The sequence below is a fragment of the Cannabis sativa genome, chromosome 1 (genome assembly GCF_029168945.1).
Source record: "Cannabis sativa cultivar Pink pepper isolate KNU-18-1 chromosome 1, ASM2916894v1, whole genome shotgun sequence".
Classification (NCBI taxonomy): Eukaryota; Viridiplantae; Streptophyta; class Magnoliopsida; order Rosales; family Cannabaceae; genus Cannabis; species Cannabis sativa.
In genome coordinates, this window is record NC_083601.1 from 32,391,967 (window position 1) to 32,464,055 (window position 72,089).

At 33.2% G+C, this 72,089-nt stretch overlaps 3 protein-coding genes and 1 long non-coding RNA gene across 15 annotated transcripts; 1 reads left to right on the forward strand and 3 right to left on the reverse strand.

Annotated features, from left to right (window-relative positions):
* Positions 1 to 9,787: 9,787 nt before the first annotated feature.
* LOC115705951 (L10-interacting MYB domain-containing protein) lies at positions 9,788 to 18,327 on the reverse strand. Of its 10 annotated transcripts, none has more exons than XM_061108210.1 (4): positions 17,482 to 18,327; positions 13,943 to 17,157; positions 13,679 to 13,727; positions 9,788 to 11,163 (listed from the first exon to the last, which is right to left on the reverse strand). In XM_061108210.1, the coding sequence occupies exons 1-2, from the start codon at positions 18,047 to 18,049 to the stop codon at positions 15,344 to 15,346; spliced, it is 2,382 nt and encodes a 793-aa protein (XP_060964193.1). In that variant the 5' UTR covers positions 18,050 to 18,327; the 3' UTR covers positions 9,788 to 11,163; positions 13,679 to 13,727; positions 13,943 to 15,343. The 10 variants fall into 10 exon arrangements, with proteins under 10 accessions (XP_060964193.1, XP_060964196.1, XP_030489305.2 ...); XM_061108213.1 differs by lacking the exon at positions 13,679 to 13,727 and having other exon boundaries at positions 13,943 to 16,819; positions 16,922 to 17,157; positions 17,482 to 18,273; XM_030633445.2 differs by lacking the exons at positions 13,679 to 13,727; positions 17,482 to 18,327 and adding an exon at positions 13,193 to 13,286 and having other exon boundaries at positions 9,788 to 10,594; positions 10,677 to 11,163; positions 13,943 to 14,132.
* Positions 18,328 to 26,316: 7,989 nt separating this feature from the next.
* LOC115705933 (CO(2)-response secreted protease) lies at positions 26,317 to 37,349 on the reverse strand. 2 transcript variants are annotated; one of them, XM_030633418.2, is made up of 11 exons: positions 37,056 to 37,349; positions 36,722 to 36,834; positions 36,526 to 36,635; positions 29,950 to 30,105; positions 28,968 to 29,079; positions 28,299 to 28,845; positions 28,084 to 28,184; positions 27,744 to 27,986; positions 27,484 to 27,598; positions 27,161 to 27,377; positions 26,317 to 27,070 (listed from the first exon to the last, which is right to left on the reverse strand). In XM_030633418.2, the coding sequence occupies exons 1-11, from the start codon at positions 37,149 to 37,151 to the stop codon at positions 26,520 to 26,522; spliced, it is 2,361 nt and encodes a 786-aa protein (XP_030489278.2). In that variant the 5' UTR covers positions 37,152 to 37,349; the 3' UTR covers positions 26,317 to 26,519. The 2 variants fall into 2 exon arrangements, with proteins under 2 accessions (XP_030489278.2, XP_060964199.1); XM_061108216.1 differs by lacking the exon at positions 37,056 to 37,349 and having other exon boundaries at positions 36,526 to 36,630.
* A 9,028-nt stretch (positions 37,350 to 46,377) lies between these two features.
* On the reverse strand, positions 46,378 to 56,675 carry LOC115705934 (CO(2)-response secreted protease). Of its 2 annotated transcripts, none has more exons than XM_030633420.2 (11): positions 56,503 to 56,675; positions 54,708 to 54,823; positions 54,474 to 54,571; positions 54,140 to 54,289; positions 53,787 to 53,898; positions 48,437 to 48,947; positions 48,237 to 48,337; positions 47,843 to 48,070; positions 47,630 to 47,747; positions 47,362 to 47,539; positions 46,378 to 47,237 (listed from the first exon to the last, which is right to left on the reverse strand). In XM_030633420.2, the coding sequence occupies exons 1-11, from the start codon at positions 56,584 to 56,586 to the stop codon at positions 46,678 to 46,680; spliced, it is 2,256 nt and encodes a 751-aa protein (XP_030489280.2). In that variant the 5' UTR covers positions 56,587 to 56,675; the 3' UTR covers positions 46,378 to 46,677. The 2 variants fall into 2 exon arrangements, with proteins under 2 accessions (XP_030489280.2, XP_030489279.2); XM_030633419.2 differs by lacking the exon at positions 56,503 to 56,675 and adding an exon at positions 55,348 to 55,807.
* Positions 48,799 to 54,292, forward strand: LOC115705975 (uncharacterized). Its single transcript, XR_004009548.2, has 2 exons — positions 48,799 to 48,922; positions 53,796 to 54,292. It is a non-coding gene; the product is annotated as an uncharacterized LOC115705975 (long non-coding RNA).
* Positions 56,676 to 72,089: the final 15,414 nt, after the last annotated feature.

Genomic DNA, 72,089 nt, shown 5'->3' on the forward strand with positions numbered 1-72,089 from the left:
GGCATCACCCCCCAGGGAAGATCTCTAGAGGTGATAGGCAAAGTTGCAATAAAGAAAAAAAATGCTCTATTGTTTTCTCTCCTTCAACACACATGGGGCAAGACACATCTCCTCAATATTCATCCTCTTTTAGCAAGAGCAACCCTATTAGGTAAAGCATTAGAGAGAATACTCCACCATAGGACTTTGTGACGTTCCAAAATTTTCGCATTCCAAAATTTATTCCAAAGGTCGGAGCAACATTGGTATGGGGAGCACACGACAACGCCTGAGTAAGATAGGCAGATTTAGTATAGAACTAACTGTTTGGTTCTTTCATCCAAATCTATTTGTCCCTACCTTGACCCCCAGGCCTGCCCCCTTTTATGATGTCGGTGGTTGTCTCCTGATCGAATAAAGAATTGAGCTTGTTTGCATTCCAGTTGCCATTGTCTGTCAGTAAGTCAGCAACTTTCTTCAACCCTTCATGTTGCCCATTTAAAGGCTGGGGGTAGAAATTCCGACCATGAGTTATAAACGGGTCATCCCAAATGTTCGTATCCTTCCTATCTGTTAAGAGTTTACAGGCTCCTTTCGAAAGGATTTCTTTTTATTTCACAACATTCTTCTAGAATCAATAGTTTGAATTCCTAGCTGAACTCTGTAAGAAGGGTCTGCCTTTAAGGTATTTAGCGTTTAAGACTTTACAGCACAAAGATTGTTCCTTGGTAATATGTGCCCAACCCCATTTAGCTATGAAGGCCTAATTTATTTCCAATGTCCTTCAGAAACCTAGTCCCCCTCTAAATTAGGGAGACACAACTGATCCCAAGCCTTTAAGTAGATTCTATAGTTTTCTTAATCACAATCCCACCAAAAATCTCTAACCATCCCATCAATTTTAGCTGTAAGTTTCTTAGACAATTTCGTAGTTTGTATAGCATACACTGGCAAGGAGAGCGCTACTGACTTTATTAGGGTAGCACGACTAGCTTTAGATAAAGATTTCAACTTCCATCCATGTGGGCTTGAAAGAAGGTTATCTAGAATGAAGTTAAAATCTCCATCTTTATTCTGATTTCGGAATAACGGCAGCCCTAGGTAGTTAATGTTGCCCTTTACCGTACTGAGCCCAAGAGCCTTCTTAATACATCGCTTCATCCCATCACTGGTATTCTTATATTTGAAGAAAATAAAGGTTTTCATTTTATTAACACGTTGTCCCGACCAATTACAGAATTTCTCCAGACAATTTTAAAAGCCTGTGGCTTCATCCACTGATGCTCTGCCCCAAAATAAGGTCATCCGCGAAGAACTGGTGAAAGAGTCTAGGCCATACTGGCTCAACTTTATTCCTCTAATGGTGCCCGTGTCTAGGGCATTCTCAAGAATTCGAGAGAGGAAGTCTGCAGTTAAGTCTACCAACCTTTACTGTCATTGAGGCAGATATTGAAAACTGACCTGGATATGCACTGCCTAACCCAACTACAAAACTTTTCTGGAGCCTTAAAACTTCGAAGCATATGATCATTAAATTGTCAGCTTAGCTTATCATAAGCTTTAACCATATCAATTTTTATAGCGAAGAATCCCTCTTTTCCTTTTTTAAGTTTAAAAAGAGTGGATTATTTATTGTACTAACACATTGTTGTCTTGAATATATTGTCCTGGAACAAAGGTTACCTGAGTACGTAGGACAGATAATTTGTGGGAGAACCCTCTTAATTCAATTTGCAATGATTTTTTAGATAACTTTATAGATTACATTACAAAGGAAAATAGATTTGAACTGCGATACTTTTTTCGGGTTAGGAACCTTAAAAATGAGAACTATATTAGTTTTATTGATTCCTTGATGTATAGACCCAAAAAGGAAAAATTCCACCACACCCTCACAGAAATCTTTTCCCACGGACTGCCAGTAGTGTTTGAAGAACAAAGTGGACATGCCATCTTGGCCTAGGACTTTAGAGCTATCAATTGAGCAAAAGGTTTGTCTAACTTCCTGAATCTGATCCGAGATCAAAATCAAATCCACCTACTCCAAAGGCGATAAGTGGTCCACTATCAAGTATTCAAACAAATTAGATCATATACCTTAAGTAAATACAATATACATATTATATATAATATAAGGTAAACCTAGATCTTTCCAAAAAAATAAATAAATAAATAAATACAAGCTACGATTATTATTTTTTAACAAGTGTATGGTAATAAATTTACCATGAAGGACAAGTAAGAAATTTATTGGAAGGACACACATGTGATTCACATGATGTTTAACTAAGACCTAAAAAGAAAAAGTTAGTTATCCATAATAAATTTAATTTTCTCAAAAAATAGAAATAAAACTTTCATCATCTTAATCATATTGGCAGCAATTAATGTTATTAACACTGGATACCTTTAAAAAAAAATAACATTAAAAAGGAAATCATATAATTCAACAACCTTTAACTTGATTTTAATTTTCAAATGCTTAAATAAGAATTTAAATATTACTTCTAGATTATTATCAGTATTTGGTAATGGTAAATGCATAAGTTTTTTTTTTCTTCATATTTACAAGATTCAACTATATAAGTTTTGGCCATGGAAATTCATCAATTCAATATATACTCCCCCATTAAAGTTACACGAATGATCAATAGTCTTATATCATCCAAACAAAATCATTCAATCTAACATATATATAAATAACAAATTCTTTTGGTGGAGAATCACACAAAAAAAAAATTAAAAAGAAAGGGAAGCCGACAGCAAGAATCGTTGGAACAGTGGGAAAATGAACTAGTATTTTAAGTTGGTTAGATTAATTAATTGTAATAATAATAATTAAGTAAATGTATGTATGTACCTTAATATGTACTACTTTCCCTCGTGCGGCCTTTCTTGTTTATCCACTCTTGCCCCCACTCCAACAAAATTTTCTTTATTTCATAATCAAACAATTTCCCATTAATTATTAAGTATATTAATTTATTGGGCTATCCAGTTGTTATTTGTGACCATATACTAAATATATAGTTTCCTTTAATGAACAAAATGAATGACTAATTGATGAGACGTTATTACATGTGAGAGGGCTCCATATATCTACTTCATTATCGAATGACAAAATTAGCATCTATATATAGCTTCAAACAAAATTATATATATAAATTTGGTAAATCAGATATATGCATATTACCACTGAACAATATTAACAACCATACAAGTGTACAATCTAAGTAACACCTATCTAAAATACCTGCAATAAGTTATTACTACTCTTCATACCATTTTCTATCTATTTGTGATTTTTTTTTTTTTTTGGATAAAATGTCTAGTTGTATTCTTTACGTAAATTTAATTCTCTTTATAATAGAATTGAATAGATTCTCAATTTTCAAAAAATTTCATTCTAACAACACCAAATATAATAAACGGCAGCTGCATGGGTAGTTAAATTTTCGAAATTTATTCAGATTTAAATATTATGTATCTACTTGGGTAAATTATTAATAGAAGTTGTGGATGTATGTCATTTTAACCAATCACAAATACTTTCTAAAATTTAAATTCAATTTTCATATATTTTTTTTTTTAAATATAACTAACTTTAAGATAATTTCTAACACAAACAATGTAAAAAACGTAATTAATTTTATCATAACACCTCTATATCGGGTTATTATTAAGTTTTATTTTACAAAAAAATCAGTTTATGATTCTATTTGTACTATTTTAAAAAATACAAGGTTTATTTTATTATTTAATAAAATAAAAAATCAAATCGATAACTTTTACAAAATATAAAATCTCAAATAATACTACTTTATTAGACATTCTTCTTACCATATAATAACCTAATCTTAAATTAATTTTGTATGCTTTTCAAGTAAATAAAAAACTTGTTATTAAGGAATTTTCCTTTCTTCCTTTTACACTGTCACAAATATGTAATACATTTTTTTTTTCACAATAATGTAATTAAAAAATTTTCAAATTTAATACAAAATATAACATGACTAAATTTATATTACAATAAATTTCACTATTTATTTACTTTTTTTTAGCACTTATATATGATATAATAAGTAATGTTTTATATTTTATGTATATTTAATACAGTTTATTGGGTTTGTAGTTTTGCTTCTTTAGTTATTATTTTCATTTATTAGGATTGACCATTTATTTTATCTACTTGTAATTTATTTTTTGAACTTATCCTCTATTTGTTGATTATTGTAAGAAATTTTCCAGTCATATTAGCAGAAGATGTTGCATTAGTGGTTGCGTTGGATTGGTCTCTCACTCTTGGTCTTTCTCTTCATGTGGTGGAGTCAGATTGCTTAGCCTTGGTTTTGGCTCTCCCAAAACGTTTTTCCCTTTGTAATGAACTAGGTTCCTTATTGAATGATATTGCTAGTTTGCTTTCCAGTTTTCCTGAGGTATCCCTAATTCATGTTCGACGTACAGCCAACAAGGCTGCTCATGAATTAGTTGTGCATGCACTTAGGGTGGATGGTGAATTGGCTTGGATTGAAGATTTTCCTTCTTTTCTATTAAACTCTGATTGTTGTTAATTAGAGTTTAATTTTAAAAAAAATAGAATTTTTATATATTTTTTAATAAATCTAAAATTTTTGGTGCCTTTTATTTAAGTTAATTTTACACCTAATACAATACTATTATTACATTTGAGCCAAATATAACACATTTTTTAAGCTAAATTGGCTCAAATTTTACATCTTCATTAGATATGGTGGTATACTTCTATCTATTTCAACATTTAAGAGAATTTTTTAATTTATTTTTATTTTTTTTTCATGTATGTTGTACTTGTACCACCTACAGATTTTCAAAAAGATTCTAAATAGTTTATAGTTAATGAAAATAAGTTTCAAATAGTTGCTCATCCCACGTAAAAAAAAAATAGTCATTCGTACAACTAGATATTTGAAGTTTGTTTTCGACATTGTCGTAAGCTATTTATTTATTTATTTATTATTTTTTTTTTTTGAAAATTTACAAATGGTCCTAAACTCTACTACAAAAAATACTATTATCAACAGTCTCCAAATCGAGTGTTTTTAAGGATCGTCGCTAATAAAAGTAAGTGACTGTTTAAAATTTTCGGTTATAGTGGAGTATTCTTGACAGTTTTAAACAATCATTTACTATTCTCGACAATTAAAATCAATTACGAGATCAAAATTGAAAAACATGTTTAAGGACATTCCTGACGATTCAAAGCATCGGAGATCCCCATTTAAATATGACCCATTAAACTTTTTTTTAAAATCATTGTGTTCCCGTCCTGTTTCCCATTTAAATAGGAAATTTCTGCCCTATTAGGGACGGGTATCATGTCCCCATCACCATGAAAAAAATATGCTTTGCTACCAAAATACCTCCCTACATAACAAAAAATAAAAAGATATAAATATTATATTCTTATCTTATATAAATAAAAAACTATGAACTCTAATAGCCTCTCCAAATTTAAAAAAAAATGATCACTAACTATATACATAATTATATATATGATTATTTATTAAATATATAATATTGTATTTATATATGTAAAAGAATTTTTTTAAAAAAAAAAAACCAAAAATGACAATGGCGAGGATTGAACCTAAGAACCCAACATCAATATGTACATTTTAAGTTTTAACTAATGACTTGTACTACAATATTGCAATATATTAAACTAAAATTTATATATTATATTTTGTTTCTATACATATATAATATAAATTTTAATTTTTAAGGTCTCCAAAATTGTAGAGCCTGAGGCCTAGTCCCACCCTATGGTCGGCCCTGAGCGTTAGTTATAGAGACCGATGACAATAACATTACCCAACTTTTTTAAATAGTCGAGAAATCCTTTTTTAGTATTAGTGTAAATAATTATAAAGTACATAATCATAAAAATATTTATACTAAAAAATCTCTAAAATACCGAAATAGATTGAAAATATACTAGAACAACCTTTTCAGCAAGTGTTTTATAAAATTCCACTGAAATTATAATTAATAATAATTAGTTTACTTTCATTCAATTTATTAATTTTGATAAAAATTATATTATTGAATTTCATATTATTTTTATTTTAAATTACACATTTAATATTAGCTTGTTAAGTTTTGCCTGACAAAATTTAACAAAATGATCACTTTAATTATTATAATATTGTTAATAGTTAATTTGACAACTATTTTTTACACTTAAAAAATTCAGAAACATAATGATACATAAAACATAATTTGAGAAACAAATGTCGAAAATAATTTTTTTTTTTTTTTGATTTAAGCGTTTATATATTACATCAGTGGGACTCGAACCCAGGACCTCCAATACACACGCACCCCCTATGACCACTTGAGCTACCCTAAAAAAAAAAAAAAAAAAAAAAAAAAAAAAAAAAAAAAAATGTCGAAAATAACTTAAATAATAAAAAATTGTCTAAGTAACAATTTTACAGTAATTTTTGTTGATGAAACATAATTTTAGAGTAAGTAATTTGACAAATTTAGAGATAGGTTTGGGTGATACTTGGAAGTGATGACTTATGATAAGACTAACCAACTTCTAAGGGGACAATCCCACCTGAAGTCTTGAAAATTATCACTCTTTTTCTCAAATGGGATCAAATATGTAAAAGGGAAAATACAAATGGCTTTCTGCATCTAACCTTTTTCTATATTCAGATCTAATCCTATAGTCTTGTCATAATAACCCAAACCCAATCTCTACAATATATATTGTTCAAAAAAACCAACCGACTAATTTGAAAAAGCAAATTAAAATTAAAATTATTTTCTCTCCACGTTTTCTTTTTTATTTCCAGCAGTACATATTAATTATTTCTCATTTCTCTTTCTTTAATGAGGAAAAAAAAAAGGAAAAGAAATGTATTTTTAGTAAGAGTCAAATTGTTTATTATCATAATTTGTGAACACTATATAATAATTTGGTTCGTATATTATGATCATTTAATTGACAAAATGTTGTCACTACAAAAAAAATATAATTTTAGTGATAACCTTTTAGTCACAATATGATTTTTTTTTGTGATTAATGTGATTTTTAGTCATAACAAAAAATTACTTGTAACTAAAACATAATGTTTAAATACAAGTTGTCACTAATTTAATTTTAGTTACAATACTTATTGTGACTAAAAATATATATAGTCACAACAAATGTGATTTTTGTGATTAATACTTTTAGTCACAAATTTTTATAATGGTGGCTATGAACAATGAAAAAAAAAACTTATGTGGCTTCTTTAATCGGTATACATATTAATTACCACCTTATTTATAAACAAATTAAGATAACATATACCATATCATGTTCTAATGGAGAATAATGTTTTATTTTATTTTTTCTTCATCGCTTTATTAACAGAGCAATTTTATACCTTTTCTCATACCAAACGTGCATTTTATATACAAACTAATTTAATTAAAATTCATTTTCGCAAAATAAAAATATAATCATATTCATATAAACCTTATAAAGTCAATTTCAATGAACCAAATTAGCATTTTCTGTTATTAAAATCCCAAAATATATTTTCTGTTTCCTCTATTTTCTTTCTTTAAGGTTATTCGGCCACTTAAAGTTTATCTTACTGCATGCTAATTAGTCATTTAACAAATTATATGGCGATTAATAAGATTTTCACATCTAACTTTTTAAGATGAACAACATGAAACATTATAGGATTCGAATCAGAAATATTGGGAGACAAAGTAAATAATAATATATAATTTTTATATTAAAAGAAAACCAATAAAAAATATAAAAAAAAAATGAGGAAGGAGCCAAGGCCCCCTCACTATGATCTTTCTCTCTGTTTTTGTTTTCCCATATTTTTGCTGTGAAATTCGTAAGCGTACCTAAGAATAAGTTCTCTACTTTTGTAATATCTCATTTACCTAAATTACAAGATAACGATTTTTATAGGGGACATTCCATGCATACAGCTAAGCTATATATTAAGATACATAATTATAGTGTGTATAAATATATATGCCTTTCTTGTCGCAAATATGACAAACACCTCGTGTCTCAAGCATGCAAACCCCCATTAACTTAAGTGTGTGTGTGTGTGCACATAATTTTGACCAATTCATTTCCTCCATCTTTAGTGCCATGGAAAATTTTAATAAGTAGGACCCTATTTTTTAAATTATTTGGTAGCTAAAAAGGATAATGTTTTTATGTTTTCAGATTAATGGGATATAGACACATTGATCTTATCATATGTATTTAATTTGATTGATATATACAGTATACTCAAATTTGATTTAAAGGTGCTAAAAATAATGAGATTAATAAACTGTAGCCACAGATGTGATCAATCATGAATACAGCCATATATTTGTTGTATTTTCATTTTATATATATAGTAGACTCGATTTATTACAAAAAATACAATCAACCTAATTAAGAGAGAAAATAAAAAGTATACAAGAAAAGAAATTAAGGAGAGAATAATTTACATACTAAGAAAAAATTTAGAAAAAAAAAATACATTGAGTTTAAAAAGCACAAACAGATAAAGGTAAGTAAATAATATGCATATACTACTTGATGTATTGAAAAGTCTATATAAACATGAAACAAAAGATGAGGGAACTCTTCTTCTTCTTCTTCTTTTTTACATAAAGATTTTCTGTTTAAATATAGAACTTGAAATGTTATTTTGAGATACAGAGTTCTTTTTGAGAGGTTGAATCTTATCTTCAAATGCAAAGATTTTTTGGAGAGAGTGGAATATGTCCTTCAAGTACACACCTTTTTTTTTTTATTGTTTAGAGAGGCGGAGAGGTGAAAGTGCTACTGCTATATGGTTGTTGTTGAAAAATAAGAGTACATAATTCATTGCTTTCTTATACGTTAAGTTAAGATACTTTCCAAAGACTTTAAAAGAAAAGAATTTACAATTGAGTAAAGACACTTGGATGCAATGTTTATATATACTTACTGAAGAAAACAAAAAAATTAAGGAAAAAAAGGTACTTGACATCTCACGAATACGTACCAACTTTGTATCACATATTGTTGTTTATCAATTTCAACAATCTAATTCTTGTTAGTTAAAAAAAATAATCTAATTTTTCTCAATATGAATTAATATTAGTAAGATATAACGTACAATACATACTTTAATTAAAAGAAAAAGTACAATAAATAAAATAAAAATACAAGATACTCAAAAGGACTACACTTGAAATGATGGATATTGATTCTTCTTTATATCTAAATAACCATTATATTTTACTTTTGTGGCTGGTCATCGACCAATAATTTATCCACAAATATATACATAGAGTAACTACAGGAAATTTAGTACATTTGTTATACTCTACTTATTTTTATTTGAGAATATGTTAATTTGACCCTTGTGTTTAGCGCAAATAAGATAGTTCACACTTCATGTCTTGTAAAATATACCAAATTGATACCCTAAACCCAATTTTGGGCACAATTTTTCAGCAAACTAATACATTAAGCACAATTTTTCAACGGTCAACGAGGATCAGGACTTTGGATTAAGTGATATTGATAGTGTAAGATATATAATTGATATTATAATTAATAGGCTTAGTAATTGTGAATATACGAATGAGAAAATGATCTAGAGATAGAGAAAAGAGAAGGGCAAGAAAACAAATTAAACTTTACAATTTACGGCAGGGGTGAAAGGAGAAAATCGCACTAGGTAACTACCAAGTTCAGCCAAAAAAATAATAGGACAAAAAGTCATATTAATGGTAAAGCTTATCAAGCACATAATACAAGTTAAACTCAGAAGATGATGCTGCTATTGAGTTGGTAAATAATGTGTCTACAGTTGTTGATGACAGCATTTATATTCATCCACCATGATACCTGTACATACACCTCTAGAATATGATACCAAAGATGATTTGAATAATGCGTAAGAAAGAACACCCCCACAAAATTACGTGTTCTATAACATCAAAATCTATATACCAAAAGAATCCCAAAATTGGGTCTGAGACAGTTCACTTCACTTCACTTCCACCACCAGAACTGTCGAAACAAATATATCTTCCTCATTCGGACATTGTTGTAAGTCAAGAAAGCTCTCGCTTTAATAGGATCGGCATTCAAATACTCGAATGCATACATCTGTTTGGCCTCTTCCAAGCCATCGATCTCCATCACAGCCTGCAATAACTCAGATGAGTCAATAGAATAATTGCTTCGTTCCATTGCATCAGCCAAGCGTCGAATGCTTGATGCCACTGCCAACATTGCGTCTTGAAGGGCCTCCGAACTTCGAGGCCGTTTTGGAAGCTGCCTTAGAGGGTGGATCAAAGGAGGTTCTTGACTACCATCTGGCATCTGGGCATACTCAGGTGGTCCAGTATGTGACTCTGTTCCATCTGTCTCGCTTACATCTTCAGAACTTGCAGAAACAAACGAAGCAGAGTCATCCTCGAAATTCTTTATCTCGGGCTGAAAGCTCCCATCTTTTAACTTAGCCCAGCGACTAGGAGCTTGATAATTTCCACAGACAATTTTTAGTTCATCATACATCTCTATCTGCTTTCCTCGAAATTGTCTGGCATCAGGATGTGCCTAATGAACAAATAATTTAGAATAAACAAAATAAATGCACCAAAGGTCAAAGCAAAAGCTAAGAAGAAAAATATTTACTCACAGCTATGTATCTCTTCCAAAGCTCTTCATGCTCACACTCGATCATCTTTGTATTTGGGTTCCACCTAAACCCATCATGACTTAGCATATCCTTCATAATCTTATACCTCTTCTTTATTGTCTTGAGACGATTAACAACTTTTTGGTTATTTAAGTTTAAGTTGAAACGAGAATTCACAGCAATACACGCAGCAGTATAAGCATTTTCATTAAAGCATTTATCGATTTTGTTTCCATTTTTTGCTTGAACGGCAAGAGATTCAATTAGACACTTGTCCATTGCAATTGACCACACAACATTCCTTCCTTTGTGCTTCGTATCCCTTCTCTGTGCATGCAGATCATACTGATCCGTCCCTACGTGAAACGGCTTAGCCATACAAGAGATTCAATGAGAAGAATATGTCCCAGTTGGGCAGCAAACAAAACTCTCGCCCAATCTAAGGTGTCATGGAATTTCAAACACAAGATTTCTTCTCCCTCCAAGGCTGCACATAACCCACAAATTAATTATCAAGCAGCAATTGTAGATGTAGTGATTTCTCAAATTGCTGTTACCCCACCAAATAGAACTTCATGCAACATAAAGTAATTCATTAACTCCACAGAATGAACTAATTCAAATAAGAAATACGATATCTTACCCTTGTTTCTAAATTTTTTGAGACAGAAAATCAAAATTATGATTATGGGAATTTGATGATTTTCCATTACTCAATCCCTAGCACTGTTTTAAAGATGAGCAAAACATTTGAAATAAACAACATTTACCCTTGTTAATTAATTAAAAGTAATTTTTTGCCAAAATGGTGACAACTCTAAATGATGCATTGTCACATCAATGTTTTCTAGTAGTAACAGCAATATCATTTTTATCACTTTGCTTCCCAATTTCAAGTTGATCACCGACCAGAAATGTTTATATTAAAAATAAATAAATACAATTTTAAAAATTAAAGCTTACCAAGGTCAAAATCATGATTTTAATCATATTCAGGAAAGAAAAATATACACTTAATAAGAAAGCACAACATGTTGATGTGAACACTAGTATGCACTGCTATAAGAACCACAGCGTTCAAGGGACAAGATAAAACAGATAAATATTTATTCAAATATAGTTCATTAAAGGATGACATGAAGTGGCAAACAATAACTACTATTAACTAAATGTAATTGATCATACTGAACTTACTTCACCAACCCTATTACACAGAGACGAGTCACCATGAGCAATGTTCCTTAACAGAATTGAAGATCGCACAATCATTCTCATATTTAACAGAATTTAGATTTGATACTTTTAGCCAAATTCCTAAATTTTCAATTTCTTTTTTTTTTTTTTTTTTTTTTGTCGTTTACAGTAGAAGATATTATAGAACATCAAATAATAATAAGTATCATCCACAATATTCCACATTGTAAATATCAGACCAGTCTCTAAGGGATTGCTTCAATATATTAGCATGTCTAAATTTTAAAGTGTAAATAACTACAGCTAATATAACATAATAGATAACTTCTATGCTTCTTGTGACAACCAAGAAATTCCATTAAATATGTATACATAACAACTCAACTTACTGATTGACAAAGAAATTAGTGTTTGAGATTCATCCTGAATACAGACACTTACTAAACAAAGAAGAAGGAAAAAAAACTTTAACCAATGTTTTACTTTTAAGACTAGCCGATCAAGTATAAAGCATCTTGAATGGGAGACTCAAGTAAGCAGTCATTGATAAACATAATATGTGAAATCAAGCATAATCTACATTCTTTTCTCCAAGTGCAAATATCATTAGCTAGCAACTGATCACTTTTTACCATAAAAACCTGGGATTCTCTATTCAGAGATCCTCCAAACAGACACCAAATTCCAAAGGACCAGAGCATGTAATTTTTCGATGAGAATGTACTAGTTGATTTAAAAATTAAAGCCAGAAATTGAGTTCTTAATTCATACAGACAAAAAGTTCTTGAAAACCTAACTTACGATTCTGGCTGATTATCTTCCTCACTCAATACCAATTTATTAAATTTGTACATCTAATGGACATTGTCTGATGGGATGCTTTATTCCCTTTGTGCGTGGCCCATTCAACCCAGTACTATAAAAATCGAAATAAAAGTTTCTTCCCATGTCCATTGTCACTCTCTCTGTTTCATTTTTATTTCTCTCTTTTCAAAAAAATTGCGAATGGGAACTTATAAGGCTGGTCTTATCATGATTTTATCAACAAATCTACAAACAACCCTTAGTAATTTGCCTCAAATTTATGACATTGTAAACTGTACTATCTCAAGAATAAAAACTCAAAAACAGCATGTAAAGTAGTAGTATACCAAGAGTTCAACCAGCTGATTTCTTGACTTTTCCTTTTCATAGCGAACTTTACACGGTAATAATGTTAGAAAAAACAAGTAAAAAGCCTAGGATTTCTCCGATTTTTAGTTTAATGAAATATCTCTTAAATAACATAAAAGAGACTTCAAGTCAAGTGTGAAGTCAGATACCTCATGTGTACATATTGCATCCGAATTTATAACTGCTCATTAACAGACTTCATTCACACACAGCCCAAAAAGGCTTTCAGCCTCGAGACAGTTTCTGTGGTATAACAGTTTAACTTCAACTTTAATAGAGCAAAACATGTGACAATGGCACTTATCACAACGTGTCTAGTCAAATAAATCACCAAGCCAAATTTGGTGACTATCAAATGAAAATAAAAAAAGATTATATATAAGAAAAGGATGAAAATCATCCTATAAAATGTCATTTTCCTATCCCAAAAGTCATACTCATAATTAATTTTTAAGTGGAGTTCAAGCTCTACCGGTATTGAGGAAAGTATTCATACTCATCTGAAAGTTAATGTATAACCCTAAAGAATTTACAATTGCATTCTGAGTCAATAAAAATGACATTTTAAAAAAAATGCCCAACTTATGATTAATAATAAGCTACTCTAAATTCAATTATGAATCACTTCAACTTACAGCAAAGCTTCAGCTAAATTTTTCCCAATCATCAGTACTACTTCTAGTTCTGTATAAAATAACCAAAAATTTCAGGTCAAAGCAACTGTAATCCAAATCTCAAGCTATAGATTCCACATTCAGAGAAACAAAACACTAAGATCAGTAACACAGTGACCCCAAACCTCACTCGTTTCCCATTCCGAAAAGAAAAAGAAAAACGAAACTCAAACCCTAAATGAAAGTCTTGTAAATAAAATTAGGGTTTAAGGAGAAACTTGTTACCGTGAGAAACCAGTTGGTTTAGGTGGTCGGCTGAGAAATGAGAAATTGGGGTTCTGAGCCACAGTACTGAGGCGTCTTCAACCTTCTTCCTCTTTGCCCTTATTTGCATTCTGTTTTCTCCATTGTTAGTGTTGGAAAGGTCACAGAATGTACCCTTCCTTGCCAATTGGTCAGTTGGGTTTTGGGTAGTTTTAGAAAATAATACAATTTCGGAACTTCTCTAAAAAGCCCACCACAACCTTTTGAATTGACTTTCCAACCTTATTTGATAATATTTTTATATTTAGACCCTTTCGTTTAGTTAATGCTTTTTTATATTTATAAAATAACATTAAAATCGAAACTTATACATCCCTTTGCAAAATATATAAGTATTTTTTAATTTTTTTTTTTAAATTTACTGAGTTGCTTTAATAGTTTTAATGTGGATTGCTATGTAAATTTTAATTGCAATTTAAATTATTTTGTTGGTTGTTATGTAAATTTTTCATAAAAATGAAAATTGCTTTGAAGTATAAAAATAAAAAAAATTAAAACAAAAACGCTAATATATAATTATGTTCATTATATATTGCCTAATATTTAATAATTTATTTATTACAAAATATATATTTTTTTGGTGTTTCCCCCTACAAAAATGAATTATGAATACGATTTAAGGAAGTAATAAAGTGCAACCATCATAATCTTGCAAGAATAGTTGGCAAGGCGAATAACAAGAAGTAGTGATAGAATTATCATTTATTTATTTTAATGTGAGAATTAGGATATAATTTGGTAAGGTACTATTAATTAGTTTTTTTTAGAGGTTTTATTGTAAGTTATTTTTGGAATTTTAATCTAATTAAGACAGGGATTAAATGTGTATAAAAGTATAGGTAACAATGACAGTGTTCTACTGTTCTTGTTTTAACTCATGAATAATAATGATGAAAAAAATACAATATATTGTAACTTTATTCTTTGCATAAAAAATTAAAATATGTAAATATTGCTATTCTCTTTGTTTGCTAAATTTAATTTTTATGTCAGTGCCCTCTGCTCATGCCTAATAATGTTGTGTCAATTCTAATATGATTTACAAAGAGTGACCATGAACTAGTTGAATATGTACAATAAACACTTGCTTGTCTCATACAAGTGCAACTATAGTTAATGAACTATGAACAAGCCAGTTGGCACTTTTGATCAGTAACAAACATTACCAGAAGATAGTTTTTTTGAGATAAATTGAACTATACCTAATGCATGTCATATCCACAAAATTGGCCAAATTTGGTCAAGAGACATCTAAACTTAACCCAAAGCTAGATATAGAATCACATTCTAAACATCACTATCCTGGTCAAAAAAGGAAAAAGTTTTGCCAATTTCATGTCAGCAGAATTCGATTACCAAGGCCTATGTTTCCATTAGAAACCTCACCTTCCTACGTTTTTTGTCTTCATTCCCATGAGATTTGGAGTTTCGAAGACATGATTTTAGTTTAGGTTCTAGTTGTTTCCTAGTCAACAATTTCGTTTTTCCTCTTGTGTTTATAAATGAATCAACCCAATACCGAACGTATAGTTGACCAGGGAAAAGCTTCTTCATCTTAGAATGTTGGTAAGCCACAACAGCATCAGATTGGTTAAGGAAAGCCACTTTGGCAGACCCTGCTGAACAGAAGATTTTGGTGTTTACATAATCAACTGAGCCAAACGGAGAATATTTCTTTACCAGTTCCTGCTTTGATGGCAGATTAGAATCTACGTAGAACTTCAAGAACAGAGATTTTGAGCTAGCGAATCTGGCGAGTGCATTTGACTGCAGAGGCTCGTGAAGCATTTCAGAATCATGAAGTCCAACTTTTGAAGCTTCAGTTGAGCTCACATTTTTGGTGTTTTTATAATATGTAACAACACCCTTGTTGTCGCAAGGTTTCATTTGAATTTTATCATGATTTAGGTGGAGCTCTGATGGCTTTAACTGTGTTCCTAAATCGTTTTCACCGTTCTCAACATCAGTAGCACGAGTAGAAACTATCTCGCTAAAATTTAAGTCAGCAGCAGAAGATGAGAGTGTAGTAAAGCCAGTATCAACCTTCATATCTTCACTCTGAAATACAGTTCCAATCCTACCCCTTGCACTATCATGGCAAGTGATGAGAGTTCTATTAGGCTCTTTCAGAACGCCAACATTTACATCAGGCTCTTCCAACTTGACAGAAGACGTGTATGTATCCTTCACTTTAAGTTCCTCATCCTTGAGAATATCAACAATATTTCTACCATGATAAGCTGAATCTTTGCAGAGAGAAAAATCAGAAACGTTGTGGAAATTTTCCAACAAACTGCTATTACATGTATAGGTTGCAATATGGGTCCTTGAGCTTTGAATTTCTAACTTATCTGGAGAACCTGATAAGATATTATGACTTGAATTTTCCTTCCAACCATTATGACTTCTTTCAGCATAAGGATCAATGTGATTGTATGAAAAGAAAGGTACAGTAGGACACAACTTAGAAGAAGGATCAAAGAAAGAAAGGCCTCTAAAAAAGCTATTAAATAAAGCTACCTCAGTATCAATTCTGTTTATTCTCTCACTAAACTTGAAAGAATCACATACGACACTTTGGTCAAGCTGTCCTTTAAACCTTAATTTGCGCAGAGGAGAATCGGAAACAAAGTTTAAGTCAAGAGATCTCTTACAGCCAAGTTGTGTTCGGGGCCTTTCCATGTAAGGCACAATGGAGCAACTGACTGTAGTATCACATTTATTTCCACCACCATCAACACTTTGCTGAGTCTTAAAATAACCAAGGTGTGAAAAGCAGGCTTCTCTGTTTTTCATAAAAGGGCACGTTTTGTCTTTCATATATAAACCAGAAAGTTTCTGCGAAAGAAAATTTCTAAACCTCAAAACATTTTGCTTGGTGATATTGAAGCAATTTACCTCTAAACAAAATGAATCCAACGCAAGACATTGCAAATTTACCAGCATCTCAGGAACTGATTGTTGATCCTCTCCTTGCTTAAATTGAGTCAGATTATTCTCCAGTACACCTCCATTAATGGGTTTATGAGTTGGGCTCATTCTTTTTTCCATATCGGATTCCACGTTCATGTTCACAGGAATAGGAGACAAATGACCTTCAAAATTCGGTTCTAAATTACACACTTCATCTGCAACCAAACCTGAACATGCATAATACTGTTTGTCTAAGTGAGCACCTGAGAAAATACAAAAAAGTTGTGTTCATCTCTAATTGTTCATGTTAGAAATGCCTCCAAACAAAACTAAGCTAAATGCTTATAACAGTTTATGCTATAAAGTTGTACTCAAGACTGCAAATAAATAAGATCATTACTAAATTAAAAATTTTACAAAAGCATTTTCAACCATAAATGAAAATCACACAAAGATTGAAAACTGAAAAATGTACTCCAAAACCCAATTAATCACATTCCATTCACTGTGAATTTCCTCACTTGTTCTCTATAGCTTTCTTAAGTCACATTCTAAATCTTGAAAACCAATTGGGACTACAATTATACCTCTCTCAAGGCAGCGGCTGCCCCGCCTTGCTTCCCGGTAAGCCTCCCTCTGTTGAATCGCAATGAAATCTCGAAGAACCTGCATTTGTGCAATTCCTCTAACTGCGCCGATGAAACCCTCAACTTCAACATAAGGCAAAACAGCCTTGTTCTGCACGAAATCCAGCAGCACCTTGGGCCGAAACGAGCTCTTCGCCTCAAAGGCATCTGTGCCAACAACTGTTTCTGAGTCTCCGAGCCAACTACCAGATATTTCCGACCGGCAGCGACATCTGAGGCTAAGAGCGATCCTCCGGCAGAGCAATCGCAACGCGGAATCGAGCATGGCATTGGCGCCGCTGCAGCGGTCGATATCCTCGGTGGAGTACAGTTGGAGGAAGTTTTCACTGAAAGAACGGATTTGAGAGAGTTGGAAACGGCGAGGGTGTTGGTGGTCGAAGAAGGAGACCAAGAAGAGTAAGCAACCATGGGTAAGTTCTTCCCTTGTTTGAATAAGCCCAGGCCACCAACACGTTCCAGAAGATTCATCATCTTGTACCTTCACCCATACAATCTGACCAATCTCCATGGTTTTTTTCCTCTCTTCGAAGCTGTGAAGCTCTTACAGGCATAACTCACTCTTTTCAAATCTGTTTTGTTTTTTTGTTATTCTTTCACCCTTAACTATTTTTAATTTTTATAAATTTTTTGCTGAGAAAAACAACTTCATTAAGCCGAAAAAAGCAGTTTGGTGAGCACATGGGGACTCACCTCCCAGAAACGAAGAGTACCATTACAATTATGGGACAAACCCCACCTAGCTAGAGAATGAGCAGAATCATTAAAACTACGAGAAATCCAAGAAACAGAGCAGTCAAAACCATCTAGCTCCCTAAGGATTTTATTAAAAGAAAAGCTTGCATTCCACCAAAGACATCGACCTGTGCACATAGAGTTCACCAGTTGCCAATTATCGGAATGGAAATCCACTCCCTCTGCTGCATATGCCCGGGCCAAATCCACTCCAAGGGCAAGCGCCTCCAGCTCCCCTTGAAATGAAGAGGCAACAGTCACCTTCTTAGCACCAAATCTCTTGACCGAGCCCTCCCAATTATATATGACACCAGCAACTGCACCTGCATTTTTATCAGACGCATAGTCAACAAAACACTTCATTCTTCCTGGTCTCGGAAGGCCCCAATGAATCGCAGCAGGACCCCTGTTAATCCCTTCCTGGACAATATCCTGAGACATGATATTTATGTACTCCCGGTAGCTCCTCATCACCATGTTTTGGATCATTTCATATGGCATCGAGGTCTTGTTATGATAATTCTCATTCCTAACCCTCCACAGCTTGAAATACAGAATTGCCCCAAACAAAGAGAATTTAGCCTTCTCCTCAGTCGACATTACCTGAGCAAAGGGAGGATCAATAAGCCATGATACAATATCCTTTCCACTAACCAAAGAGAAGTTAGTGATCCGAATGTTCCAGCAGCTGGAAAACCACAATTGTCTAGAAATAGCACAATTGGCAACAAAATGGCTCACTGTGTCACCCTCACTTTCCCCACATAACATACAAAGGCCAGGTTGAGCACCAAAAATCTCTCTAAATTTGCAGCCAAAAGGGAGAGAATTCTGATACAACTTCCAAAGGAAAAGTTTCACTCTTTCATGCATCTTCAACTTCTAAATACGACTACCAATAGCATCTTTCTCAAAGAATCGCGACCGATTGAGGTCCCAATAAGCCCTCTTAATACTAAAGGAACCATCCGGAGAAGATTTCCAATACAAAATGTCCTCATTCAGTAAAGTGTCAAAATCCACCCCCTCCAAACGATTAATCGCCTCAGGTCTAAGCCACAAAACAAGCTGATTTAGATCCCATCCCTCCCCAGAGTTCAGCATGAGATCCCCCGCAGTAATATCCACTTTGCACATCGGATTCAAGTCTCCACTGTCACAAACAACTCCATCTTTGCACGACCATAACCCACTCCAGAGATTAACCTGAGAATTTTTCCCAATTGCCCAGATAGAGTTATCCGCAATGAAGTCTCTGGTTGCCCAGATGCCTCTCGCCACTAAGGAAGCCGAAGCCGGGATCGTCGAAGACATTAAATCAGAGTGAGGGCAGTATTTTTCCACAAGAACCGACTTCCAAAGGGACTGACTGTTAGAAGCCATGACCCAACCCAGTTTAGCAATTAAGCTGAAATTAATATCCGCACTTCTTCTAAACCCGAGTCCTCCACAGGTTTTAGGCTTGCAAATCGAATCCCAGGCCTTTAATGCAAGAAATCTCCCCTCTTGAACATTTCCTTTCCACCAGAATTTTCTCAGAATGCCATCAATGGCATCAGTCGTCTTTCTCGGGAGAAGAAAAGTCGACATAGAGTAAAGTGGTATTGACGCCAAAACATTTTTAACTAGAATCGTTCTCGCCGCCTGCGAAAGGAGCCTAGCCCTCCATCCTTCAAGCCTCTTACTAATTTTTTCAGCAATGAAATCAAAATCCACAGAACCTCTACCTTTGATAAGAAAAGGATTTCCCAAGAATTTTTCTCCCCGTTTCATCTCTTCATACCCCAGCTTGTGAAGAAAATCTTCACGGCAAACATTCGAACAATTCTTGGAGAAATAGACTTTTGACTTCTGAACATTGATCAATTGCCCCGACCATCTGCAATACATCTCCATAGACTCTAGAAAAGAGTCGAGCACATCATTCTCAGCCTTTAGAAAGACCACTAGATCATCAGCAAACATTAAGTGGGTTATGGACTGCCCCGATTGGCCAATTGGGAAACCCTTGAGACACCCCTCCTCCTCCTTAGCCAGAAAAATTCTAGAAAGAACCTCTCCACAAAGAATAAAGAGAAGTGGGGATAAAGGATCCCCTTGTCTCACCCACCTCTTGGGGAAAAATTTCTTTGTAATTCCCCCATTAAGAAGCACCTGAAAACTTACTGAGGTCACACAATGCATAATCATTTGGCAGAAATGACTACTGAATCCAAAAGCCTTTAACACCTTTAGGAGGAAATTCCATTCAAGCCTATCATAGGCCTTTGACATATCACATTTGATGCAAGCGAAAGCATTACCTCCTCTTCTCCGTTTCATATCATGAACAATGTCATTGGCAATAATAGAATTTTCAGCTATGTTCCTTCCTTTAATAAAGGCAGCCTGATTTGGGGAGATCAACTTATCCAACACCCCACTCAGTCGGTTCGCTAGAAGTTTGGATACGATCTTATATATTGAGTTGCATAGACTGATTGGTCTATAATCATCAAAACTCTCCGCATGAGACTTCTTGGGGATGAGCACAATGAATGTTTTATTAACCTCAGAACAGAATTTTCCATTGATGAAAAATTCTTTTACAAAATCCACCACCTGATTCCCAACGACGTCCCAATATTGCTTGAAGAACTTTACCGGAAAGCCGTCAGGGCCAGGCGATTTCAGAGGAGGCAGAGCCCACACAATTTTTTTGATTTCCTCCTCCGAAGGACAGCTACACAATCGAAAATTCTCCTCCCGAGTGATAGAAGCCGTGATTAATTCAGAGAGATCATTATCCACGTTATCCCCACTAGAACTGAACAAAGCTTGGAAGTTAGACCGAAAATAGTGAGCAATACTAGCTCTATCCTCAATCAAAGAGCTATCCGCCTGTCTGATCGCCCAGATATGATTTCTTTTACGTCTCACCACAATTGAAGCATGAAAAAAACGAGAGTTCTTATCCCCCTCATGAAGCCAATTTTCTCTCGATTTTTGTCTCCAAATCGACTCTAAACGATCCTCCACTTCATCAAGCTCAAGCATTATCGACCCTTCCAGCTCTAAATTATCCTTTGAAGGAGGGCGATTTTGCACCTCAATCAAAAGCTTTTCAAGCGCCTTAATCTTCGATTGACAGAAGCCAAAAACCAGCCGATTCCACTCACCAAGAGCTTTAGCAGTGATCTTTAATTTCTGACAAAGGATAAAGCTTTTAAATCCCTCCACCCCAAGCTTCCAAGAATCCTCAATTACTTTTCTGCAAGAGCTATCTCTACTCCAAGCATCCAAGTAACGAAACGGAGTGGAGAAGAATTCTCTTTCCATACGAGTATCTAGAATAATCGGGGCGTGATCAGAGTGACGAATAGAGAGATTTCGAACCCCAGCTTTCTTGAAATGAGTTAACCACTCCGGAGAGACGATAACTCGATCCAACTTCTCCTTGATTATATGATCCTCATCCTGTCCATTAGTCCACGTAAAGAAAGCCCCCACTCCCACCAAGTCAATTGCACCATGGTTAAACAAGAAATTTCTTAGACCCTCTCCTTCCGCCTGAGTGACCGGTCTTCCCCCCACTTTTTCGATAGAAGAAAGCACCGAATTTAAATCCCCCATCACTATCCACGGATCCACCTGAGCATCAAAAAATTTACCCAATTCATTCCAGAACTCAGCGCGATCATCTCGTCTTGGGGGAGCATACGTGAAACAACCTATCCAGTCCAAAGAGACTCTGTCTCCACTGAATCTAGCAACAATTTTACTTGTATTCATAGTCATTATCTGAATATTCCACCCTTGTCTCCAAAACAGAGCAAGCCCACCAGAGGCCCCTACAGAGGACACAGCCACACCATTATTAAATCCCAAACTTTGCCAAATACCCTCCATCTCCAATGCATTTTTCTTAGTTTCCATGAGAAAAATAACATCGGGGTTGGCACTCCGAATAAGACTTCGGAGAGCGTTTACTGCCGCAGGTTTGCCAAGCCCACGGCAGTTCCAAGCAACAACTAACATGGGGATTTGGGGGGCATGTAAAGGCCCGCCTCCTCGGCCAAGGTAAAATCCTCCTTCTTCTTCCCTTCCGTCGATGACATTGTGTTTTGGGTAATGGCCTGCTGAGAAATAGGCACACCCAGATTTTTCTCACTCCCATTGCAATTTTCTGCAGAAATAGCTGCCGTCCCAATACCCTCTCCGTCTTCTGAAATTCCTTGACTCCCTGAATAAGACTCTTGAGACCTCAATACCTTAAGGCTGTCTTCTGGACAAATTTTTTTATTAGATAATTCCTCCCCAGGTAAAATGGAGTCCAAAATAGAGAAATCTTCTTCACAAGAATCAAATCTCCTTTTTTTTCCAACTTGCAGAGGCCTTATTTCCTTCCTTGAAACACTCTTAGCAATTGAGCCCAAATCCTTCCTGGATCTTAGTGGTCTGGAGAGTCTATGGGCCGGCTTTGAATTAGGGCCCAAAGAAGCTTTGAAAACCATAGCTAGATGTTCCACGTGATGCTTTTCCACCTCAGCTATTTCTTTTCCTTTTCCATTTGACGTGTGGGTAGTACTGGGACCACTAATTCCATCCGTATGATTAAGCACCACCACCTCCCCTCCTGCAGTGGAATCTTTCCCATGCACGTTAGTAACAAACCCTGGACCTTTTTGCCCTTCCTCCAACGATTGAATTTCCAAAGACGACAGACTACCTTCCGCCACAGTCCCCTCCACCGGAACTTTTGAACTATTTCCAGTCTCCGGTTCGGCCTCTTTTTGCCTTCTAGCCGCCTCTATCACTGCTTCCATGTGCAAATCAGTGCCAATCAGCGCTGGCTCAAAGTTTCCTTCCCCTGGAATAAGATTGTCTCTAGCCTCGACTTGAAGGCGAACATCTCTCAACTCCCGTGCTAGCCTTTCCTGCTCATACAATTCATATTCCGAGAAACAATCTTTTTTCCGGGAACCCAGTCGAATCCAAGGACCATACATTGGGACCGTTCTATTAAAATCATCAGCAATCATTCTTCTGTTACGTCTGCATCTAGATTCCTCATGACCAACAACCCCACATTTGTAACAAACACATGGCAAATTCTCATACTTGAAATAACTCCATAAGCACACCCCTTCTTCCATTGGGAGAAAAACACCTACCATAATCGGTTTATTCAGTTGTATAGTCACCTGGAATCTGATATATTCATTTGTAGGAAAACCGTTCCTCCATAGTCGGTCTATAGAGTTTACCGTCCCAATCTTCTGCGCGAGCGCATTTGCATTTTTAATCGTCCAATATCTAGGAGGAATTTCATACGCCCGCACCCAGACCGGGGAAGAATTTAAGTCAGCAGATGACCATATTCCATCATCGGGCATGGGTTTAACCACCAGAAAACCATCACACATAGGCCACAGACCATTTTTAGAGATTTGCAGCGCCTCCTGTTTCTTTGTTAACCTTAAGATAAAGGTTTTTGGCTCCACTTCTTGAAGCTTCCACCCCTTGGCCAGTTTCCATTTCCTTCCCAGAATCGAGCGTAGTAGACCCATAAAGACAGTCTTGTTTGTATACAGTTTAGCAACAACTGATTTCTCAATAGCCTCCACCCCAAGCTCATGGTCTGCTTCTAAAGAGATCTTGAATTCCTCCAACCCACAGAGCTCCACTTGTTCCACCTGCGTCTCCTCGGAGTTGTTCTCCATCACTAGAAAGATCTCCCCAGACAAACAAAGAAAACACAGACAGAAAACAAATAACCAGAGATAAACAGAAAAACTCCTTACACAGCAAAGAGAACAGCAAGAGAGCAAGGAAACTCGAGAAAAAATCTTCCTTTTTGCAGCAAAACCCAGAGCGATTACCCAGAGATACTGAAAGGTTGTCAAGAAAAAACCCTAGATCACACAATGGATCAGAAGGAATTTCGCATGTAACGACAAAAGTTACACTGAAATTCCTGTACGGAAATACCAATTCCCTCTTAAATCAAAATTGAAATTCCCACTCGTACGGAGAGCATTTTCCCACTCGTACGGAGAGCATGTTTTCATGGGACGAGAATTATCTCATTTTTTATAAATTTTATTTCATATTAAATGGATATAGTGTACTAAGTTCGGTTACTCTTTCTAATGGTGTGGCTACTCGACAACCTTGGATTACATTGAAACTGACTCACTACTTTTAGCTAATTCTTTTTTTTTATTATTATTTAAGCGTTTATATATTACAATTATACATAATTTAGGACTCGAACCCAAGACCTCCAACACACGCACCCTCCTATGCCTACTTGAACTAGCCTCAAGTAGTTTACTTTTAGCTAATTCTATTAATAGTCAATCATCAACTCTTTCCACTTTTTAAGATTTGATGAATGATATTAGGCTAATTAGTAATTTTTCCCCTGAATTTTGACATGTACTAAATTGTGCCCCTAAATTTTTTTGACCGTTAAAAATTCCCCTAAACTATTGAGATTGTTAAGTTTTAGGACTTTCGTCTAATTTCATTCAATTTTACTGTTTCAGTGATTGTTTATGTACTAAACCATGCTCCCCAAACTTTAATATCTACCAAATCATGCTCCTCAAACTTTGATATGTACTAAATCATGCTTGTTGAACTTTTATCCATGTTAGAATTTTTTTACTAAAATTAAACAAAAGTCCTTAAATTTAACAATTTCAATAGTTCGGGGGTAATTTTTAACAACCAAAAAAATTCAGGGGCACGATTCAGTACATGTCAAAGTTCGGGGGAAAAATTACTAATTATCCATGATATTAAGAAATTTGTCCTCTCTCCTTAATGCTTTTATGTCTCATGTTCGACGAGATGCTAACCAAGCTGCTCACAGCTTGACTAAACAAGTTTTAGTGCTGGATAATAATTGTATGTGGTTTGAGAAAATTCCATCAATCATTTATTCTGTTGTTGTAAATGACGCTCTTAATTTATAATAACAATCTTTTTCTCAAGAAAAAAAATATATTTCAAATATTATAAATATTATGATAAAAAATTAAAATAAAAAATTATGTAAAATTTTCTTTGAAAAAAACATAATTTAAAAAAATATATAAAAATAAAATTAAAATAAATATTAAAATTAACATAAAATAATATAAAAGAATTTTTTTTAAAAAAAAATATTTAGTGTAATTTTTAAAAATTATTTAAATTTTTTTTAATAATAATGTTTAATTATTATTTTCTAGGGTATAAATAAAAGTCTCCAAGAAAAATAATTTATGTTTGGCGCCAAATTGAATGGATTGAAAGAAATACTCTCATGAATTTACACATATTTTATAAGAGCATCTTTAATAAGAGACAATATCTAGTTGTTAAAAAGTAACACATCATCCTAAAATATATTTTTTTATTTTATCTATCATCCATATAATATTTGATACTTTTATTTTTTACAAAAGTTACTAATAGTTAATAATTCTAAAAGTTGTCAACTTATAGTCCCACATATTAAATTTAAAATATTAAATTAATGTAGTTTCTTGATAAAAATAATTTTTTTTTCTAAAAAAAAAAAAATGACATGGCTATTGTCCCTTTTTAGCAACACTAAGCATCTATATTCTCAAAATTTATTTTGAAAATGAACCACATTGTATATGTGGTATGCTCACTATAATAGTTAACCTGATTTTCTAAACTAATATCTCTAAAACTACACGTATTTAACCAATTTATTTAGTTTTTTTTCAATGATAAAAGTGCAATTCAATGAGTTAAAAGTTTTATATAATTTTTTAGATAAATTTCAATCACATAGCATTTATCTAATAAGTTTTACATAATTTACTTGTGGTATTATAATTAGTAATATTTTATTTTTATAATAATTATTAAATTAAATTATGCAAGAACACTAATACTTAATTATAGGTACCCTTTTAGAATTACTATTTAATTTACTTTAATACCTTTTAGCATTCTCTCTACTATTAATACCTTTTAACATTTGAGGTCGTACTGGCTAATAGCAATGCTGATTTCTTAACTAATCAAAACTACAAACACTTTGTTGGTTAATAAATCACTGCAAAAGAAATCCTTGGACGCCTTTGAAACTCAACTTGATTACAAAAACAATACATAGTATAATGTAAAGCTATCATTGGACGGTATACTATAAATGATTTCTTTATATCTATATATTTGTGGTTTTTGTTGGACTCAAGTGTTTGCATATAATAAACACAACACTAATTTGAAATATTCACTCACTCAACATTCACACTAAATACAACACGAACTGAACGACGACCATCAAACCAAGTAATCGATCCAAAATTGTAGCCACTCTGAGCATCTTTGCCAGAAAATGAAACCCGAAAAGGAACACTTTTCACACCCTTAGAGAAAAATAACTTCTCTGGACTAACTTTGACCACCAAGCCTTGTGGAGAGTGAACCTTGGCAATGTAGGTAGAATTGAAGGGTCCAACATTGGTTACACTTCTTTTGATGACCTTAGCACCATGGTGTCTATTGAGTTGGCTGATAGAAATTGATGGATAGTTGATGTTGGAGATGAGTTCTTCGATGGAGAGTTTTGGACAAGTGAACTTTGTGTTTGACATGGATCTTATGTTCTTCTCTGTATAGCCATAATAGCAAAGGAATTGCAGATAGTCTTCTAGTGTTGTTTCAAACACTAGCCCTGGGTTAAGAGCTTTCATTGGGTTGATTTCTCCTACACCTGTTTCGTGTGGACTCGCTATGGAGTTTGAGTTGTTTGTCAATGGTTTTCCCATGTTGTTGTATTCACTTGCTGCATCAAAACATAGAAAAATAGATTAAATTTTGTTCTTGAAAGGGATAATTCCAGTTCTAAGTGAAGATTTTGTGTAATTTTTTTCACCTGTTGTCATGAGTGCTGATCTGATCATGGAAGACGTCCATTTCGGTCGAACTGATTTGATGAAAGCAGCTGCTCCTGTAACATGTGGGCAAGCCATTGATGTTCCAGATTTCAAAGCAAAATCGGAAGGTTTTAAGCCTGTTGGGACTGCCCCTGGTTCATCACTTTGGGGTATCATAGCAGCTAAAATGGCCACTCCTGGAGCCATTATATCTGGCTGAAATTTGGAAAATTGTTTCACTTTTTTAATGCACATTACAAAAGCTTTAAGAAATTGGCATCTACACAAATAATAAGATGGAAGTGAAAGTAGTTATAATGACCTTGAGAATGTTTTCTGTGATCTGTCCAGGACCCCTTGATGAAAAAAATGCAACAATTGGTGCTGGCCTTTGTCTTAGAACTTCAACAGTAGGAATAATTGCTCCTGTTGGTTTCCTTTTTTCATGAATTAGAAAAGTAAGCCAAAAAAACATACTTCCAATTAATGCAAAGTTGAATGTAAACTAGTTTGAGTAGTATTTATAGTGATTGAGCTTTTTAAAGAGTATGATTTGTTAGTAAATGTAAACATAAAGCTTACTTGGTAGAATTGATATATTTTAGGATATGTGAGCCAACATCATTGTCAACTTGTAGGAAGGAGAAAATGCCAGAGTCAAAAGGTACTCCTTTCTCACCATCATCGATTAAAATCATTCCTTCTGCTTTGGCATCTTCTACAACTAGTTTCCTGATTTTCCTTGAAACTGTAGGATCATCATTTACACAAACAACAATCTTGCCTACAACCTTTTTAGCATCCAATGATCCCGGGTAGCAGTTACTACAAGAAGATTATTCATGTGATACAAGTATAAACCACACACATTCATATAATAATACATCTATTCAAGAAAAAAAGAATCATGAATTTTAACCACCTTGCTTCAGATGCAGGGGTAAATTTTGCAGCCACATCCTTCCCAAACACAACTGGATACACATTCGAGCGCGAGTGGTTTGATAAATTTATGCTAGATCCCTGCTCAAACATTAAGATATGAGCACATTGTACGCTCAATTTTGGTGGCTTAGACTGAAAAAAACATGCACACTATGTTGTGAACTTGTGAGAAGTTTAATTTAGAAGGCTTACTTTAAAAGATTGTCCATTTCCCAGAATGACTGTGGACTGGAAATCTCTATCAATACTAGAAGCTGCAACAGTAAAGATCCATGGGGCAGTATTAACAGCAGTATAAGGATCAGGCCCATCATTCCCAGCAGAGCAAATGACCATGACTCCCATCTGTTCAGCATGAAAAGCACCAATGGCTATTGGGTCATTAAGGTAATCAGATTGAAAGAGTGAACCCATCCCAATGGAGATTGAGATCATATCAACTCCATCCTTAATGGCATCATCTATGGCCTTTAAGATGGTGGCACCAGAGCATCCCTCGGCCGAGCATGTCTTGTAGCTTGCTATCCTAGTGGAAGGAGAGCCGCCTCTCGCCACGCCTTTGGCTAAACCGTAGTAACTGGCATTGGCAACTCTTGCTCCTGCTGCAATGGATGTTGTGTGTGTCCCATGTCCAATAGTATCCCTTGGAGAGTTTTTGGCTTTACCATAATGGCTCTTGTTAATTAGGTATGATTTTGATAGTAGTGTTGTGTTGTAGTATCTTGCACCTATCAATTTCCTACAAGAATAAGACTGTTAAAACTTGTTATGTTTTTTTATTGGAAAATACTACGCTGATTTTAATTTCTTTTTTTTGTCTTCCCTACTTTTTGAATACGAACAAGTGAAAAATAATGTCACCTATTACAATGGGATTTCTTGAAGTCAAATCCCTCCATACAAATTCCTTTCCATCTTGAAGGAACTGGTCCAACTCCTTCATCCTTGAAACTTGGAGACTCCGGCCATATTCCTACACAATAACAATTGATTATCATGATATGATTAAAATAATAATAAAAAAAAACTTGTGTGTGTTTGTCTCATATTCTTCGTGTGTGAGTAATTTATAGCATTTATATTATACCTAGTAGCTATAAAGCCATTGATCAACATATATTTTGTTTTTAATTTGAACTTCTTTTTTGGAAACAAATTTAGTTTGAACTTCTATGATATGTAAAATATAGTTTTATCATTCATTAGGCAAAAATAGCTACATCAAAGGAATAAAATGTATAATGGGGAATTTGAATAATAGGAAAAGGGTTAAAGGGGTATAAAGTTACAAGTTTTAGAATGGGGTAAAAATGGAAGTGGATTTCTAAATGTGGGTACTTGAAAATAGTATTAATTTTAGGCCTTAGCCTAAACAGGCCTATGTGGAAGTTAGCTTGCTTCACGTATTGCTCACGGAGTATTTTTACACCAGTCTTCTTCACTCTCCCTATTGTTTGACACATATATACTACTTTTGAGCTATAAAATATTTGAGTAATATCTAAATGACAAGAAAAGACACATAAAAATGGCATTTTTTTTAAAAAAAAAAAAAAAAGTGTAAAATAATGTCCAAACCAAGCAGTGTTACCGACACATTTCATAGATTTAAACAGTTAAACTTTTAAGCCATAGAAGCCCCATATATTGACGTACGTGAGTTGACTAATATCGTCAACTACTACTTGGCCAACATTGTTTATTGTACATAAATAACTTGTTTACTTACTCTATATGATGATATACGTACATGTTTTTGTATGTAATATTCACTTATTATACTTGGATCAATTTCAACTGAATTTATCTGACCCAAAAAAAAAACTGAATTTAATATTATTACCTGTGTCAATAAGTCCAACGATGACGTCATCGGACAAATGTTTATGTGAAGCCCATGTTGATTGCCTAGCGGCTTTGCCTTCCAAGAAATCCCACGATCGTGTTGTGTGGAGTTGAAGCATTGTGTCAGGGAATACCGATACAACTTCACTATCACCTGTTTTACCAATCCAAATATCCAATCTATTTTAATTTTAAATAATAACAATAATAATAATAATGATAACCAAAACTCAAATTAATAAAATAAGTATGATTGTATATATACATATATGAATATGCATTATGTAATGGAAGATAATTCTATGATACACACAATTCACACCTCGAAAAATATTGAATCCAATCCAATTCTAAAACATTAAATATAGTGTAGTTTCATATTATATTTACTCCAATAAAACACTAAAATTATATTCATAAATGGCTTGTCGCCTACAATGTCCCACCAAATTTAGTGAGGCACTGTAAACCACACTATTTTTTTAAAAAAAAAAAAATTAATAATTAAATAATACTTTTAAGAAAAAAAAAAAACTAAATGATTATATATATTTAGTATTAAAATATTCTTATTATATTAATAAAATAATAAAATAATAAAGAATATAAATTAAATTTAGTGTAATTTTTAGGAGTAAATTGCGGCATAAATGCTTAATATTTCAGATTTTATACACTTAAATACCTAATGTTTATTTTTGGAGGCAAAAGTACCTAATGTTACAATTCTCTTACACCGTTACTATCACTTTCATTAACTCATAAATATGGGCACGTGAAGGGTTCAGATACATGACATTTATTTTTATTTTATTTTAAAACTTAATATTCTTAATATCAAAAACTAAATGCTACTTGTTTAAAAAAAAATGTGTTCTCATTAACAATTTTCACATGATATTGGCACTTCAATTCGATAATCATGTTCCATATACTACACTGGTTCACTCAGCTATGGTAATTTAATATTACATCTCTCTTATTTTTTTTTAAAAAAAAAACAAGTAATATTTAGTTTTTTATATTAAGAATATTAAATTTTAAAATAAAATAAATAAATGTAATGCATTTGGGCCCTCCACGTGTCTATATTTATGAATTTATAACGGAAGTGGTAGTAACGGTGTAAAAGAATTGTAACATTAGGTATTTTTGCCACCAAAAATTAACATTATATATTTAAGTGTATAAAATCAGAAACATTAAGTATTTATGTCTCAATTTACCTTAATTTTTAGTATTGTGGTTAGAATTGAAAAAAAAAAATTAGTGTTAAAATAATAATTTTTTAATGTTGATTTAACCCTAAATTTAAGTTTCTCCATTAAAAATGATCTCAGTACAATAAATAAGAAAATGGTTTATGACACCCAATCTTACTGGCTGCTATTTAGAATATTTCTATGCAAATAAGTACTTAAATATTAGGTACAGTAATATGTACTACATTTTTTTAAGAAAAAAATAGAATGATTTTAAATAAATATAATTAGTTGAAAATATCACTGTGAGTAGGTATAATAATATTTTGAGTGCATATTCACATATTAATGCTTTTTAAAAATAAGTTAATTAAAATTTTTTTCTTGAATTTAGACATGTATTAAATTATGTCTCTTGAACTTTTAAAGTTGTTAAAAATACCCTCTGAATTATTGAGATTGTTGGATTTAAGGACTTTTGTTTAATATCATTCAAATTACTATTTCATGTACTAAATTATGTTTCCCAGATTTTGATATCTACCAAATCATCCACTCGAACTTTGACATGTACTAAATTATAGCCCTTGAACTTTCATTTATGTTAGACTTTTTTACTAAAATTAAAAAAAAAAATTCTTAAATCCAACAATCACAACAGTTGATTGATGAAATATTTTTAAGAACCTTAAAAATACAAATATTAATTAGCCTTACAAATATTATAGTTTGTTTTCGCATTTTTCAAATAGAAGATGACTATTGAGTATTGACACCTCAATGTCATCCGATTCAAGTAGTCTATTTATAATAATGGACCCCACAACCTCGATAACATCCACGTGGAACTACGACTGACACAATTCCCATGATTTGGATACATTATTGCACATGGTAATTGATATTGCACTAAAATTTCCAAAGATGAAGTGTAGGATGGACAGAGAGTATAAAAGGATGAATAATGAAGCAGAGGATAGTATCTCTCCTTTGTCTTGTTTGATAATTAGGAGTATAGATGAAAGAATAAAGATGAAGTTAGTTATTAAAATTATCAGAGTATTTTTATTAGTATAAAAATTTGTTACTTTTAAAGAATAATTTTGGCATTTAGTGTATTTATTTTGTATTTACTCTAAATCTTTTTCAAATTTAAAATGATTGAAATTTTATAATTCCCCCCACCCCCTCCCATTTCCTCTCCCTTCCTTTCACCATCCTACCAAATAAAGGATTTTACCTCTCCTCTCAACTCTCTCCCTTCATTTTTCTCCATTTAATCATTCCTCTTTCCTACCAAACATAGTGTTAATACTTATGATGTTGGAATTTTTTTTTTTATTTTTTTGAATTTGGGTCTTAGGTACGTTTCTTTGAAAGAAACTTAACTAAATTAATTAATATATATTGTTTACTAAAAAAATTAGTTTGATGGCGTGGATACTGTTTTTAATACGTCACACAGAAGAAACAATTATGGGACCCCACATTCCAGGATATGGCAGTATTACTTGCACACTAAGGCCAACTAGGTAAGCAGCAAGATCCAACAAAATCGTTTCTGAGTACTATGATTCAACAAATAGGTCACAATGACCACAAAACGATTAACTGTGAAACTGAGGATGCCACCTAGACATCCCAGAGCTCAACCAGGGCCCAAGTTAAGTACTAGGTGCGTAGGTTGATAACCCGTATGCTGGCTTGCATCAGTTTTAATTCCCAACAACTTCGTATGTGCAATTTTGCTTAGCCATTGCACTAGAATACATGAGAGACACCTCAACCAAGTTTCAAACCTTAGAGATAAGTCTGGACAAAACTCTACCTAGAGACACTAGGTGCACACAGAGCGCCCAGTTCGACATTTAGTCACCCTGGGCGGCATGACGACTAGGGTTTAGATTTTTGGGAACTTTTTTGAACTCCAATTCCTCAAACCCAACAAGGTACAATGCTAGGTGTGACAGTCAGTAGTCCCGTGATCCGTAAGGGAAAATACCGGGTAAGCTGTGCAATCCCACATCGCCTGGGAAAGGTCAAGTGTGATGATTTTGAGACTGTGTAGGTATGGGACTACATAGTTGAAGAAGGCTTAAATGGATTGATTAGTACTACCTATATCAACAAGGTGCATCTTGTTTTTCGATAGCCCATCATGAAAGAACTCCACAGTTAAGCGTGCTTGACCTGGGGCAATTTCAGGATGGGTGACCTCCTGGGAAGTTTTCCCAAGAAGCGTGCGAGTGAGGACAAAGCACGCTAGAAACACTCGTGTTGGTCTGTATGGTCAGTCATCAATCCATGAAGCAGCCAGAGTGACGTACTCGTGTATAAGAGTCATTCATTCTGTGGGTGTAAGAGCCCAATGGAGGCTTGAAGCGGGGACGTTACACTAGGACATGAGTTTTCATCAACGACATCCCGAAGGAGCCCATCTCAAACTACGGGCGCCCAAGTTAATAATGCAACCTGAGCATTGATTCTACTTCACCGAGTAACGCCCATGCGAATTAGACGAAACTAAAATTTGGTCAGCACTTTTCACCAAAAAAAAAAAAAAAAGATTGAACATCAATTAGATAAATTCAAGAGACTTTTCCCCCACCTAGTCAACCAGTGACAGCCCCCAGGCTATTATGGGCACCCAGGACTCTCTGGTACACTTATCTAGAGAAGTCTCCTAGACATTTCCCTTATTTTTTTGTCAACAATGAAGATATGAGTGCTTTCAGGAAGAAAATGAAGCCATCTAAGGCTCGGATGAAAATATGGGCGCCCAACACACTAGGAAAATGTGCCTTGGGTGCTCAAGTTGACATATCCACGCGATTTGATTGTGATTCTATCTTGGGCATTATTCTTGTTTTGCTCCCAAAATGAGATTTAAGACTTGAAATTAGAAGAAAATATCATCCAAGTGGTAGTTCAACGCCCAGGCACCACCAGACACCACACTGGGCGCCCAAGTTAACATTAACTTGGAGCTCAGTGTTTCGGGCATCGATCTTATTTTACCGCCAATATAAGATTTGGATGCTTCCGCAAATCAATATCTCATATACATGTGTCACACGCAAGTTCACTGACACTTACGTGCACTAGTGATCACCCGGTCGTCTTCTAGTCTCAATCGATGATCACTCAGACATCTCTTGCGCGCATCGAGTAAAATTTTCAAGAGACAGTGAACAACTTTGCCAGAGTCAAAGAATGAACTAAGAAAAGCTTTCACATCATTTAGAATCTCAAAATATGCGAAAAACTCAAAAAGCGCAAGTTCTAGGCTTCATGTGGACATTTGCGACAACATGATGACTGACAAATTAGTTTTGCCGAATTTTCAACATTACACACCGCTCAGTATTTTGGCCATACTCGCTCAATTTTTATCTAAATGACGCAATTCAAGTAGCATTGGAAATCTCTTTTTAAGAATAATCTAATCTTGTCTAAAGTTCTTCTCACGATTTTGACCTTTTGGGTGCGAATTGAAGGAATTTTTCGGCAAGTTTCATGCGAATTTTTCATTATTTTATTATAATTTAATTGGATATCATTTCTTATAGAACGAGAGCTCCCTTAGTTTTTTTTTTTTTTTTTCACACTTTCCATTCTCTGTATAAGGTGAGAGTTTCTTTAGATTTAGTGATTCTTTTTTTCTCTAGTTCTCTTGTAAGACAATTTACTTTTGTGATAATAAAAGTTCGAAGTAGACGTAGCTCTTTTACTATCGCGCCACAAGAAGTGAAGTACTTTAATTTAGTGGTGTTCTTTTTGTTTTTATGTTTGCATTACTATTAGTAAGAGAAATTTACACAATATACTTAAAATCAAGAGTTTTTTTTTTTTTTTTATTTTATAGATTTTTTTTTTTTACATTTTATAATTGTTTTTATTTACATTTTTACAGACATTGTTTATTTAGAAGTTTTTACTGATTTTTTCAAAGAAATATATTATTTTCACGTTGTTTTTCTGTAGCATCAACGTAAAAACAAAATTATTCTAAAATAACAGGAAAAATATCACTTTATATTAATGTAAAACAAAATCACATTACTTTCTCGTAACTACATGTCAAAATAACGTTATTTTAGAAATTAAAAAAAAAAAAACAATTGTATTTTTGTAAAAAAATATATTGTGAAAACATAGAAAAAAACAAAAACAGTAGATTCTACCAAATATAAAATTTTTGTCATGAAATAATCTATTTTTTTTTTTTCATACTTGTTTGTTCAATTCTATAATTTACCGACAAAAAGTGGTACATCATTACTTCGGGATTTGAGAGGAATTTAGAGATTTAGTTTAGAAGAAATCGAAAACGAAGTACCATGTGCTGTCCATGTTTTATCAATTGTGACAAGAAGATTTACTGGCTTACAAATACTGAAGCATGTCAAATTAAATATAAAAAAAAAAAAAAATCAATTCCCTCCGTCAAAATCTTTTGCACTTTTTAGTTTTGTCTTATTTTTTGGCCTACTCGTTATAATCAATTTTTTTTTATTTTTTTTTCCACCAAAAAAAAAAGAGTAATATTAAAAATGGAATAATTCTATAGTACATTTTTTTAAAAAAAAAATTGCTGTTTCGATTTCAAAAAAAAAAAATTATTATTTCGGTATATTTATATGGACATTAAGAAAAAGCTTTTCAATCTAATTTTCTTTTCATAATGGTATATATTATACTATAGTTATTTAAAACCACTTATAAAATTTTAAAAAAATTTAAATAGTTTATAGTAGTAAAAATAATTTTCCTATACATGTGGCCATTTATTGTTTAAGTTTTATTTTTAATACTGTAAATTATTTAAAATTGTTTGAAAATCTACAAATAATTTTAAAAACACATTAAAAAAAATACTCTAAAAATCAAAACACATAAGAAATATATCAAAGATAGCTTTTTTAAAAGGTGTAATACAAAGATGGTCGTTTACTCGTTTGCACATTTAAAATATACATTTTAATGTGCCATTGTATTTCAAATCATACATAATAAATAATCAACATATGGATTTTGAATGTATAAATTAAGAGTGTATCTTTAATTTTTTTTTTAATAAAAATACAAGTGCCCTTATGTTTTTGACAGCAAAGCAAATTCCTCAGTTAACATAATGACACGAATCATATAAAAAAAAAAATAACATCACTAAAATTACTATAATGCCTTGACAGTCCGCTAGTATCTTCATTATTTCTAGCATATTATCATTAATACCCCTTGGGGAAAAAAAATTAGAGGATAAGCAGTTGACATGAAATAAATTAAAACTACTGATATTATTATAAATATTGTACATGTTTTTGTGATAATAATAATTAAAAGTAAAATAGAGAGACCAGAAAAAGTACCAGATAAAACAGAAGCTTCACTCTCTGTAAGCATGGCAGAGAATCCTCTGATAGCATGATTGTAATTGTGGACAATTGATATTCTCTCTCTTTCACTTTCACTTTCTTGGCTACCAAAATTATATAAATATTTAGTTATATAGCAGTGAAGACAGAGAAAGATAACTAATTTAATTGGTAATAATTTAATATGGACCTTGGATTAATAATGGAGGACAATAATTGTAGATAAGCAGATTCAGAAACTTGATCATTTCCTTCATTTTCATTCAATTTTGGATCTGAAGCTCCCATATAAACAACATAATGCTGATGATCAAATCAAAATTATTTATCAGTTTAATCAGAGCATAATGTAATGAGGCGTATAACAATTTTCTATTCAATTCAATGATTCCAATCTTGTAATTGTTCTGGATATAGCTCTCACTTTCCATGAGTATGAATCTTTTAACTGATTTTCTAGGCAACCAAACAAGAAAATGAGGTTGAATCAGCGGAATTTGAAGAATACCCTTTAGAGAATTTACCTTAGGAGTCTCTGAAATTGAAGCAGAGGCTCTAGAAATGTTGATGAGAAGCCATGGGAGTGAGAGACAAGTGAGTAGTAGAATAAGTTTAGTCATCTATGGAAGAGAGAGAGAGAGATGGGCAAGGGTCCAAGGGATTTTAATTTGAGGTAATAATATAATAATTAATATGTAAGTAAAGAGGAAGAAGATATAGAATTTATAGATTGCTCTGTTTTGGCAAGTGAAAGTTATAAATTGACTTTAACGAACATGAACCACGCGATAACTAGCTAGAGAATGACACTTAATTATTCTTCGCTTCTTTATAAATATTTATATATATTTGTTGTAAATACTTTATGATCTCTCATCTCTATGACTAATTATCACTTATTATTGTACAAATGGCTATAATTGTTTAATGGTAGTATTAGGTCTATAGTGATCGCTCTTTACAAATGCTACAGCTAATTCAAATCACTACACAATGATTACTACTACTAGCTAAGCTAATAGATAATAAATGTGTATTGCTTTTCCATATTCCAGTACATATATTATTCATGTATGATGTAATGTATTGTTTTATGCTAATTCGAATTTTGCTCCAGAAATTTGATACATATTAAAGGCTTAGCATGTTACAAATAGTTAAACATTTTTTTTTAGAATTAAATATTCAACAAGACTTCTTTTAACAATTAATATTTATAAATAATTTTTTAATTTATATTTAAATTCTTAATCTAATTATTTTAACAATTAAGCTATTTAATTATAATATTTACAATAATTTTTTTTTTTTACAAAAATTAAACTTCTTTTTACACAAATTAAAATTCTCTTCTTATAATAAATTTTTAAATAATATTTAATTATTTTGTTACAATTAAATGAACTAAGTATGAAACCTCAAGCTAGTCAATCGATAACAAGTGTAGCCATTTTTTTCTTAAAAAATCCTTCAACTTATTTCACTTTTTACTTTCTAAATATTTAAATAAAAAAAATTAAATAATTAAGTGTAATAATTTAAAATTAAGATTACAAGTATAATAAAATTCAAATTATGAAATTATATAATTTTAAATTACAAAAAGTTTTGCTATAAAATTTTAAATAATTTAAGTGCAAAAAAATAAATTGCTAAAAGATCCTTATATAGTAATAAATTACAAAAAATTAATTAATAATTATAATTAATTTAATTTAATTTTAAAATATAATTAATTTTAATTAAAGTTTTATAAGGAAATAAATTATTAAGTTACTTTCAGGTGACAAGTTATTTATTATTTATTTTTATTTAATTTCCAAATTAAGCACAACCATTTAATAGTAATCCAATGGCTTAAAAAAATGTAACTATGATGGTTACAATAAAAATATAACCATTGAAACCTCTTCCAGGCTGATTAGTAATTTTTCCCTCTGAACTTTGACATATTAAATCATGCCCCTTGAACTTTTTTTGCCATTAAAAATTCCCCCTGAACTATTAAAATTGTTAGATTTAAGGACTTTTGTTTAATTTCATTCAATTTTACTGTTTCAGTGATTGTTTATATACTAAACCATGCTCCCTAGACTTTGATATCTACCAAATCATGCCCTTCAAACTTTAATATGTACTAAATCATGTCTCCTGAACTAATTTCATCCATGTTAGAAATTTTTTTACTAAAATTAAACAAAAGTCTTTAAATCTAGCAATCTTAATAGTTCAGGGAGAATTTTGTCTAATTTTATTAAAAAAAGTCTGATAAAAATTTTGGGAGCAGAATTTAGTATAGGTTAAAGTTTAGAGGCATAATTCGGTAGATATTAAAGTTTAGGGGTACAATTTAGTATATGGACAATCTCTATATTAGTAAAATATAATGAAATTAGATAAAAATCCTTAGATTCAACAATTTTAATTATAGTTCAAAAAAAAAAAAAAAACTAACAACCTAAAAAATTGAGAATGCATAATATAATTTTATACATGTTAAAATTTAGGCGGTAAAAATATTAATGAACCTTGTTTTAATAATGGCTTGAATTTAAATATATATAAACTTTCTCTAAAGTATATCATATTAGGGAAATTTGAGTTTCTATGCATTTTTTATACCTAAATTAATTATCTAAACTAATACTTATAACTCTTTAAAAAATAGGACTACTTTTACCTAAACCCCAAAATACCCCCCTCATTATTCTCAACCATTTCTCTCTCTTCCTCCTTTCTCTCTCAAATCAAACCCACCAAAACACACTGCCGATCCACCTCCCTTCCACCCAAAACCAACCATCGCACGAGCTGAACGGCGAACGCCACCTCCGACCGAGACGCCGACGGAGAGCCAACCGAACCCACACCTCCACCACCTCCGACCCTCTCTGAAATCTGAAGAAAAAAAAAAAAAAAACCACGGCCGATGGTCGGACCTTGGGGTCCGATTGGGTCTGATGTCGGACCCCATCGGACCCCAAGGTCCGACCATCTGACCTCTCTACGAAATGCGAAAAAAAAAAAAAAAAAAAAAAAAGAAGAAGAAGAAGAAGAAACTAGAAAATGGCGAACATGGATTAGTGGTTGTAAACTGTAATATAAAAGGGGAAACCCAGGACCTGACCCAGGCAACCGGCAACGGAGCCCACCTCTCGTAGCCACGACTGTGACAATCACAGACAGAGGCACGGCCAGTCTCCCACAACCACACAACCCACCCTCTTCTCCTTCTTCTTCTCTTTCTCCTTCTCGGATCCCAATTCCTCATATTCTGCTTTTTTTCTAATCCTATTTAATAATTAAATGACAAATTTATTATAATTAAATTAATAATTAATAATTATTCCTTCTCTTTTCTCTCTGAGTATAACTATTTTAATTTTTTTAAAAAAGAAAAATTACTTTTTCAATTTTAATTTATACAACTTGCGTGTGTATAGCTCAGACACTAATGTGGTGTGCCTTTTCTTTTTTTTTTTTCTCTTTCTTTCTTTTCAAATTCGGACCATTTTGATTTTTGCCAGCCATCGGACTGTGGTTCTTTTTTTTTTTTTTTTTTTTTTCGGATTTCGGAGAGAGGAAGAGAGAGGTCAGATGGTCGGACCTTGGGGTCCGATGGGTCCGACCATCGGACCACTGGAGTTTTTTTTTTTTTTTTCAGTTTCAGAGAGACAAAGAGAGAGAGAGGGGGGTAGTTTAGGAAAATTAGGAAAGTTGTCATATAAGACCAATTTTAATAACTATGCATTTAGGGGGAAAATTAAATGGTATTTTAAGCATAGAATTTCAAATTTCCCTCATATTATTAGTTCGAGTACTAGTACTATAAACTAACTTCGTTCATTATTAATTCTTAATGTTAGAAGTAATTTCTAATGGTATATTTCAAATTACTTGCTAAATTAGTCTTTTTGAAAGTGTTTTTACAAAATGGTTTATACTGAATAGATGATCTCTTTGAAATACAATTTATGTTACTACATTCAATTCAATTCGTAAATACGTATCGTGCCATAAAAAAATATAAATCACGTCATATTATGCCATAAAAAATACAGGTTTGTACTATTAAAAAATACCAGTCGTATCATGTTGTGTCATAATAAAATACGGATCGTATCATGTTGTGCTCAGATTCGTGGGATAAGTTTGAAGAATACTTATATTTTATCTCCATTAATAAAAAAATTCCTCATATTATATTATATTAAAATTTATCCACTTTTATGAATGAATTGCTTAATATACCTTTGCGCAGTACATGATTTACATTAACCTAAATGGTACAATGAGAATATCATTTATACATGTAGGTATATCTTAAAGAATATAAAAATAAAGGTAAAAATTAAAATAGATAAAGTAAAGTGGGTATACAATAAAATTTCCTCCAAATTTATGTCTTGTTTTACTCGGACAGACACATCTTCTTATAGTGGCTCAAATTTATACTCTACTTTTCTACATTTTATTTTACAATTAATGAAATAATTGCTAAAATTAAATATTTTTATAATTCAATTATTTTTATATAATTTTTCAACAATTACATCAAATTATATAAAACATTCATATTAAATTTTGTATATTTACTAATAAATATTCAAATTATTATTATTACTATTATCATATATAACGTTTTTATAAAATGTTACGTTTTTAGAATAAATTATTGGTGCTTTGTCATATATCTTTCAGGTTTATTGTACTGTGTCACGCTTAAGCTTATATATTTTTCGTTCTGTATTGTGCTTAAGCCCACGCCCATATTATTTGTATTATATTAATTGTGTTAATTTGTAGTATCGTATCGTGTCGTGCTCAAGTTCATATCTTTTCGTGCTTAGTTGTGCTCGTGTGCCGTGTTAAAAACCTAAACAATATTTACAACACTTCCTACTCGTCACATGTTTTTTAGTTTTTTTATCTATTTACTTATTTATTTTTGTGGCAAGTACATGAGAGTTGAGTGTTGCAATTTTGATAGAAGTTAGGGCGCGGACCCAAAAAGTTTTACAAGAGTTAGATATAACCTTGTTAATTAACTAAAATTTAGCATACTTACTGAACCTTTAGCATAGTAAAATTAAGCTCCTTATACCTATACCAAGTCTCTGGTTCAAGACTTAATAATTGTAAAACTTCAATATTTTTCTCAAATAAAAGTACAAAAGCTGAGTGTGTGTTCTATTGAAATAATTAAGCTGTCAAATAAATTAAGCTGAGTGTGTGTATTTCTTTTTCATGAGACAGATCCTCTTTTTCTTTGGGTTACGTGTATTGTCATTAGATCACTAGATATTTGGATCTTTGTCTTTCTCAAGTTTTACATGTACAACTTTTTTCATCTTGTTGGCAAGTATTTGGACCCTTTAATTGATTTTTTTTTTCTTACTTCACAAGCTCTAGGTTTTAGCATAATATTGGATAAAGCATAGCATTTATATAAATATAAATAATTAACTTAAAATGCAAGCAATCCCAATTCTCTTTTCCTATTAGAGAGAGAGAGAGAGAGTAAGAGTTACACACATATATAGTCATGTGCAAAATTTCTTCTTTGTTTCCTTTATTCTCCCTTCTTTCTTCTCTTTACACAAATTTTAGTTTAATTAGTTATAGTGTTTGTGCTTTATTCATGGGTTTCTCTTTTGCCTTTGTGCCATTTTGACTAATGAACATTGTAGTTTTATACAGGCTAGTTGGCTAGCTACTACCAAGTGTTAAAGTCCCCCCAAAACCTACGCCTTTTTCAAAGTTGATATTTAAATATACCTTGCTCTTATGACCAGCTTCTTACATGAATATAAAGTACTCAAAAATAATAATCAAAATGACTAAAATGGTAGCTAGGGGAAAAAATGGAGTGTGATTGTTTTAAACTCTTTAGTTGATCTGGCTCAACTTAATTGCTACGAGAATATAAAAGTAGAGACACGATTTTATCTCGTAATGTACTTTCACGAATGTATTCCGTGGTACATTAGATGAGTCTCATGTACATTAAATGAGTCTCAGGATACGTTACTATTTTTTAACCCTAATAACCCCTAAATCAACCCCAACCCTCAGATCAAATATCTCCCCCATCTAAGGGCTGTCGTACATCACAGAATACATTCCGTGAAAGTACATCACGGGACAAAATCGTGTCCCTATAAAAGTATCTGCATCCATATTTTTTGTGTACCTACCTAATCTTTTTTTGGACTAATTATGTTCACTGATTCACTTAGTTAATTTGGAGTTTTTTGATTGAATAATGATGACATACTATTTGTTTTCAAGGTCTATTGTTTATGATAAGGCTATCATCAACGCAAGCGATATAATCAATTACTATAAAGGATCCACATAAAAAAAACTAACCAATCAATATATTTTTATTAAAAAGAATAAAAAATGTTAGTCAGTGTGGCTAGACAGTAACCACATTACAACAATAACTCACATAATTTTTAATTTCTCTCCTGGAACTTTGATTTTCTATACTTAAAAAATTTTAAATTTTTTTTCCTAAATGCATACTTAATAATATTGGTCATATATGACCACATTCCTAATATCCCACAAATACCCCTCCCATTTGAAAAAATCAAAAACTCAAATCATCCATCCATGGCTGCCTCATCCCGACCCTCTCTCTCCCTCTCGCTGACCACGGCTTCAGTGCCAAACCACCACGCTCGGCCACCGACGACCATAAAATAAACCACCCTAATTATATATATATAAAATTTAACTGGTGTCTCAAATTTATAGACAAAAGTAAATACGGGTGTTGCCATAAAAAATAAAATAATATAAAAAGATAAAAAAAGTTAATTATATATAATTAAAAAATAAGAAGATTTGACCGCCAATTATCATATATATATATATTTAAAATTAAAAAGAAAATTACACTTATTATAGAATTTTAAAGGTTCTTATAAATATGACACATTTAAATTTGACCAATTTATATGGTTTTTTTTTTTTTGTTTTAGGTCTTTTTATAGTATTTGATATGCCATATATATATAATTAGGTTTTTAAATCTCATATTTAATGTTTTTGTTTGTTTAGGAAGTTTTATTTGTCACTAATGTCGGAATGGTCACCGGAGTTTGCTGTCGATACCTAGAAAGTCGCTGGAGTAGCGGTCGGTGATAGACAAGCCGTCAGAGTTGTTACCGACGCCGGAAAATCCGTCGGAATTGGCATTATCGCCGAAAAAATCACCCTTCAAGAAACCGATTTCTTGATGAAGAAACCACTTTCTTGGTGATTTTTCCGTTGACAATGCCAATTCTGACGATTTTTCTGACGCTAGCAGCTACTCTGACGATTTTTTCGGCACCGACAGCAAACTTCAAAAAAGTCATCAGAATTGGTATTGTCACCGGTAAAATTACCAGAAAAATCACCAAGAAACTAGTTTCTTGATGAAGAAACCGGTTTCTTGGTAATTTTTCATGTGATTTTTCATCAAGAAACGACTTTCTTAGTAATTTTTCCATTGACAATGCGAATTCTGACGACTTTTCTGACGCCAGCAGCTACTCCGGCGACTTTTCCGGCACCGACATCAAACTCTAGAATAGTTGTCAAAATTGGCATTGTCAATCGGAAAAATCACCAAGAAACCAGTTTCTGGATGATTTTTCCTACGATTTTTTCGGCAACAATGCTAATTCTGACGACTTTTTTGGCGCCTGCAGCAACTCCGGCACCGGAAGCTACTCCGTCGACTTTTCCGGTGCCAACATCAAAGTCCGGTGACTTTTTCGGCAAGAGTGACAACTCCGGCGATCATTATGGTTTTATTTGTTTTATTTTTTGTAAAAAAAAAAATGAAGGGAATTTTAATATTTTTTATGGTAATTTAATTAAATTTTTATTTTTTATGAATCTTAAATTCAGATTTTCTTTTTAATGTTTTATATGGTTTTTACCATATTTTTAGTTTGATAGGTTAAATAATGTTATATTTAGTGGCATTTACTTTTTATGCCATATTTATCATAACCTTAATAATTTTTTACATATTTTTGAAAATAGCCTTTTAATTAATAAGTAACCAAGTATCTTAATTATGGTTTAATGAACCGAAAGGTAAATATTGTGATTATTAATTTAAATGCAAAAATTCGTATAATTGTGATATTTAAATTTGTCCAAGAAAAATTACATAAAACACTAATTTTATAAAAAATTTATATTTTTATGTTTTATTTTTTTTTTATACTTTTATAGTATTTATAAAAATATAAAAAATAACAAAAAAACCACATGAAAATAACAAGAAAACAACATAAAAATAATATACAAATAACAAAGAATCAACAATAAAATAACAATTATATAACATAAAAATACACTAAAAGACCGTATTTTATGTAAATAAACTCTTAAAAACTGTAAAAATGTTGAAAACTTCATACAGACCATATTTTTGTAATTTTTTTTTGTTGTTTTTGTGTTTTTTTGAAATTATCCCATATTTTTTCGGGTACTATATTTAGAAGTGGTATTTTTGTAAATAGATACCTGAACTTCATTTGCTACCATTTCATTAGGAAAGATTGGTATTTATACAAGCCAAAGTGTTTGTAGTCTTTGTGCTCAAGAAAATTCAAGGATCCGTGGTTGAGTTTTATGACTCTTCAAGACGGAGTGGAAGCACTGGTCTAGACTTATAGATAATATATTTAAGATAAATATTGATGTAGCTATCTTTGATAATAGTAATTGTTGCTTGCTATCAAGATTTAGAGATATATAGTGCCGTTTAGTAACACTTTTGTTTTCTAATTTTTTAATCACAAAATGAAAGTAAAAATTTTACTTTTGAAAAACAAAAATACGTTCTGTAACCACTTTTGTTTTTCAATTTTAAAAACAGAAAACAAAAGTGTGTTATGTAAAGTTCATTTTCATTTTCATTTTTTGATTTTATTTACGTCGGGTCTAGGTCCGGGGTCAGATTTGAGTTCAAGACAGAGGTCGGGTTCAACACCAGGATCGTGGGGGGATTTGGGTCCGGGTTTGATCGAAGTCCAAAATATTGATTAAGAAAAAAAAAAAACTGTTAAAAAAAATATTGAAAGTGATTTTTTTTGTTTTTAAAATTTTGATTCTTAATTAAAAAATTGATAAGTAAAAACATTTTTATAGAACATGTTTTTGAAAAATATTTTCACTTTTTCAATTTTAAAAACAGAAAACTGATTAAAAAAGTGTTAACAAACGGCACCTATAGAGAAAAAAGAATGAATGTGTTGATTCCATTGAATGAATACAGTTGGTTACAATCTGCTTTATAGAGCCAAGCTCTTAGCTAACAAATGAGACTAACTAACTCATAACCGAAAGAGCAACACCAACTTACTGAAAACTAACCACTAACAGCAGCCTAAGCTTAACCAAACCTAACTAACTTCAACCTGAGCTAGTCGAAGCCACATTAGTGTGAAAGAAGCCTTGAGTTGGATCAAAATGAATTCCCGGCAGCATACTACAATAGAGACAGACTACCTTATTTTGGTTGTATTGTTGAGGAGTGTCAAGTGTTGTTAATTACTCGAGTTAAGGACTTGTTTCTTAGTTTTGGTTAAACATTCTACTAATAGGATAGCTCACTATATCTAGCTAGAACTTCCTTATTTTCCCGCTGATCGCTGTTTTTCTGAACTTTCTATTTGCTTTAGTTTTAGAGACGTTTTGTTCAACGATATTATTTAATTAAAAAAAAAAAGGAAAAAAAAAAAGAAGAAGAAGAAAACAGGATACATGTTGATGTTTATAGCCTTTAAGTATTGCTACAACAGGATAATAATAATGCAAAAAAAAAGGAGATAATAAAAGAAAAAAAACTCTTTATTTATTCAATATTATATTATTACACTATAATAAAATCAAACTTTGTAGACATTCTACAAAATTCAAATAGAGAAGTATTCCATAACCACTCTGTGTGAACAAACACACCTTTGCCAAATAATAAATGAAAACATATATGCATGCATGATACCTGACATGACATGCATAAATTGTTTACATTAATTTATTATTACATAAGATTAAGATATATTACTATTATTCACATATATATATATATATGATATAATTTTACTTATTTTATTCCTTTAACAAGTAAAATTATACTACTTTGACAGCATACACAACACGCACAGAATGATTAAGACCATCGGACCAAGTAATATCTCCAAAATTATATCCAACAGCAGCCCCTTTGCCATCAAACGACACCTGAAAGGAAGCCTTGTTCAAATTGTTGCTGAACACAATCTTATCAGGATTAACCTTTACAACTAAGCCTTTCGGTGAATTGACTCGAGCAGTGTATGTTGAGGTGGAGGGTCCCACATTGGTCACAGTCCTTTTGACGACTGTAGGAGTTGATTGCTGTCGTTTTAGATTTCCAATAGAGATGGATGGGTAATTAATATCTGTGATGAGTTCTGGTTTTGAGTTTTTGGGGCATTGCAAGTTTGCGTCCTTAATTACGGATTTTATTTTGTCCTCTGTATAACCGTAGTAACAGAGGAAATTGAAATTGTCTTGTGTGGTTGTTTCAAAGACAAGCCCTGGGTCTAGAGCTTTCATATGGTTTAATTCTCCAGATCCAATCTCGTGAGGAGTTGCCATTAGGTTTCGTTCATTTTTTAATGGTTTCCCTGTGTTGTCGTACGCACTTGCTGGTTTGTGCAAGATAAAAAACAAAAGTTTAGATCATAGTGTACACATTATGTTAATTTACAAATATTAGTTCTGCCGAATTGCAATACTTTTAGTTAAATATATATAGGTATGTGTATATACCGGTTGTCATAAGTGCTGATTTGATCATAGAAGGAGTCCATGTAGGGTGAACAGACTTGATGAAAGCAGCAGCTCCAGATACATGTGGACAAGCCATAGAGGTTCCAGAATCAAACTTGAACGTTGATGTGTTCATAGCAGCAGCTAAAATTGCCACTCCAGGAGCCATTATATCGGGCTGTGTTTTTTTTATTATATTAAACTCACATCATTATATTAGGACATACACATAGATCAAAGAGAGAGTGAGAGAGAGTGAGAAAGTGACCTTTAGAATGTTTTCTGTAAATTGTCCAGGACCTCTCGCTGAAAAGTTAGCCACCACTGGTGCAGGTTTATACAATTTTGGAACTTCTTCTGTTGGATAAATTGTTGCTTTTGGATTCCTGAATGTTTATTACAATATACACAAACTTGAATGCTACTTCCTAGATAGTGTTTCAAATTCCAACAAGTTTGTATAAAGTAAAAAATGACTTACGCGGTAGAGTGGATGTAGTTTATAAGAATGTCATACTCTGCAATATTGTTTAGTAGTACCCATGGGAAAGTTTGTGTAGAAATGGGTATAGTTTTTTCCGTATACATTATTATTCCTTTGCTTGCTCTTAAAGGCTCAAAGTCTAAACGTGTAGCATCCCCACCATCAAGACAAACCACAATACTTCCAGCCACTTTCTTTATGTCTAAAGATCCTCTGTAGCACTTTCTGCACATTTGTTATAAATTTCTTTACAATCTCTATATTTTAAACTATAGCTAGGTTGCCGATATGAGTGTTTTTTATCATATACATTTTGGCTATTTTAAGATGTACAACCATTTCATGCAGTAATATTTTAGAAATAATAACTCATGAGTAAAATCACACTTACTCTGCTGTTGATACAACCGAAGGATTAATAGCTACCTCCTTTCCAATTACAACTGGATATATAACTGATCGTGAAAGTTGTGAATGATTAATGCCAATTGCCTAATAAAGAGAAACAAAAAAATGATATACGCATTAAATAACAGTATGTCAACCCTTAACATAAAAAGAAAAAAAAAACAATAAATTACAAGGACTCACATTGAGAGTTTTCCCATTTCCAAGATGAATTATAGACCTGAAATCTCTATCAATGGAGGAAGCTCCGACACTAAACATCCAGGGTGCAGTGTGGCTAACTGTGTACGGATCGGGGCCGATGTTACCGGCGGAAAGAACGACCAAGACACCATTTTGCTCAGCATGAAAAGCACCGATGGCAGTTTGATCTTTCAAGTAGGTGTTGGCGAGTTTAGAATTGTAGGCAGTTGAGATAGAGATTATGTCAACTCCATCATTGATTGCATCATCAATGGCTTTTAATGCATCTGCATTTGAACAACCACCACCATAACACACCTTATAGCTGGCAATCCTTGCTGATGGTGCACCACCTCTCGCACTCCCACTGCCTAAACCCATTTCTGAAGCTTTAGGAACTACTGAACCAGCTGCAATGGAGGCCACGTGTGTTCCATGCCCAGTTGAATCCCTTGGTGACCTTTCCTTGTTTGCCGATGGAGGAAGGTAGTATTTTGCACCTATCAATTTCCTACAACAATCATTAAATAATTATTACTATTAGCTAATGATATAGTTTCTTTGTATAAATGTATATATAAATTGAAAAATGTGCTATATATAATTTGTTATGAGTATTAGAGAAGTTGGTTAGGCAGTTAGGAAGTTAGGAAGTTAATCTGTTAGTTTAGTTTGTTACATAATTGTCTTTCTGTTATGTATTTTCTTTCAGTCTGTTACAGTGTACTCGATCCTATATAAAGCAAAGACCAAAGCCAATCTGAGATTGAGCTTCATTTTTCCATTCATTCATTTTCTCTCCATCTTCATCTTTCTCTCTGCTCCTTTTTTCCTTTGAGCAAAACTCTGCTATTCAGAGTTTCACATGGTATCAGAGCCATGTCGAATAGTGGCGACAATGGCAGAAATTCAGGTGTTCGAATTGAACCTCCAGAAGGCGAAAGAAACCAGCAGCAAAATCGAGCCAACAATCAAGAAGTCGAAGCACAAATTCCCCTCCCAAACAACAATCTCCTCCCTCTCAATCTTCGATTAGATCGTAATAATTACACCATCTGGCGATCCCTTGCTCTTGCTGCAACTCGAGCTTACGACTTAGATGGCTTCATTCTTGGCAATCGTCCTCCACCCCCTGAATATCTTGCAGGTAATGTCCCTAACCCTGCTCTTCAACAATGGATGCGTTTTGATCAGTTTTTAATGCATTGGCTGATGAATTCTGTGTCTGAACACATGCTTGGACATGTGATTCGTTGTCGCACATCCTCGGAGATTTGGAACACTTTCGCTCAATTATTTGCAACACGATCTCGAGCTCGACTTCTGCAGCTTCGCAATCTTCTTCAAACAACCAAGAAAGGGGCTCTTACTGTTGAAGAATACATGCTGAAAATGAGACAATTTGCAGATAACCTTGCTGCTGCTGGACAACCAATCACAGACGATGATCTTGTTCTTTATATCCTTGGTGGTCTTGGATCGGAATATGAGTCCGTGGTTGTCAATCTCACTGCACGAACTGAACCTCTTACTCTTCAAGAAGTTCAGTTCATGCTACAGAGTCAAGAGATGCGGATTCAACAATTCACCACAGAATCTCTACACAATGTTCAAGCCAACATTGCCAATGCAAACTTCAATAATATTTCAAGAAACTCCTACTCCAACAGAGGTTATCGTGGATCCACAAGGGGAGGCCGATCCACTAATACCAATAGAGGTGGCAGGGGTCAAAGACCAATGTGCCAATTATGTGGCAGAGTTGGCCACACAGCTCTCAAGTGTTATCATCGTTTTGATATCACCTTCAATGGAACTGCTTCTGGCCAACCTTCTACTACTTCAACCAATGAAAACCCCCAAGCTTTCTTGACTGAGTCCACCAATAATGAAGCCTCTGCCCCTGATATCTCAGCAGCTTGGTATCTAGACACAGGTGCCACCCACCATATGACAAATGACACAGCCAATGTCACTACTGCAGCTGATTACAAAGGCAAAGCTAAAGTGGTTGTAGGTAATGGTTCATCTCTCCCTATTCATCATATAGGACATAGTTATATTTCCACAAATTTTCCCCATCAGCCCTTACTTTTGCAAGATATTCTTCATGTCCCCAACATCACCAAAAATTTACTCAGCATTTCTCAATTCACTAAAGATAACCATGTCATTCTTGAATTTGATGATTCTTGTTGTCTTATAAAGGACAAGAGAACCAAGCAAGTTCTTCTTCAGGGCCATCTCAATGAAGGCCTCTACAAACTTCAAGTCTCCTCCTCAAGAATCCCAACTCAATTGCAGCCCCAGCCTGCTGCATTTAATCACACCACCACCAGTAATCCGGTGTATGACAAGTCAAAAACAGCCACCATTTGGCATTGCCGACTTGGGCATCCTTCTCCATCTATCCTTAGTAATGTTCTTTCTACAGTTGTACCAAATACCAAATGTAAACAATTTTCCTTTTGTGATGCTTGCCAAATTGGCAAACTTCACCAATTTAGCTTCAAAAGAACTGAAAATAAAACTACTCATCCTTTTGAATTGATCTTATCTGATGTGTGGGGACCCTCCTTCTATCCTTCTAATGATGGTTTTAAATATTATGTTAGCTTTATGGATGATTTTACCAAATTTGTTTGGCTATTTCCTATGAAAACCAAATCTGAAGTTCCCACCCTCTTCATTCAGTTTAATAAATTTGTGGAGAGATATTTTCAAACTAAAATAAAAAGCATTCAATCTGATCTAGGTAAGGAATTTGAACCCCTTTATGCTCTATATCGATCTTTAGGCATTGTTCAAAGAAATTCTTGCCCTCATACTCATCAACAACAAGGTAGAATTGAGCGAAAGCATAGACATGTTGTTGAAATTGGCTTAACCCTTCTTGCTCAAGCAGCCATGCCTTTACATTTTTGGTGGGAAGCCTATGCTTCTGCATCATATTTAATTAATAGACTTCCCACTCCAATTCTCAACAACATCTCCCCATATGAAAAGCTTTTTCATCAAAAACCGGACTACAACATGCTTAAGGTCTTTGGTTGCTCTTGTTTTCCCTTATTAAGACCATATGAACATCACAAAGTTGCTTTTAGATCCTCTAAGTGCCTCTTTATAGGGTATAGCATCTCTTCAAAAGGCTATAGATGCCTACATCCCTCTGGCCGAATCTATGTATCTAGAAGTGTTACTTTCAATGAGGAGGAATTTCCATATAACACTTTATTTTCTGCTCCTCAAACCAGTCCCATCCCCTCCCCTCAAATTATTGATGTTAATGCTTTTCACGTTCCCACTGCCACACCAGTCTTACCCAACCCGATTGCCCCTCCCAGTTTAATCCCTTCTCCAAATAACTCAAATCCTGACCACAACAGCAGCTCCCCTCCCTCACTTGACTTATCACCAAGTGCTTCCACCAATAATACCAACAATATACCCCCTCCTCCCACTCAAAATCAACATCCCATGGTTACAAGATCCAAACATGGCATTTTCAAACCAAAGACCTTTGCTGCCTACACCACTGAAGATGAAGAACCTACATCCCTCAAAGCTGCCCTTGCAAATCCAAGATGGAATGCTGCAATGAATCATGAAATTGTTGCTTTAAAGAACAAGAAAACTTGGACCTTGGTTCCTCGGACAAGTGACATGGTTGTGGTTCAAAATAAATGGGTTTATAGAAAGAAGTACAATGCAGATGGGACTGTTGAGCGGCTCAAGGCCAGATTAGTTGCCAAAGGATTTCAGCAAACACCCGGTGTTGACTTCTTTGAAACCTACAGCCCTGTTATAAAGCCATGTACAATAAGAATTATGTTCACTTTGGCTGTTACTTATGATTGGGAAATTCAGCAAATAGACATCAACAATGCCTTTTTAAATGGGGATCTTCAAGAAGATGTGTACATGGCTCAACCACAAGGTTTTGTTAGTTCTGAATATCCAAATCATGTTTGCAAATTGCACAAAGCAATCTATGGCTTAAAACAAGCTCCTAGAGCTTGGTTTGATACTCTCAAAGCTAAGTTACTCAATTGGGGTTACCAAAACAGCAAAGCTGACACCAGTTTGTTCTTTAACAACATCAATGGCAACTTGACACTAATCTTGATCTATGTTGATGATATTCTCATCACAGGGGCTGATTCATCTCACATCCAACAATTAATTGCTAATCTCCACGAGGCCTTTGCTCTAAAAATCCTAGGTCCAGTTGACTATTTTCTTGGATTTGAGGTAAAAAGAACAGCCACTGCTCTTCACTTAACCCAGCAGAAATATATCAAAGACCTCCTATCTCGAACCCAGCTTCTTGATTCTAAACCCCAACCGACCCCCATGTGTTCCACCACCAAATTGACTGCTGCCTCAGGAACTCCTATGCAAAATCCCACAATGTATCGAAGTGTCATAGGTGCCCTGCAATATCTCACTATGACAAGGCCTGACATTGCTTTTACTGTCAACCGATTAAGTCAATTCATGCAGTCCCCCACCTCTGAACATTGGGCTGCTTGCAAGAGAGTCTTGAGATATCTTGCTGGCACAATGGATGCTGGTCTCTTCTTCAAACCAGCAAAAATATTTGATCTCCAAGGCTTCACGGATGCCGATTGGGCCGGTTGTCACGATGATAGGAAGTCGACTTCTGGATATTGCATCTTTTTAGGAGGAAACTTGATCAGTTGGTGCTCCAAAAAGCAAACCGTGGTCGCTCGATCCAGCACTGAATCTGAATATCGAGCTTTAGCATTAGCCACATCAGAACTCATCTGGCTTCAATCCATTCTCACTGAATTAGGCATCCACATCTCTCACTGCCCGATTCTGTGGTGTGACAACTTGGGGGCAGGATCCTTAGCTTCCAACCCAGTTTTCCATGCTCGAACGAAGCATATAGAGGTGGATATGCACTTTGTTCGCGATCGAGTCACTGCTCAACAACTTGAAGTTCGCTACGTTGCTTCAGAACACCAACTTGCTGACATATTTACTAAACCACTGCCTACTTCTACTTTTCAATCTTTGTATGACAAGTTAACACTTGGCATAGACCAGTGTCACTTGAGGGGGGATATTAGAGAAGTTGGTTAGGCAGTTAGGAAGTTAGGAAGTTAATCTGTTAGTTTAGTTTGTTACATAATTGTCTTTCTGTTATGTATTTTCTTTCAGTCTGTTACAGTGTACTCGATCCTATATAAAGCAAAGACCAAAGCCAATCTGAGATTGAGCTTCATTTTTCCATTCATTCATTTTCTCTCCATCTTCATCTTTCTCTCTGCTCCTTTTTTCCTTTGAGCAAAACTCTGCTATTCAGAGTTTCACAATGAGCTACCTGTTACAGTTGGAGGAGGTGAAATCTGATGCCGTCATACAACCTCCCTTCCATTTTGAAGGTATTGGCCCAATTCCTTTGTCACTAAAACTTTCAGCCTCCGGCCAAATCCCTAATGATCATATATATATATATATATCAATTTCAATAATTATAATTAAATTATATATCATTTTGGTTGGTTCAGCCATATAATATATTACTATTTTTAATGATATAAATAGTATACACAATTTTTTTAACATTATTATTAGGCATTTTGAAGTGCTCAACACTCTATCAATGTACCGTCTGTATTGTAAGCAGTTAGTAATATAATTTGACAAGATGTATATGTTGACATACTTACGTACCTGAGTCTATTACCCCAATAATCATGTTACTGGTGACAGTCTTTTCCAAACCCCATTTTGACTCCATTCCTGCTTCTAAAAAATCCCATGAACGTGTTGTTTGTGGTTGAACAATTTCATCCTCAATGACCGATACCACTTCACTATGACCTGTTCTCCCATTTTTAATTTTGTTTTTATAAGTTTTATCAATATCATCATGAAAAAAAAATTATAATGATCGAATTGCTATTTTGTATTTTCAAAAAAGGCATATATATAAATTAATATTTATTAAATAAAAACTACACTAACAAAACCATTTTTGTTAAAATTAATTAAGAGAGACAATTACTTGATAAAATGGAAGCTTCATTATCGGTAAGCATGGCAGAGAATCCTCTAATCGCATGGTGGTATTGGTGGATTAGAGATATTCTTTCCTTCTCTTCCCTGCCAAAAATATTTTAGTATATATGCATAAATATGTGTATATTTTACATAATGTATGTTTAAATTTAAGTTTATATGGTGTACAACATTTAAATATGAATTAATGTAAATATATAATAATTAATGATTAACGTACCTTGGGATGATGGAGGAGAGTAACTGCAAATGAGCTAATTCATCAGCAACTTTAGCATCTTCTTTGCTTACATTTGGTGATAATGTTTTTGGTGCTCCCATATATATCACATAATGCTGTTTAATTATTATAATATATATATATATGTGTTATATAGCTGTAGTCTTCTCCACGTATATATAATATCAATTTCTATACTTACAAGACATGTACATGAGATGAACATATATATATAAACACATATTCTTTAAATTAATATATAGAAGGTTAAATATCATTACATAATGTATAATAAGATCGAGAAATAATAGAAGTAGTGTTAGATAGTGTTAGAGAATATTAATTGTCAGCTAACGAGTTGTTATTACAGTACTGTCTTGTAATAATTAGGCTTTCAGTTACGATTAATTAGTTACAATACAGATAGTTACACTCTCACTTGTGATAATAAGTTGCTGTATTTATTTCACTGGAAGTACATTTATAATGATCATTTATGTTTATAGATTTTAAGAGATTAATTTTTAAAATTTAATAAGGGGAATAAAGGCCTTTTATATTTAGAAACATATACTTTAGATTTGGAAAGAGTTGAAATTAAAATCATAATATATAATGTATCATATATTTCAGAATGTACCTTGGGAATCTGATCATGTGTGGTGGGGGAACCAGAAATAAAAAACCATTGGAGTGAAAGAAAAAAGAGTAGTAAAAGAACAAAAATAGACATTATTGATATTATTATTATAAGTAGCTATATAGTATATATGTAGATGTATGTACATTATATATATATAGAGTGCGTATATATCAAAGGAAAAAAGATGAGTTAGCACAATTGAGCAATGCATTCAAAAATAATTTTAAAATGTATATGGCTGGGGATCGATTTGGCTGTGGTTCATGAAATGCCAAATAATTCATTTACTCCTCTTTGTCTCTATCACAAAAAAGGAAAAAAAAATGGTGACTAAAAATGAAAATGATCATGACCTGTCGTGTCGTGTATCACGTACGGCCTATATATATAGAAATTGATTAAAAAGAGAGAGATAAGGTTAGTAAAGAGATTTTGGCTACATATAATATACTGCCACAGTCCCTAATCTGTTTCAGCCAATCATATCTCACTCTTCTATATCCTCTATTATATGCATGGTCCCGTATGTACCCAATTCCTTCCAAACCAGATCTATTGCTTGTCTATTGGTAATTTAATTAATTTAATTATCTTATATGTTTCTCACTTCAGTGTCTATCGATATAGTGATACTGATCCTATTCCTAACTATTAATTAGTTAATGAATGGTCATGATTATTGATTGTTCAGTAATTCAAATGAATAGTTATATAGGATCACACACTATGTACCATACGTTATTAATTATCATGATCAGTTGTATATTTTATATATATATATAAACTCTTTATTTAATTTATTTTTAGTAATATATGTACACACTATATATACTCAGATAATAATTTAATAAATATAAGATATGATCAGATAAAAATTTACATAGTTAATGTTATAAAGATAGTGTGTGTATATATAGGCAGATGTGTCTGAAGGAGGTTATAAAGATTTGGCTAATTGGTGGTTGTAAAAGCTTTTTTTGGTGCAATAATATTTATTGCTTAAAAAAAATAAATGATTGATGTATTGATATATAGTGTGTATTAAGAATTAAAGTGACTCAGTATATTTACTCATAATATTGTTACAATATTGTTATAATTTCTTTGCTCAATCTATGCATATATATATATATATTAGGTACGTTTACGTACCTTGGGAATCTGATTTGTAGTGGGGAAGGCAGAAAGAAGTTGCAGTGAGAGAAAGGGAAGCAGTAGAAGAACAATAATAGTCATTGGAACTAATTAATATTATGCACATAAATATAGTATATACTGTATATAGATTGTTAAGCAACAGAAGTATATATATATATATGTATATGTTGAATAAATAAGGGCTCCTTTTTTGGCTATTTATAGCCAAAAGAGTGTATCAAGAAATATATAAGAAATTGTGGATGAGAGCAGAGATATGAAGCTATAAAATAGGGATGGATATTTATGTTACGTAATAAGTAGGGCCATTAATTTTGGTGTGAAAAGGCCAAACATGCACGACATTTTAAAAGTCTTAACACTGAGCATTAGACTATTTGACTTTCTTAATTAAGACAGCCGCGCGTAGGGATGGTGCACAATGCGGCGAAAATCAAAATAGGTTATTAATGGGTTCTTCAGGGATTTCCTCTTTGTTTTTATTTTATTGTAGATAATATTAAATTATTAACATAAATTTTATCATATTTACACTTTAAAATAAGTTTTTTTTATATAAAATTTATTACAAAAATTCTTATAACAACTAATGGAGCAACCTAAATCGCAATCAAAATCTATATAGTAACCCACTTAGAAACCTCCAGAGCAACCCAAACCGTAAATTTTTTAAAAAAAAAATAAAAAATAATATATGGAATAATTCACCGAGAAAAATTATCCCATGTACCAGTTTATAACCTTTTTTTAAAAAAAAATTACGGTTTGAGTTGCTTTAGTAATTTCTCTGGTAGTTTCTATATGGGTTGCTATGTAGATTTTAGTTAGGATTTATGTTGCTCTGTTAGTTGCTATGGTGGTTTCTATGTGGAATTCCGTAAGAATACAAAAAAAAAAAAATTAAAATGTAAAAATAAAAAAGTCCTATATTTTCATTTTTACACTTCAAAATAGTTTTTTTTTTTTTTTTTATTTTTACGAATTTTACATAGAAATCCCACAACAACTTAAATCGCAACTAAAATTTACATAAAAATCACCAGAGAAACCACAAGAGCAACTCAAATTGTAAATTTTTTAAAAAAAGTTAAAAAAAATAATATACTAAGTAATTTTCATATTTTTTTTTATGTAATTTGTTTTTTTTTTATTTATTTTTAAATAAATGAGTCCTCTCATGATAATTACTTGCTCAGGAATGCCTTGCTCCGCCCCAATCACTACAAGAAATGTCACTTTTACCAGCACAGTTCGCTACTGCGCTGGTAAAAGTAACTTTTACCAGTGCATTTCGCAAATTGCGCTGGCAAAGAGATCAAAGTTTTACCAGCGTACATTTGCAGTGGCTAAAATCTAACTTTTACCAACACATTTATGCGCTGGGAAAAGTCTTTTTTGCCAGCACTTTTCATTTTATGTTGGCAAAAGTTCTAATACCAACATTGATTTGTCAACCCTCTTTTGCCAACACATCATAGGTAAATTCTATTTTACCAGCGCGATACCAACTTTTACCAGCACAAAAATGTGCTGGCAAAAGTAACATTTCTTGTAGTGAATAGAGAATTTACAGGGATGATTATGAACAGGAAAATGAAGGTTGAGATAATTGCTTTGGAGAAAAGTTACCCAGTAAATTATAGATTTTAATAGAAACAAATTAACTATTTTATTGTTAATCAATTATATTTTGTTGAGTTAGTTAGGATTAGTTATTATTTGTTTTTGAGTATTGTTATTAGGCACCAGTGGTGCCTAGCACCTTCTCGACATATTTTGTTGTAATTGGCTAGCGATACTCCCTAAAAGCTATTATATTAAACTATATGGGACCCGATACTTAGTTGGACCAATAGCGATATTAAAAATTTTCTCCAATGTCTTAAAAATGTTAAAAATTTGAGATGAAATCTAAGATTAAGATATATATTTGGGAATAATACAATAGTGACAACTACAAGTGAACAACGGTAATGACAAGGGATGTTATACAGTGATGACAACGAGTGAGATACAATGATGAAAATAAGTGAGATACAATAAGACAACAAGTGAGATATAATAATAACAATAATTTTGAATGATCGAGATATGAAAATAATATATTATGGGAAACGCCGTAATTTTCTTTTGCACCACCTTATTTATTTATTTTTATAAAAATAATTTCTTTTAACAAAGCAATTTAAAATGCTACATATAATAAATTTTAAACTTCTTAATAAATAATTCTAAATAATAATTAATAAAATTGTGCATTTAGTTTTTAATAAATAAATTATTAATATATGAAATAAGATAATATATTTATAATTTTACTTAAAATTATATTTTTAAGTAACCGTTTATTATAATACTACTCAATTTTTTACTATTTTTGAGTAAATTATTAATAATAATATTACCTAATTTTATATATTGGACATTTTTTTCCTCACAAACATGCCATAGGACCTAATAACTTCAACGAAATAATATTTATTTAAAAAAAAAAACTACGGAAAAATCACATATGCATATATATATATATATATTATTTAATTAAAGAAAATAATTTCATGATAACAAAAATATATAGCACTTAACAAAATAAGGCAACATAGAGTATAGGTAGGGTAAATTTATAACCACAGCCCAGACCTGTGTAATAAATAGAAAAATTGTATGTATCCATATTTGTTAGGTACTCATTAGGGTGGGCATTTCATCCAAACTAATGTATTTCAAATTAATGTCTAATCTATCTATTTAAAATTGAATATCGAATTTAATTCATCAATCCAATCTAATCGGATTAATTTTAAAACTTAACAGAATATTATTCAATAATTATGATGTTACTATAGAAATTAGTAACATGCAATGTATGTTTGTTTAAAATTATATTAAAGTGTTAACCTAATTATTAATTCTTTTTTTGAAAGAACCTCAAGTTCATTAGCAAAGAAAAGAGTTGGGATCCAGAGAGAGTAATCCCTCCCCAATTACATGAGTAATTGTAGATTGACATTTTCTAGCCTCAATGGCAATGTCATTGACCAGCAGAGTGTGTTCTCTGTTAACAAAAACAAAAAAACACAAGATTCAAAGGTAGCTGAAATAGTGAGACAGTCATAAAACAAGTGATGGACTTTCCAATCCGGCAAGGACGAGGAAGTGAGGCTGTGGACCGCCACTTCACAGTCCGAGTAAATGGTTATCTTGTTCCATTTTAGATCCTTCGCCTAGGAAAGAGCCAAGTGAATGGCAGAGAGTTCGAAAGGAAGGGGGAAGTGCAGTTGCCAGAACAGGTGGAAAGCACTACTACAAAAATGGTTTTTTCTGACGTTTTTAAACAGACGTTCAAAGTATTCTCGTCGATTTCTATAACCGTCACCTATACGAATGTCGTAAAACGGGCAAAATAGGCGACGGTTGAAAACCATCGCTAATGTGGACTTCCTGACGGTTTAAAATTGGAAGTATGTTTCATTAACATCCTAATATGAATTCCTAAACACATATAAAGTTTAGGAAACCTTACATTGGCTGCAGCGGAATATAATGACTCTTTCCGTTTAGATCTCTAGCCCTTGATTTCCTTTCTGTAGCAGAGCATTATCAAGATCTGAACCTGAATCTCTTTCTCTCATTCCTTGAGCCCGATTCTCCTTCTTGTTGATTGGATTCTTCACAGTCTTCCACACTATGATTGAGATACCACTTGATGTGTGTGGGCACTCACTCTATCACTCAAGGTTTGAAATTATGAAGAAGAAAAGAAGAGAAGTGTTAGGTTATTTTTAGTATTAATTTTAGATTAAGTTTAGTATATTTTTAATTGAGTTTTAATCATGTTTGGAGCATTTTTACGCTTATTATCTTTTATTTGTGCAGATTTAAAATAGAAGAAGATTAAAAAAATATCAGAGAAAAAGATGGGAAAAAAGATAAAAATATATCACAAAAAGATGATATTTAAAATAGAGAAAACTGTGTAAGAAAATAAAACTGCAACTTCAAGCCTGAATTCTACTATTTTCTGATTAGATTTTGGAAAATGTCAAAGCATAAAATTTCTAGATCTCTCTTTTATCTTTTCAGAACATCTTAAATCGTCCAATTCTGAGCCATATCGAGAGAGTTATGACCAAAATACTATCAGTCGATGCAGCAGAAAAAATATCTCGTATGAGGTTTCCCAAAAATTTAAATCCGAATGGGAATTTAAACATGTGTGTTTTTTCCATCTCTTTAGGCCTTCAATGCCTATATAAAGGGAAGAAGGGAGTTGATTTCATCAAGCAATTTCAGAGAGAAAAAAAGAGAGAATTCAGATACAGAGTGGAGAGATCAACTGCAATATTGGAGGCATACTTCTCAGGATTTTCAGCATTCTTCTCTTCTTCTCTTCTCTATTTTCATCTCTTTTCTTAAAGTTAATATATGTAATTATGCTTCCATGAACATGTGTAGCTAAACACTTTATTAGGGTTAGATGGATATTGTTTAACATTGTTTTATGGTTTTAATATGATTTATTTTTCCCATGATTTCTATGTATTCTATTTCATTCGTACTTAATTACTTTTAATTGTCTGGCCACCAATTAACTGTTTATGATTTTGATGCGAGATCTGAGAAGTGAGTGTCAATTATGCTATAGTGAAATAGAACTGAATTTTGATATAGGACGAGAGTACCTATATGGTTTAGATAGCTTATAGGGTTTCTGTGTTTAATGCCTGTTGCATGTTAAATTTATCACGAGAATAGAAAGTTTGCATGTAATTGAGATTTATATATCTGAGAAGACTACAAATTACCTTAGTGAACCTATTATTGCATAGAAATTAACATTAAGAAAATAATCATATTGGGCCATAATCAATAGAAACAATTGAAATCGAAGCCCTAGTTTTTATTAACTGTCATTTTTCTTAAATAATTGTTTCTTACTAGTTTTCTTATTTTTAATTCTTTCTTAATTTTTATTTAACCAAATAGAAGTAAAAGTTTAATTTCAACGTACTTAACTACAATCATTGTGGGATCGACCTCACTCTTGGTGAGTTTACTACTTGTAACGATACGTACACTTGCGTGTGCAAAAAATCGCAACAAGAAGGTGGTTTCAGCCTAATTGAAAGAAGACTCAGAAAAATTTTCTGAAAGTGAAATTTCATCAATCATTAAGTGTGAGTCATCACTATCTATTTATAGGCAACCACTAGGTTTAGGTTAGATTTATTTGGCATTAAAATAATAAAAAAATTAAATGGTAAAATCTACACTAAGTGGTCAGCCTTAGGATGTGGATTGGGCACCACTTTGCAGATTTACCATTTTGTCATTTTTCCATCTCATTTTCTCAAAAACGCCAATTTTTCAATTTAACCACTTAAATGCCAATTCTAATTATTTAATAACTAAAAATTAATTATTAAATAATATTGTCATTTAAAATATTTATTAATTAGACATAATAAAGTCTTCCAATTAATAAATAAAACCTAGAATCTCTTTTCTTCACAATTAAGCCCTTGCTTAGTGAAAATTCATAAACTAGACATAGTCTAATTTTAAAATTATAATTGATTAATCAAAATCAATTAACTGAGTATTACAAGCAGTATGGTCTCAACTAGTATGGGGACCATGGGCCTATATAACCGAGCTTCCAATAAGTAGTCCTAGAACTTACAAGTAAATTCACTGACTTATGAATTCCTTGTTGCATCCACGCATAGAACTTGGAATTGCACTCTCAGTTATATAGAACGCTCTATATGTTCCACGATATAGATACGCTATCAATTATCCATTGTTATAATCCCAATAATCAGTGATCCTCTATAGATGATCTACATTGCATAGGGATAAAATTACCATTACACCCTTTCAATGTATTTTATCCTTAAAACACTTGCCACCTATAAATGATAGTTTAGTGAAATAATATAATCACTAAAGTGAGATCTCAATCATTTATCTCTATTTAGTCAAGCTTGAAGGAAATCATCGTTTCCCTTCTAAATACCTATAGAAGTTATAGATTCCATATCTATGTTTAGCGCTCCTACTCAATTGTACTATCGTGTTCCCAAAATGTACGTATCACCCTAACCAAAAAGTAGGCTTAACTAAAAAATCAAAGAACACGAATAACACTCTTGAGATCGAACCTAACCATGTCAGGATTAAGATCATTTGATCTAGGATCAACTAGGTGATAATGAATTGAATAGATATTACGGTAAATTTATCATATCTAATCAAAGTTCAATATCGGTCCCTTCCAATGTATACTCCATACATATGATACTGGTAAACTTTGCCAATGCCCTAGAAAGGACATAACACTTATCCAAGGTGTAAGTATACCTACCGCTGATTATCATGCCAGTCTAAATCCAGTGAACTGACAAATCAGGGAATTAAACTTTTGAACATATAATCATGATTATATTTCATTGTGCTGACAACACTATAATCATGAACAAATACATATGTTCTGGACCTAATAGAATTTATAATCATGAAATAAATCATGTGAACCATGCAACATAAAATGATTTCTGATATTTATTAATTAGTAAATCTGATTATTTTGAAATGTGTTTTATTCAGGGCACTAAACCCAACAAAAATTGTCGCCTATAACAGAGTATAGGCGACAGTTTTAAACCGTGTCATATACTATAGGCGAACTGTTGCCTATAACAGGGTATAGGGCACGGTTTAAAACCGCGCCTATAAGGGCCCAATTAATTTTACGAATTCCATTAAAAATGTTGCATATTCCTGTTATTAATGTTATAAACCGTCAGGAATACTAATTTCTCTCGACGGTTTAAAACAATTACTTAATTTTTTTAGCGACAGTCTCCCAAAAAAAGTATTTTTAGGACCGTCGCGAATTTTGACTTTTGTAGTAGTGAAGTCTCCAACGACTGCAGGTTGAAATTGAGAGCCACGACTGCAACACCAAATCTGCCATCTTTGTAAGAACCATCCATTAAAAAGCAATGCGAAGCATGTGAAATAAGACAAGGGGGTGGCGACTCTGTTGCAGCTTGGGGTTCAACATGTTCAGCATGTTGAAATCATTAAACCTGCTCCAAATTTCATTCTGATAACATCTGAGGTCTTTTGCCTGCTCCCAATGAAGAACCAAGTTTCTAAGGTTCCAAATGGTATTAATGACAATAGTAGAGCAAATGATGAAGGATTTCAGAGAATCCTTGGGGATATCATTAGCAATGCTCAACCAAAGAGATTGGAAATTACTATCGTTGGTAGCAGTAAAAATGACTGGTAGAGGAGTGCCAAACTAGAGATTACGAGATAGGCTGAATTGGGTAAACAGATGGAGGGAAGATTCTGTATCATGATCACAGAGAAGGCATCCTTTGTCATGACAGAAAGTCATTTTTTCTCTCAGAGGAAGAGCAAAGGAGAGAGCACGCCAGAGGATAAGACTGAGTCTCGGATGGATACCTTTATTCCAAATCATCTTCCAAATTGGCTCTGGTTGTCTGAAACGATTAACATTGGTCAGCCAATTAGCTCCCTTGACAGAGAAGGAGCCTTTGGTAGAGTCTTTCTAGATAACAGTATCCCGAAGGAGGTTCTTATTAATCTCAATAGTTGCAATCAGGCACCCTAGAGAATCTCAAAACAGCAACCGAAGGTAGGCTTCATTCCAGGTACAGGTTCTGCTCCAGAGAATGTCAAAGACCGTTCTGAGATGGGGGGCTTTAGTCCAGGCTTTTTCCATCACATCACGAAAATCTTCATAGGAGAGCCACGGGATGCAGGGTTGGTACCATAAATCAACATCTTTCCTATTTGCCAAAATGGTACAAGACCCATCTGTTGGAATTTATTTTACCAGGATCTTAGATCTACTAACAAGTATGTTTATTAACACCCTAAATATGAACTTTCTAAAACGATGAAATAAACACATATAAAGTTAAAGAAACCTTACATTGGGTGCAGCGGAATTAAATGACTCCTTCCGTTCAGATATCTAGCCCTTGATTCCTTTCTGTAGCAGAGCATTATCAATATCTGAACCTGGATCTCTTTCTCTGAATCTTTGATGCTGAAACTCCTTCTTGCTGAAAGTCTTTCTTCACGATCTTCCTCACTATGATTGAGGTATCACTTGCTGTGTGTGGGCACTACTCATACACTAAGGATTTCGAAATTCAAGAGGAAGAGAGAGAGAGTGGGTTCGGCCAAAGATAGGAAGAGAGAAGGCTCAGTTTTTTCTGATTCAAAAAGTGTCAGAAGAAAAGTGTAAATTTCCTGAAGCCTTCACTATCTATTTATAGCATTCCACTAGGGTAAGATTTTAATTATTTGACATTAAAATAATGAAAATATCATAGGGAAAACCCTACAAAAGTGGCCGGCCATGCAAGGTGGAATTGGGCCTCACTTTTTGCAATTTTGCAGTTTTATCTTTTCTGCATCTGATTTTCTCAAAAACGCCAATTTTCTAATTCAACCATTTAAATGCCAATTCTAACTATTTAATAACTATAAATAATTATTAAATAATATTGTCATTTATCATATTTATTAATTGAACCATACAAAGTATCATAATTAACAAATATGCCCCTAAAACTCTTTCTTTACAATTTCGCCCTTACTTAGTGAAAAATTCACAAATAGACATAGTCTAATTTGAGAATTATAATTGATTAATCAAAACCAATTACATGAGTCTTACAAGCAATATTATCTCAACTAGTGGGGGGACCATGGGTCTATATAACCGAGCTTCCAATAAGTAGATCAAGAATTTAGGACTAAAATTCACTGACTTATTAATTCTTCGTTGAATCCACGCATAGAACTTGGAATTGCACTCTCAGTATATAGAATGCTCTATATGTTCCACCATATAGACACATCATTAGTTATCCATTGTTATAATCCTAATGTGATCAATGATCCTCTATATGAATGATGTACACTGTAAAGGGATTAAATTACCGTTACACCCTACAATGTATTTATTCCTTAAAACACTTGACCCCGTATAAATGATATTTCAGCTTATGTGAAATGAGTACTGCACCATTTATGTTCGTTTGGTCAAGCTCGAAGGAGATCATCCTTTGCTTACTATTCGCCAGATAGAAGCTATAGATTCCATGTTTATGCTAGCGCTCCCACTCAATTGCACTACCGTGTTCCCAAAATGTACATATCACCCTGACCTAAAAGTAGGCTTAACTAACAAATCAAAGAACACGAATAGCCTTTCAAGATTGAGCCTAATCATAACAGGATTAAGAACATTTGATCTAGGATCAACTAGGCGATATTGACTTGAATAGATATTACGGTAAGTTTAATAAATCTAAGTCAAAGTTCAATATCGGTCCCTTCCGATGCATACTCCATGCATCCAACCTGAGCTTTATTTTAACCAATGCTCTGGAAAGAACATAGCATTTCTCCAAATGCAAGTAAAGTCTGTTGTAGATTATCATATCAGTAAAACCCTATGTCTGATAAATCTAGGAAACTTTATTCACATAGTCATTTTTACTTTCCAATGTGTTGACGGCACAATAAACAGGATCAAGTATGTGAAAAGGGTTTCAGATGAATTTATACATTATGTACATATAATCATGAAATAAATCATGTGAACCATGCAACATTAAATGTTATTTCTGATCTATATTAATAAGTAAATCTGATTATATTGAAATGAGTTTTATTTAGGGCATAAAACCCAACACCATCTTGAATGATTTTCCTAGCGCTGAGGACCCCTTAATAATAGAGTGCCACAAAGTTTTTTAGTGGAGTATCTTGTTTGATGTTATCCCAACTAGAACGACTCTGAATAAGCACTTTTATATTATTGTGGAAATTATCCCACATGAAATAGATGGTAGAGTATTGAGTCATATATAAAGAACATGGGTTACTCAACTCATTACCAATTAGTTTTGAGATGGAACCCTATGATTCTCAACATGGTATCAGAGCCATATCCCTTGCGGGCAAGTGGTCCTATCCGATCCGCACCTATACATATAGTGACCATGTCCACTCTGATACGGTTCAAGATTGGTGAGCAAAAAAAATAGCCACCATCTTGAGGAGGAATATTATGGACATTGTCCCACATGGAATAAATGGTAGAGTATTGAGCCATATATAAGAACAGGGGCTACTTCACTTACCATCAATTGGTTTTGAGATGGAACCCCATGATTCTCAACACATATTGATGACACTGGCTGCCCTATGTGTGGGATAGAGGAGGAATTTGTTGAGCGCCTGTTCCTCAAATGTAATCTAGCCTTTTCAGTGTATTGACTCTATTCTTCACTCTTATGCAGATTACTGAACATCTCTTATCCCTTCCTCTTCTCTGACTCTTTTGGCTGATTGGTGCCCCCTCCTCAAGACTAGCTCAAATTTAATTAATGTAAAAATTAGGATAAACCACACGTGTATTGCAGTTGTTGCTAGAAACCACTTGAGTGAGGTAGTTTGGGTGAATGTGACCAACATAGCATCATAGCGAAGTATAATTATTTGAGCGATCCACCAAGTAGCAAGTTTTTTTCTGCTACCTAATCAAACCGTAGGATCATTTCGAAATAACAGCTAATTAGGAGAGGCATCCAAGATTTACTGCACATTGTGCCGGTAGTTGTGATCTATAATGATCAAGTAAGTTTGAAAGTATAACATCATAGCAAAATACTGTTAATTGAGCGATCCACCGGGTAGCAAGTTTCTGCAACCTAATCGGACCGTAAGATTATTCTCAAATACCCCCTAATTAGGAGAGACCTCCACGATTTACTGCATATTGCATTGATAAGTCCTGATCTATAACGATCTAATAAGTTTGAAAGCATAACATCATAGCGAACGATAGTTATTTGAGCGATCCACCGAGTGTGTTGTTATTTAGTATCACTTGTAAATTCTTATAAAATTTCAAATAGTTTACAGTGCAAAAAATATAAATTTCAAAATATTTTGCTGCACGTGTGATTGTTTTATTTATATATATACGTGTGGTAAGCATTGACTTTATTTTCGATACTATAAATTAATTTTTTTTGAAAATGTAACGCCCTGTCCAACAGGGACGCCACGTGTGTGCAATTTAATAAAATACTGATATTTATATAATATGTAATTATACTAAAAGTGTGGGTAATTAAATTTTGATAATTAAAATTCAACTTTTAAACTGTTTAACAAAAGATAAGTAATATGGACTACGGGGTTCCCCTGTTTTCAAAATATTCACAAACTGGTTTCAAAGTATTTTACAACATAAACTTTATACTTCCAAAATACAATCAAAATAGAGCATCCTGTTTACTAGGCCGTGTCACTGCGGCTGGTATGTACATTGCTGCTGCGACCACAAACTCATGGTTGCTCAACTTTTGCCTTTCCTTTACCTGCACCATAAAGCACCCGTGAGTCACAGAGACTCAGCAAGAAAAGTAACCAAAACGTTAACTGAAAATGATTATCAATTTAATCTCATATCAATATGTTTACTCATTATACAATATCATAAAGTATTCCTTTACACATTACACATTCACATTACACAATCTTGGTACTTTATAAAGTACCCCTTATACCACTCGTTAACCACGAGCTGAATATGTCACTATCGTTGCCCGATAAAGCAGACGATAAGTAAGAAACCTAACCGCGGTTTCAAGAGTAATTACTCGTAACGGTAATAACCGTTTCCAACCCTAGGTCATAACCTAGGCTTACTAAATATTTAATCAAAGTCTTGATAATAATCAAGGCCACTTCCATTCAACCATTAATCTTTAACCACATACGGTGCTTACCACTTTTCTTACCTTGGTTCAGAAATCAAGAGTACGGGCCGACTTGAGTGGAAAACAAGCTAAGCAATTCCGGTCCTATGTCACGACAATCCAAACTCAATAAAAACCTTAATCAAATTTCTGATAATCAACTCTAATTCTCACAATCGAACACACCCTACTTTCCCCCAGATCAAACTAGCTTAACCATCTCTAAAACACCCTGAATTCCACTCCGAAAGACACCCCGAATCAGATCGGACTTGAGGAGAAAAACCCAAAATCTCCCATTCCTGGGAAAAATGGTCGGCCGTTTTTCAGACACCCAGAAAAACGGCCTGCCTTTTTTTTCCTGGCAGCCATGGTGATTTCTGGTTTTTCACCCCAAAAACCAATCAAACCTCCACCAAACCTAACCAAACTTTCCAGAACAGTATATTATGGCAATTATAACATAACCAAACAACCATTTCAATGCAATATATCAATTTGCTCAAAATCACACTTCAAAGTGAAGAAAAACACAATTCTATCCCTATGTAGCTTAATTAATTCAACCAGCCCCTAACTCCAATCAAATTAAACTTAAACAAGTTTCAAACACCCTCAAAAACTATCCTAGAATCATATTCTATCACCAAACAACTTGCAGCCCCCTTGAAAAACCAAAACCCCAACCAAAACTAACTTAAAACCAAAAGAATTTAGGGAAAACATGCAACAAAGACTTACCTCAAGGCTTCTAAGTTGAGCTTGGGAGTAAATTCTGCTAGAAACAAAAAGAATTTGAGGAAGAACTCCCTTGGTTCAGCTAGCTTCTAGGTTGCACGAGAGAGAGAAGAAGAAAAGAGTTGGTTTCTTGTCTTGGAAGTTAATTCCTTAAAATAGGGTTTTTCTTTCTTTTTTTTTTAAATAATAATAGGCAGCCCTAAAAAGTAAAAAGGTAAAAGACTAATTTACCCCTAATGAAAAAAATATAAACTTTAAAATAACCTAGGACATTTTTGTAATTTTTCTAATTCTATTAAACCGACATTCTAAAATTTCTAACCTAGTCCGGAATATTCTCAAAATAATTCTTCCATAAATGTCGTGACATTTCTAACCAAAATTGCGGGGCCCAATAAAAAAATGTTTTATTTCGAAATTGATATCTTCGGTACTCACACATCCCAAAATAATCTCCGTAATTAATAAATTACGCTTTTTATTTCATTGAGTAAATTCTCAATAGTTACCCTAAGTAAGATCATAATCTTACTTCATTACCAACATAATTACATATTTAATAAAATATGCCTATTTAAATATTATTTATTTTCCAGGATATTACAACTATCCCCTCCTTATAGGAATTTCGTCCTCGAAATTTACCTGAAAAGCTCGGGATACAACTCCCGCATCTGCGACTCTAACTCCCAAGTCGCTTCTTCCAACTTTCTGTTCCGCCACAAAGACTTTAACTAGCGGAATAGTCTTGTTCCGCAACACCTTTTCTTTCTGTCTAAGATGCATCTTGGTTGTTCTTCATATGACAGGTCGGTTTGAAGCTCAATGTCTTCATAACTTAAGATATGAGTTGTATCAGATACATATTTCCGAAGCATCGAGACATGAAACACGTTATGAACCCCAGATAAAGCAGGAGGTAGAGCCAACCGATAAGCTACCTGACCTACTTTCTCAAGAATCTCAAATGGACCAATAAATCTGGGACTCAACTTTCCTTTCTTCCCGAACCTTCGAATTCCTTTCATTGGGGATACCCGAAGAAAAACAAAATCCCTAACTTGGAATTCAACATCTCTACGCTTTGGATCTGCGTAGCTTTTCTGTCTACTCTGGGAAGCAAGCATACGAGCTCGAATCTTTTCAATAGCCTCGCTCGTTCTTTGGACAGCTTCGGAGTCCAAGGTACCTACGTTCACCGACCTCATCCCAGTGAATAGGTGATCGACATTTCCTTCCATAAAGCATCTCATACGGAGCCATGCCAATGGTACTCTGATAACTATTGTTATAAGAAAACTCAATCAGAGGTAGGTACTTGTTCCAAGAACCTTCAAAATCCATTACACATGCCCTCAACATATCCTCAAGTATCTGGATAGTCCTTTCAGATTGACCATCGGTTTGAGGATGAAAAGGCTGTCTTGAATTTCAACTTAGTACCCATTGCTTCTTTGTAAACTTTCCCAAAATTTGGATGTAAATTTTGGATCTCGATCTGAAACTATCGACTTTGGGGCACCATGAAGTCGAACTATCTCCTTGATATACAAATCAGCATATTGATCCACTGTATACGTTGTCCTCACCGGGAGAAAATGAGCGGACTTCGTATATCGATCCACTATCACCCAAATAGAATCATAATACCCTATTGTTCTGGGCAATCCCACCACAAAATCCATGGTGATGTCTTCCCATTTCCATACAGGAATCTTTAGAGGTTGAAGCAAACCTGCCGGCCTTTGGTGTTCTGCTTTAACTTGTTGACAGGTTAAGCATTTTGACACATATTCAACAATATCCCTCTTCATACCCGGCCACCAGTATAAAGCTTTCACATCATGATACATCTTGGTTGTTCCCGGGTGTAAGGAGTACGGTGTAGTATGAGATTCATCAAGAATCTCCTGTCTGCTTTCTTTATCAACCGGTACACAGATTCTGTTTTTGTATCGCAACAACCCATCAGATAAACACGAAAAATCTCTTGCCAATCCAGCCTCTAACTTCTCCTTATGTCCCTGTAGCTCAAGATCACCTTGTTGGGCTACTCTAATTCTTTCCAATAGATCAGACTGTATGGTGATATTAGCAAGTTTTCCAATTACAAATTCAATTCCCGCTCTCGTCATATCCTCAGCCAACTTTGCTGAGATTTCCTTTAGTTCACAAACTTGCCCTGGTCCTTTCCGACTTAGAGCATCCGCTACCACATTTGCTTTACCAGGGTGGTAGAGAATCTCGCAGTCATAATCTTTGACCAGTTCTAACCATCGTCGTTGCCTCATATTTAAATCCTTCTGAGTGAAAAAGTACTTGAGGCTTTTGTGATCTGTATAAATTTCACACTTCTCACCGTACAGATAGTGACGCCAAACTTTTAGTGCAAAGACAACTGCTGCCAATTCAATATCATGGGTAGGATATCGTTGTTCATACTCCTTCAATTGCCTGGATGCATAAGCAATCACTTTCCCTGACTGCATAAGAACACAACCTAACCCTTGTTTGGATGCATCACAATAAATCACAAACTTTTCATCACTTTTTGGTAAAGTTAACACAGGAGCGGTAATCAACCTTTGCTTCAATTCCTGGAAACTACATTCACACTTGTCAGTCCAAACAAACTTACAATTCTTTCGGGTCAATTCAGTTAAAGGCGTAGAAATCTTTGCAAAGCCTTCAACAAATCTTCGATAATACCCTGCTAACCCCAGGAAACTTCTAACTTCGGTTGCTGACTTAGGTCGAGGCCAGTCACGTACTGCTTCGATCTTTACTGGGTCTACTAAAATACCATCTTTACTCACCACATGGCCCAAGAAACTCACCTGAGGTAACCAAAATTCACATTTCTTAAACTTGGCATACAACTTATGTTCCCTGAGACGTTGTAATACCATTCGAAGATGTCTTTCGTGAGTCTCTTCTGAGTCTGAATAAATTAGAATGTCATCAATAAAGACAATAACAAAATCATCCAGAAAGTCTTTGAACACTCGGTTCATCAGG

Coding starts and splice junctions, on each gene's coding strand:
- LOC115705951 (XM_061108209.1), bottom strand. CDS start 18,049: ATGGAGATTGGTCAGATTGTATGGGTGAAGGTACAAGATGATGAATCT. Junction 17,158..17,481: donor CAGCCGCTGCCTTGAGAGAG/GTATAATTGTAG, acceptor GTATTTTCTCAG/GTGCTCACTTAGACAAACAG.
- LOC115705933 (XM_030633418.2), bottom strand. CDS start 37,151: ATGACTAAACTTATTCTACTACTCACTTGTCTCTCACTCCCATGGCTT. Junction 30,106..36,525: donor TGAAGCTTCTGTTTTATCTG/GTACTTTTTCTG, acceptor TTGGTAAAACAG/GTGATAGTGAAGTTGTATCG. Junction 27,071..27,160: donor ATCAGCACTCATGACAACAG/GTGAAAAAAATT, acceptor GTTTTGATGCAG/CAAGTGAATACAACAACATG.
- LOC115705934 (XM_030633419.2), bottom strand. CDS start 55,440: ATGTCTATTTTTGTTCTTTTACTACTCTTTTTTCTTTCACTCCAATGG. Junction 54,572..54,707: donor CTCTCCTCCATCATCCCAAG/GTACGTTAATCA, acceptor TATTTTTGGCAG/GGAAGAGAAGGAAAGAATAT. Junction 54,290..54,473: donor TGAAGCTTCCATTTTATCAA/GTAATTGTCTCT, acceptor ATGGGAGAACAG/GTCATAGTGAAGTGGTATCG.